We start from the raw sequence: 59,746 nt of genomic DNA, 5'->3' as shown, positions 1-59,746 counted from the left end.
AATCGCGTTCTGGTGGAATATTTGTGTCTAAAAAGCATATACATTTGCATAAAAAAAAGACTGATCGTTACGCTATATAGCCATTGACAGGCGACAACGTCCTGGAGCCGATTTACGATTTATAAATAGTTGCAAACATTTGGGATGTTGTAAGTACTCAAGTGAACAAAATATAAAACACTGGCCTAGTGGTTTTTGGATGTTTTACTGCTAAATTCTTACATATTGTACCTTTAAGTGCTTAACTCCATTAATGAGAATGACATATTTAATCTGAATGTGTATATCAGATGTAAAGCAGAGTTTAAATCTTTAAACTGTTATTGTGAACATGCGCTGTATTTATGATTAGGCAAGGCAATGCAATTTATTTTGTAAAGCACCATTACTGTTAAACAACAGTAAACAACAGCAAAAACATGCATTACACACCAATATTATACAGCACAGACACATCTGACCACACAACATTAAAAGACAAAATATCACTAAACAAAAACCTACAAAAAAGCCAGAGGAAAATGATGGGTTTGAAAGAGCCCGGTGTGGAAACTGTTCTAATATTTAACAACAAACTGTTCCAGAGTCTTGGATTCATCCCTGAAAAAGCATGATCACCCCATATCACCCCAATCTGCTCTGTCTCCAAAACATTTGTACAGAGTCACCACAAAGTCTGTTCCTCCTACTGGTTATTGTTAGGGTTAGACAGTTGAGAGGAATCATAAGAGAACAGATGTCAATGACTGTAGGGTAAAACTGCCTGAGCTTTTCTCAGTTGATCATATCACAGGACCACAGGAGGAGCTGATGATGATTAAAGGAGGAGCTGTAACTATATAATGAAGAGAAAGACTGAGAGAAACAGAAAATGGCTGATCAGTGTGATCTGTGTCTGCTGGGACTGATCATTCTCTCTTCACTTCTCACAGGTAAAGAAATCTGGATTTTCTCTATTTAGTGGAATTAGTCTGGAAAGAGTTGATTTGAACATGCTCAGTTTATTCACGTTGTGATCTCAGAGTTGTGTCGTGTTTCATGCAGTAGCGTCTGAGCCTATAATGAGTGTTAAGATGTTAATATGAACACAGTTTGAAACTTTGACTCTTTATTATTAAAGGTCTTGTGGTCATTGTCAGTTTATGTACATATAGAACTGTGACACGTTAATGATTTAATTGATTTTTGCAATGAATGTAATAATTAGACAGTCAAACTAAATTTAGATTCACATGCACACATTATGCTGCTGTAGTTTGTGTCGATCTTTTTTCAAGGGGAAGCGTGCAGTTGATTTGTTTCCTCTTATTTATTTTAAGTCCAGAAAATTGGTTGACAAAACATCCATTGACATTAAAGGTGCCCTAGAACCCTTTTTCACAAGATGTAATATAAGTCTAAGGTGTCCCCTGAATGTGTCTGTGAAGTTTCAGCTCAAAATACCCCATTTTATTTTTTTTTTATTCAGTTTTTTTAACTGCCTATTTTGGGGCATCATTATAAATGCGCCATTTTAGTGTGCTTCCCCTTTAAATCGTGCGCTCCCCGCCCCCGAGCTCACAACTCTATAATACAGTGCTTAAACAAAGTTCACACAGCTAATATAACCCTCAAAATGGATCTTTACAAGATGTTCGTCATGCATGCTGTATGCATGCATCAGATCATGTGAGTATTGTATTTATTTTGATTTGTATTTACATTTGATTCTGCATGAGTTTGATAGTGCTCCGTGGCTAACGGATAATGCTACACTGCTGGAGAGATTTATAAAGAATGAAGTTGTGTTTATGAATTATACAGACTGCAAGTGTTTAAAAATGAAAATAGCGACGGCTCTTGTCTCCGTGAATACAGTAAGAAACGATGGTAACTTTAACAGTACATTAGCAACATGCTAACAAAACATTTAGAAAGACAATTTACAAATATCACTAAAAATATCATGTAATCATGGATCATGTCAGTTATTATTGCTCCATCTGCCATTTTTCACTATTGTTCTTGCTTGCTTACCTAGTCTGATGATTCAGCTGTGCACAGATCCAGACGTTAATACTGGCTGCCCTTGTCTAATGCCTTGAACATGGGCTGGCATATGCAAATATTGGGGGCGTACATATTAATGATCCCAACTGTTACGTAACAGTCGGTGTTATGTTGAGATTCGCCTGTTCTTCGGAGGTCTTTTAAACAAATGAGATTTACATAAGAAGGAGGAAACAGTTTGAGACTCACTGTATGTCATTTCCATGTACAGAAATTATTTAACTATGCCGATGTAAATTCAATTTTCAATTCTATGGAACTTTTAAAATAATGTAAAAATAGGAAATATGAATGTGAAGTGAATTTGTCATCTCGTTTCAAATGCATTGACCAATATGCTTGCATCGACTTCACGGTTCCTTTCCGTGTTCTGACCGGTGTCTGAATTTCAATCAAACACAAGCTCTTATTTAATTTGTGGTTTTTAATGTTACTTTGAATTAGAAGTAAATTGATAGATTTGTGTTCTGTTTCCCTTTTTTTTTTTTATAGAAAAAAACAAATGGTATAATTAAAAAAAAAAAAAAAAACAATCATTAAAAATGGCATTGTGCACTGTAATGTCCTCCCCTCCCTTACCTCACAGTGGTTTGGTCCACCGCCACCTCACCTGCACACACGTCCGGGTGGGAGTGAGAGACCAAAGTTCCTCCGTAGTTGTGGAACTCAAATAAGTAGGCTGTTAAGGTCATTTTATTCACTTTAAACATCTGATGATATGACACTTTCTCTTTAATACAGAAGATGCTGAGTCATCAAAAAATTAGTCATAACAAAAAAAAAAACGATGTATTTTTCCATGAGTCTAAGTTAGCGATTGTTGTTTGGTAGCTTGTTTAATACCGTAGCTTGTTTGATAGTAAGTCACCCACTACAACTAACACGGTGATAAGCCCATGTGTGAACTGATATTAGGCTAATATTGTAGATCTACCATTGTGTTGGGTTTTGCTCAATATGATGTTAAATGGCAGATCAGTGGGCTTTCTGCAGTTGAATATCTATGTAAGAGATGTTCTCTGGCCCAGACGAAACCTAAAATATTTCCAGAAGAAGCAAGATAATTTAATAATTATAATATTACCGCGTAGTGAACCTATGAACCGAACTCATATTTAAACAACTATTGTTGGCCACATAAAATGACAGAGAAAAGAAAAAGGGACATAAGATCATTTTTCAGTGCACCAAAAACACCACATATTCTTACAAGTACAATTTTGTCCCCCTCAAATATTGTTCTTGAGAAATTTAATGTTTATTGTCCCCCACTACACCCATGAGTTTAATATAGGGCAGATTAAACATATTGCTAATCTAGATAATTACAGTAATATAAGGTTTGTCTATATTCTAATTTAATATTAATTAATATGACACTGTTAGTTAAAATGATTTGAAATTAAAACAATATTCGGGGATTAACATGATAGGTGGTGTATAACTTTATGTATTGTTCCTACCTGCACTAGGACATAAACAATTATATATTTTTTTAATATATATATATATTTGAGGGGGAGACTCCCTGAGGGGGAGTACCTTGGATTTTGTTCGAAATAATGTCATATCAGTTTGTCCTTCGATTTTACTTGAAGTCATGTGTCAAGTAACAATCTCAGTCAGTGAAGGAACCACACCTAGAGTAATAAACTGTAAATCAGTAATTATTATGTATTTTCGGTACTTACCAATACTACTGAAAGTGAAAGAATATTCTGCAGAATATGTAGATTGTTTTCTCACTACAAAAGCTGTAAAATAAGCTTTGTGTGTACAAAAGATACAAAAATGTTGCACTAGGTCATAACAATTCACTTTTGAAATCAGATATAGACAAAATGATTCTAAATGTAATAAAAACAAGCATCTCATATTCATTTAAATCACGTGACATTTATATTACTGTAAATTCCAGAACACAAGGGTACATCCTCTTTTTGTCCAGGTATAAAACAAGTCACTTTGTCTTTTCACAAATAACTTAAGAAGAGCTTCACTGTCAACTCCACACAAGAATAGTGCCTCAGATAGTGTAAGTATAAAAAATAAATGCTTTCTCGGTGGAAATATTTGAATGATCTACTTTGAAAACACACTTTTAAATCAAATAAATGTATTACTCTTTATGTGAAATACAGCTTACTGTAGCTATCCTAATCATCCCTTGCTTTTATAATATTGTTTGCTAGATAAGCAGAAGCTGAAATATTTATTTATTTATTTATTTATTTTTTAACAGACAGAGATATTGATTAAAAAGTAAATTTCCAGAGTTTTGAAAATGGAAGCGTCAGGAAAACTGCTGTCATCAAGACTGCTTTCCTTGATTAAGAACAGACAATGGAGAAAAGATGATGTTGTTAAGTTGTTTAAAGCGCTTGTGGAGCAATATAATGGCAAGAATGAGGATTTTCACACATGGATGTTGAGAATCCTTCATCAAGTGGAGATTCACAAAATAAGTGTGTCAGATTTGACAGTGAATGATAAGATTGTGGATCATGTTGAGACAAAAATTAATAACATAGCCAAAAACACTGGTGAGATAACACTGGATGAGATTGTGAAGGAAATCTGTGAACAAGCAGATATTGATAAACAGACTATGGCAGAAGTGAAAGATATTGTGTCCTCTGTGTCCAAATGTTTATCAGCTTCTAGAGCACCACATCTAAAAGGAATACAGCAACATTTGTTTAAGCTCTGCAAAGCCGTAGAAAAGACAATGAAATATAAACCTCGACTGACTCAGATGGTGAGCTGGTGCATTCTTGTTCTTTCTAAATCAAGTCGGCTCATTCAGGTTTTAACAGGAGAAGGAAAGACGTGCATTGTGGCAATGTTTGCAGCTTATCAGGCCATGATGCGAAAAACCCCTGACATCATCTCCAGTTCTCCTGTACTCGCTGAAAGAGACGCTGAAGAATGGTCTGCATTTTATAAGGAACTCAAAATCACTGTTGACGTCAACACAAATAAATCAGGAGACAAAGAGCTGAAGAAGTGCTATGAATGCCAGGTGGTTTATGGTACAGCAGACAATTTTGCAGGAGATTTTCTGACACAGCGCTTCCACAGAAGAGATGTGAGACCTAAGAGAGAGTTTCAGTGTGTGATAGTGGACGAGGTGGACTCGCTGATGATGGACAAAGGTCCTGAAGTGGTCTATCTGAATAGTAACATGCCTCTCATGGAACCGTTGAATGTAATACTGGCTGAAATTTGGTCGATCATCAACCAGCTGAAGCGTTTAGAAACTGGAGAGATTTTAGGGCCCATTCAGCTCTTCTCTGAGGTTCTGGCTGAAATCATACATGAAAATAAAAACATAGATCAACTCAGTATTGTGCAGATGGCTGTGGATGCAGGAATTATGCCTACAAAACCCTCAATGCAAATGCAAGAAAACATGGCAAATGTTTTAAAACAACTAGATAATGCAAGTGTTTTGCAAATGGTGGCATTTTTAACCACGTTTGTGAGAAATTTCCCTCAGTATTTCTTCAAACTATATGAGCAAAAGTCTGATGGGACATTAAGGAAACAAAAAGAAATCGGTTCTGCAGGTACAAACAAAAGGCAAGAAATATCAATTATTCTCCAAGGAAATGGAAAATGTCATATTGTTCACTTTGAGGAAGACTCTCTAGTAAAGTCATTGGGTGAAATGATTAAAAAGGGTTATCAGTCTGAGACAATAAAGGAACAAAACGAATCTCGTATTCCAGGCCTTCATGATCTCATTAATGGTAAGATGCAAACTTGGATTGAAAATGCTTTGCTAGCCAACGAAATGACTCCGGGCCATGAATTTATTTTTCATGAAGGTGGAATCGTTCCTGTCGATTATGAATGCACTGGTGTTGTGCAGAACAACATGAGATGGGGGGAAGGACTTCAGCAGTTCCTGGAGATGAAACACCAAACTAAACTGTCCAACATGAGTCTAATCACAAACTTCATGTCTAATGTGGGATTATTCAAGAAATACCAAAACCAGATCTATGGAATCACAGGAACTTTGGGAGACCAAACAGAGCTTGATATGCTGAAGAAGGTCTACGATGGCATTAAGACCTGCAAGATTCCCTCATTTAGACGAAGGAAACTTTATGAGCTTGAAGGCATGGTGATACCTGAAGAGGACGAGTGGGTCAGGACAGTCTGTAATGCCGTTCAGCATCAAGTGACCTCCACAGTTTATCGAGGTCCACGAGCAGCTCTCGTCATCTGTGAAACAATCAATCGTGCAGAAATGTTTCATAGGGCCCTTGCAAAGACCATCTCAAAAGACAAACTAAAGCTCTATGTGAATAATAACATGGATAACTCTACAATAACAGATTCAACAGTCCAAGCTGGAGATGTCATCATTGCAACTAATCTAGCAGGTCGAGGTACAGATCTAAAGGTCTGTGAAAGTGTAAATGAGGCAGGAGGACTGTTTGTGGTGCAAACCTTCTTACCTCTGAACGTCCGTGTTGAACAGCAAGCCTTCGGACGAACAGCTCGCCAAGGGAGTCCAGGATCCGCTCAACACATCATATGCACCAGTCCTTTCTCTGACTCTGTAAAAATAGTGAAGAGCCTGAACAAACTTTTCACCATCTTACTCAAATGTCTGAGCTATCTAATATCTATACTGATGTCATCTGATTCCACAGAGAATTTGTTTGAGAATGCACTCAATCATTACCTTGAAAATTGCAGCTCTCAGAATCATGAGGCAATGGTCTCTGCCCTAACAGACCTCTTAGCCATGAAATCATCCTCATCACAAGATCTGGAAGAGGCAAAAGAAGCCAGGAACATTATGGTGAAAATCAGACTCTCAAGGTTCCTTGAAAAAGAAATTCCAAAAATCACAAAACAGGAAAAGCTTTTTTCTGTTTACCTTGATGTTTTGGATGACGTTTATAAAGATGGTGTTTTTTCAGACCAACGTGATGTAATTGTGTCCTGTCTTCATGAGTGTTGGGGTTTGTGGTTCCTGATGTACTTTAATGATGGAACATCTATTGAGACACTGATGAAACAGCTGAAGGAGGACTTGTCAAATGCGAAGCAGAAACTTTTGAATAAACAGTCCCCATCCACTATGGTCTACTATTACATCAGGTCTGGAAACAATCTCCGTGAGAAGGGATGCCTTGCAGAGAGCATTGAGATGTACACCAAAGCTTTGGAGGACGGTGTTTGCTGGGAGTTTATTCCTCTCTATAATCGTGCACTGGCCACTGTTATGAAGAAAGATGGTGGTTATATTGCTAAAGCACTAGCTGACCTTGATATGGCTGGAAAGGCTATAGATTTATACAAGTCAAAACTGGCACGGATTCTGACTTGTGTAAAGCCACCAAGTCAAGATAAGACTTTGCTTACCAAACAGTTTCAAGTTAAGTTTATGATTGCAGACCTTCTCAAGAAGAACATTCAAGATGCTGTAATGGAGTTGAAGAAGGCTGAAAGAAAAGGAGGACATATGAGCCTGACTGGACATAAAATTTTTTTGGACATAGACTTTGTAATGAGGCATGCAAGCAGTATAGAAGGTGAGAACTTGACTGAACCTTGGACTTTTTCTTGTAGACTGTCTGTAACTGGCTATAGTTAATATATATATACATATACATGACACAATGGCTATATTTACATGAAAAACATTTGTTTCAATTGGACTGAATTCATTCCGATTGATGAATCTGATTGAAGTGTTTACATGAACGCTAAATAAAGTGATCGGGTTGACGTGCGTGTTTATACGTCAACAGCTTCAGATCGCAATTGACCTTTTGTCATGCACACACTGCACGAATATACATATTTTTCTGCTGTTTGCACATGATAACCATCCACCTATTGCTTCTTTATTTGTTTTAAACAGCAGACTCAATATTTATCCATTTCTGGTCATAATGAGCATATGAACCGTTGTGCCGCGCTGCTTATATTTCTCATGCGGTAAAAATGCCACTTCAAAACCACTTGTCTGTGGATGAGAATCTGAAATGAGGACTGGTGGGACGTTGTCCTGCTCCACTTCACAAACGCTGAGTGAAAGGAGAGTTTTATAATGACAGGACACTTATTTATATGACACTTTTTTTTATCGGGAAGAGCAGCTCATTCTGCGTGCCATACGTAACTGCACATGCGTGGTAATTTCAGTTTTAGTTTTCAGTCCGATCAAGTGTTTACATGCACTCTCAATCATATTAGAAAAGGAATAAACCACCTCTTTCGATCCGATGAAAATTTCATTTGGATTGAGCTCAATTAAGGATTCATATGAAGGCTGTTCAGTCCAACTATAATTTTCAGTTACAAACGGATTAATTGGTTGCATGTAAACGTAGCCAATGAATCCCTGAGAGTAAATGGATTCCCTGTTCCATTTATGACAGTCCTAATTCTGGCATGAAGAACACATGGATTTACAGTGGTCTCTTTGTCGCATTTGTAGACATCGTTTCGCTGTTGTGGCAAGGCACAATGTTATGATAAAAACAGTGTTTTAGAATGATTATAATATTAAATTATTTTAATTGATTAATGTAACATAGGCCACTGCCTATGTTAAACATGCTACTCATCACAGAACAAGCTCACAAAAAGACATTGCATGTAAATTTATATTGACAGCAATGATGGTCTCAACAAAAAAATATCACTCACAAATTAATGTTTTTGGTTGCAAATGCAACCATTCAATGCACAGTCTAGAGCCCCTTGGACAAATAATTGCAACTGAAAATATAGAGAAATTAAAAAGTTACTTATATTGCCCATTTTTTTACTATCTTAATGTTTGATTATGCTTATCATCAAATGCAGGTGAAGGAAATCAACCAGAAGACATTTTTCAAAGGTAAGCTTGTCTTGCTACAAAATTGACTAAATCAGTTAATTGATGTTATTAGAAGTACAGCAATATTTTTAAGCTACATCAAATATTTAGTGGTTGAACACTTTTACAAGTTCTTATGTGGTGGTTGGTCATTCAATGGCACAGTAACAGAATATGTTCTCTTTTTAAGGCCAATAAAACTAAAGCACTCAAAACAAATTTCAAATACACTTTAATCCTAATAAAAGGTTTGATATTTCAGGACAGTTGAACTGAAAAGAAGCATTGATGAACTAAAATCAGAATTTAACAGAAATCATCAAACTCTGACAAAACTAATAAAGGATCTGAATGACATCACTGATGAACTTGAATCCATGCACAAGAACACTACGACGGGCAGTTTGGTAGGATCATCAATAGGAGCAGCAGGAGGAATCGCAGCACTAGCAGGTCTGGCTTTGACCCCATTCACATTTGGTGCTTCTTTAGTTCTTACTGGTGTTGGTGCTGCCACTGGAATAGCAGGAGGAGTCACAGGTGGAGCATCTAACATCACTAACATGATCAAGCAGAAAAACCTACGTGTGACTATTGAGAAGATCATCAATGATTTCCTGAGCACAATCCACCCAATGATTGAGCTTCTGAGTACAATTGGTAACATCATGATGAAAATAGAAGATAAAAAGAAGACATTAAAGCAGCATGAATTTCAGAGAGCTGAAAGAGGTACTGCAGACATTTTAAGGATTGCATCTCTAGGGGAAATGTGTGCAAATGCTGCCACAAAAATCCTTGCGAATATGAAGGCTGTCAATGCAATGTGTGCGACTGCACAGGCTTTCAAATCTATCCGTACGGCAGCAGTTTTCACGGGCGCACTCTCAGTTGTGTCTCTTGCTTCTGATGTTTACAGTATTGTTCAAGATTCAACAGAGCTCTCTGAAATGAATCAACCAGCACACAGGAGAAAAGCAGAAGAAATCAGATCAGAAACGCTGAAATTCATTCTTCAGGTGAAAGAAATGGCTGCTCAGTTTAAGATTAGTGTGGATATAATTAAATATACCATAGACGCTTTTAAGAGTATTTAACAAAAGCTGCAAAACAGTTCTTCCTCTCAGACCCAGCAAAGACAATTATCAAAATTGTAAATAAAGATAAAAATATTGATTTTTTATTTTATTTTATTTTTTTATTTTTTTTATCAGTCTTGTTCTTGTGTTTCTGATTGTTTCCAATTTGTGTGGAATTTTGGTCTGAAAAAAAAAAAAATTGTCAATTCAACTAAAACTATTACTATTATATACTTTCTAAAGAGCAAAATCTTTTTTGTTTTCCCAAGAAACGTCTGTTTTTACATATTTTATATTATTTCTAGTGCTGTCAATGTTAACACTTTAACATGATTTATTACAACACATGATTAATTACAAAAAATGTTTTAATGCAATTAACACAAATAAATTACTGAAGAATGTGAACAGGTGTCATTAATGTAATATATATCACAGTTGACTGGTCTTAGAATTCGAGGCTCGCACTTAGTATCTACAAAGCAAAATTAACACTGCTCGGTGTCTCCTGGCAACGTGATCTCATGAGAATACGTGTGTTGTTATGTAAAGTGTGGTTCTACCACACGTACATTTACTTACATTTTCATACACCCAAATATGTACAATATTGACGTATTTATAGCACTAAAACATAAAATATGTATATGAATTCTAGGGTTGGGTATCTAAGGTATAATGCCGATCCGATACGCATCTCGATACAATGCAGTTTACTCATCTACTTAATATGAAATAAAATTTCTGTTCGTGACTCGTTTCGGAGGATTACATAATGTTACACAAGACTACACTTTAAAACTTTAAAATAAATAACATTTCTGTAACTGTTTAACCATTTTGTAATATTTAGTTTGTTTGCTGTGAGACACAATATGTTTTCTTCTATGTAGTAACTGACAGTACAACTATAAGATAAACCAAAACGCCACATAAATTCACAAATCACATCAATTGTATTTGTTTGCTGTACTCCAAATCTTCAGAATCCATATGTTTACAAGGAACAGATTCAAATGCAGACCTTTATAGTGACGTGACATTTGAACGGAGGCTTGTGTCGAGCATAAATGGGAATGCCTGCGTTCAGCCCCGACAAAACGTTGCAAAACGTTTTTAAACGGAAACGGTGGTGCCCTGTTCTGATGACGCAACGCAACAGTTGCAACTATGGCAGGTGAGAAGGCCATTCTTTGTGTTCTTTTTGAAGAATTTTCGGAGACTGATGAAATTGGTATAAATATGTGTTTAATAACGTAAAATACGCTCGATGTTACAGTCACTGCCCTTGCTGCATTGAACACAGTTGTAAATGACTTTACTGGGACCCATTGTGCGAGCTGTCTCTTTAATACCGTGTAGTTTATATGCATGTTGATGCTGATTGGGCTGACAATTTTGACACACCCACCAAACAAGAGAAAACGTATCTCAAACCCATTACACACTGTTTCCAGGAAACATGACGTTCAACCCGGAAACCTTAGCAAAACGTTGCGCACCGGTTTGAGCTTGATCGTGCCCCTGGATTCGAGGCTTGTGTTGGTAATGTAGAAAAAACGTGACCAATGACAAACAAAGCCTCACCAAAGCCCCTGGAAAGCAAGCCTGCAACCTTTAGCCAAAAAAGTGTAATGGCTAATGCTAACGCTCCGGCTGTGCACGGGCGGTACTAGCGGTATGCAGGAAGGAAGAAGAATTTTCTTGACCAGTAAAAATTATTTTCTTGTTTTCAGGAAAAATAAGTCAAAATTAAGTGGGTTTTTCCTTAAAACAAGCTAAATAATCTGCCAGTGGGGTAAGTAAAATAATCTTAGTCCAAACTGACAACAAGATTATATATCTTATTTTTGGTTTGAAATAGATCATGAATTTTTGAATGAATAAATCAGAATAGTATAAAATACATTTCAGAGAAAGTTTTTCGGTAACACTTTATTTTAAGGGTCCAGAGTAATGCATTAGTTAAGCATTAATTAATGATGAACTTGTTCTCAAATAAGCATTAGTTAAGCATGAACATACTAGTAATTCATGATTAACTTCATATTTTAAGGGTCCTGATTTATGCATTAGTTAAGTGCAAATAAATTAGCCATTACTCATTAACTTGTTTACAATTATGGGTAACACTTTAGATTACAGCCCGGAAAGTACTGCGTAATTACAACAAATTTACAGCGTAACTTTCAATAATTATAGTGTAACTATACAGTAAGTATGTGTAAGTATAGGGGAACAATATGTGAAGTATTGGGAATAAAGGGGTAACAACCAGGAAAAATAACAAATTATTTATACTGTAAATATTTTATAACTAAGGGGTAAATATGACATTACGGGCCGTAAATTAAAGTGGAGCTTGTTACCCTCTTATTTCATGTAGTTACAGGGTAAGTAATTAATAAAAAATAAATTAATAAATAAAAACGCAAACAGTCATTTCACTTGGAAAACTTTATTTGAAAAACAGCTTATTTCAAAACAGATTTAAAGTTACAACACTTCTTATTTGTTTCTCATACTTGGCTTCCTCCTCCTCTTGTTCCTCTTTTTCTTTCTTACCACTGATGAATCTTAAGAGGGAATCCCATTTACTATTCTGTATTTAAAAAATACAGAACACCCGGAAATGTGCTCACCGTTTACTCATCTTTTACCCTCATGCCATCTGAGATGTATACGACTTTCCTTCTTAAGATGAACGCAAAAAGGATTTTAGGAAAAAAATAAATAATCTGGGAACGCTTTATAATGCAAGCTCACGTGTTCCTAAAAGTCGAAGCATCAAACAGCACAAACAGCAATAACTACAGTAATCCATACGACCCTAATGGATGAATCGATGTCTTCTGAAGTGAAACGATACGTATTTGTAAGAAAAATACCATATATTTTAATATTTCAAAACTTTCGTGCATGCGAGGGTTGAGAGTTGATGCTTGACGTAACTTGAAGCGTGACGTAGCGTAAACTCACGCAGATGTTGGATGCCGTCAGTTTTTTTTTTATTATTATTATTTTTTTAGTAATGCTCACAACAAAATACACAGAATAACAGATAATGAGAATGAGAAACAATCAAGACAGAATAACAGAGACGGCAGTTCTCGCGCGAGTTTCACACAAATCTCCCGCGAGAACGTCATGAAAGCTTCACGTTGCTCATTTCAATATGCTTCATCGAACGCGAAGTCGACTGTCATGCAGGCGCTGGTGACAGCTGGTCAGAAGCGGAAAGATGAATAGCCTAAACCATGAGAAAATTTCGGGGTGTACTGTATTTTCTTATAATACAGAATAGCAACGGGATTCGTTCTTAAGATTCATCAGCTGAGAAACAAGAGCAGGAGGAAGCCAAGCGAGAAACAACAACAACCAAAAAATGGACAAAACTTGTTACTTTCTGTCAGGACTTTAGAGTTTGAAATGAAAAGTTGTTTTAAAAAAATGAATAATAAGTGTTGTAGACCTGTTTTTAATAAAGTTGTTTTTCAAATAAAGGTTTCGGAGTCAGTGATATCAGATTGATTGCATTTTATTAATTACTTACCCTGTAACTACATGAAATAAGAGGGTAACAAGCTCCACTTTAATTTACGGCCCGTAATGTCATATTTACCCTGTAACTACATGAAATAAGAGGGTAACAAGCTCCACTTTAATTTACGGCCCGTAATGTCATATTTACCCTGTAACTACATGAAATAAGAGGGTAACAAGCTCCACTTTAATTTACGGCCCGTAATGTCATATTTACCCTGTAACTACATGAAATAAGAGGGTAACAAGCTCCACTTTAATTTACGGCCCGTAATGTCATATTTACCCTGTAACTACATGAAATAAGAGGGTAACAAGCTCCACTTTAATTTACGGCCCGTAATGTCATATTTACCCCTTAGTTATAAAATATTTACAGTATAAATAATTTGTTCTTTTCCTAGTTGTTACCCCTTTATTCCCAATACTTTACATATTGTTGCCCTATACTTACACATACTTACTGTATAGTTACACTATAATTATTGAAAGTTATGCTGTAAATTCATTGTAATTACGCAGTACTTTCCGGGCTGTAATCTAAAGCGTTACCCAATTATGCATTAGTAAATCAAGAACTAGTAATTAATTATTAACTCAACATATAGTAAGGGCTTATTAGCCATTATTTACAGTTTATTAACATTTGAAGGATACATATTTATGGTCTAAATAAATGGAAAAATAAGCTATTAATTAATGATTAACTGAATGTACAGTAAGTGACTTTTTAGCCATTATTTACCACCCAATTAGCCATATATTATTTATGTGTAGTGATGTAATTATATTTCTGATTCACCATCTGTTAGGTTAACCGAACAATAAGCTAGTAATTATGTTTAATTAGCGTTAGATAAATTGCTAAAATAGTGTAATAAAGGCAATTTGACCCACTATTCTAAAATTAGAGACCTTTAAACAAGCGAACTTCAGAGAAAACTGCAGCTTTAGTCAAACCTTAATTGTAGCTATGCTGCAAAAGTAGAAGCTCAACGTTTTCTTTCATTTCTTCAATGTTTTGCTTTGTTGAAATAGGCATCAATGAATTGCACCTTTTTTGCGAATTCAAGGAGCGTTTCCTTGTTAGATTTTTTATTTCCTGGTAAAAACCAGGATCTGCATCTGAAGCCGTTGAAGCAATGGTTCCCCTGTCCACGCCATGCCGGTGGAAGGCTGTAGACATTTCAACTTTTTTGAATGTCTTCAGCACTTCCTTGTATTGTCTGGCCACTTCCGCTGGCTTTCTGGCTGAAAAAAAAGTCAATGGACTAAATAAACATTTAATAAGAAAAGGCAATAAAACTTTCAAGACACCAAAATGGAGTTTTCAGTTCCTTCCTAAATTAATCTCTGGCTGCTCACTGTAGAATTAAACTACCAAAATCTTACACAATATGAGTAATTTAATGTGAGTTGATCAGAATACTTCTTTTGTGTGGGTGTTTGAATGGAGATTACAGGTTTTTATTGATTAATCATGCAGCTCAACTTAAAAGGAACTCATACTTTAGCAAAACAGCAATTTGATGCTAATGCTGATGTTTATGTGGACAAAACATTACATTCTGATGCTTGTAATATAAATTAATATAATTAATTAATTACTGAATTAGTAATTAAGTAACTAATGTACAAGCTTCTCATACTTCATACTTGCTTACTTTTGTTTTTCCTACGCCTTCCCTATTAAACCAATGGAAAAAACGGAATTCACATTCGTTCTGGAAGTTGAATATGGAAAGACATTCAGCGTAAGCTTTTTGAATAATACATAATCACATTCTAGTGAAGCACTTGTGATGCGATCATGCAAGCATATACATTTTGTCATGGAGACGGCTCTGACAAATATGAACTGTACTAATAAATTTCTGCCAAAAGAACCATTTCATCATATATGGTTGATTTGATCACTCAAGGTTTGCAAAAAGAACAAGACAAAATTTTGAAGAAACAGGACAAAAAGGAGAAGAAGAACCTCTAGAATGGGAGGAATGAAGATGGATCCGATGGCCAAAGAGATGATTAAATTACTGAGACAGCAACAGAAAAAAATAATTTGAAATTGATTATGCTTGTTAAACAATCATATACGTTGAATACTTTTATGTGTGACCTGGAACAGATTACAAACGAGGTTGAAGCTTTGACTACAAACTCTTCAGTGCCGGTTGAATCTGAAAATTGTGTTTAAGGGCTAAAAGGTTAAAAAGATGCTTGAATAGATGTATGTTTTTATCTTTCATATCTAGAGGTGTTAAGGCAGGCTAACCACGATGTATGTTTTAGTCGCTGAGCAAGAAGGATTAAGGGGAACTAAAACTAACTATGATGTATGTTTTTAATGCAAGCTAAGATGTATGTTCTGTTTCCTGCACTAGAAGTGTTAGTGGGAGCCAGTGTGAAGGTCTTAAAGTTCAAGTGATTAAAATGTGTTAAAGTTCGTTGAAGTGGCGTAGCCTGCAGTTGACCGTTGTATCTTATTTGCACACAACATGAGACTGTGAGGAACTGTATTCACGCTTACAAATAAGGAACTGTTAACGTTAGGAAAAGGATGTCATCTTTACAGACTATATATATATATATATATATCGGAGGTTGTACAACAGAAGATCGCCACAACTCGGGTGAAGACTTGCTTTTATGTTTTTCTATTTTTATTCTCTATCTTGTTATTTAACCGAAACCATTGTATTTGGTGATTCGTAAACCTCTCTAAACAAGTCTCAGAGTGAAATTACATAATCTATTATCGATACCTGTAATTTACTTACTTCCATCAAGCCTCAAGAGCATCAGATCCTGACTGAGTTGGTGTGGACTCCACCTTGAAATATCTAATCATCGTACAACGCTCTCAATCCAACCAAATCTTTTGCTGCAGTAGAGGATTGTAGAGATGTGTGTTTGAATAATTGGAGGTTGAGGGGGATAACAAATACAACAAAACTTGGGACTGATCATTCTCTCTTCACTTCTCACAGGTAAAGAAATCTGGATTTTCTCCATTTAGTGGAATTAGTCTGGAAAGAGTTGATTTGAACATGCTCAGTTTATTCACGTTGTGATCTCAGAGTTGTGTTGTGTTTCATACAGTAGCATGTTAATATGAACACAGTTTGAAACTTTGACTCTATATTATTAAAGGTCTTGTGGTCATTGTCAGTTTATGTACATATACAACTTTAACATGTTAATGATTTAATTGATTTTTGCAATGAATGTAGTAATTAGACAGTCAAACTATATTTAGATTCACATGCACACATTATGCTGCTGTAGTTTGTGTCGATCTTTTCTCAAGGGGAAGCGTGCAGTGGCTTTGTTTCCTCTTATTTACTTTAAGTCAAGAAAATTGGTTGACAAAACATTGACATTATGATACAAATGATACAAAAATAATTATGTTAGTTTGACGTATCCAATTTATTTATCAAAACAATTCAGTTTACACTTGATCACATAAATGTGTCTCCGCAAAACAGATATAAATCCGATCTTCAGTTTCCGCGCTAAATGCAGATTTAATGGAGTTCACATCACAGAAAGCAACAAATAGTATCTACATTTTATTGATCATTAGCTAATTTCAAAATAAAAGACCACAATAGAAGAGAGCGCAGCAACTAATCTTGACAAAATACATATCATCAGAAAGTTCTGACTCTCAAGGTTCTATATTTGGTGACTATTTTGTGATAGAATTGATATTTTGACAGAAATATCATAAAATATCAATGGAATGTGGTTGACACTCAGTGGCTATTTTTGGTACAGCAAAATCTCATAGGAATTTTCAATTTTTGTGATACCAACTTCAAATTTGGAACACAACATGGTTAGATATGTGGCTTTGACTTTCAGTGACTGATCAGGGCACTGACTAATGAACCAGGGAGCTGATTGAGACGCTATGGATGCTCTGCCACTTCTTGGCCACACCAATAGATGTGTATTATTACTGTAGTTTTACTGTTTGTTTGTTTTTTTCTTTTACATTCAAGAAATATAGTCAAGAATGTCTGTTTCATAAATGTTTATTTGCACTACTGTTTCTGACTACCATCTCTCATATGTCATATATATGACACAAAAAACATCTCGAAAAACGCTGGCGATAAATGTGTGCGATATTCGTCCCGCTGTGTACAGGCCTTAAGAATCACCCGTATTTCTAGCCAGGGCTGCCAGGTCTGCCTTTTTATTTTTTGCTTAATCAGATATTATTTGTAGCACCTCCCGTCCAATAATCACAAAAAGACTTTGTCCTATGTTACAAGATTGAAAGTTTCAGTTTTCCAATGTTCACAGTTCCTTAGCTATCTCTATATAAAAAACAATAGAAAGGAGCTTATTTACTGTTAATTATGTTTGTGTAAATTCGCAATGAAGAAAAAAAGTGCTTATAAAAACTACCTTATGTGAGAAGTTTTATACAAATATTTCAGTTTTTATTTGAGTATAATTATTATATCTATTATAATAAACAGCTGCTGAATATAATACCCCTGTTGTTAATTGTAACCTCTAATATTGTAGTGTACCAAATAGTCATTGGCTGAGCTTGCGGCTGCTCCGTTTAAAAGGGCGGCGCTCCCGAAAGATGGAGAGCTCATTCCTTCTCCAGTCGGCAGATCGCAAACCACAGTTCCTGTTTTGTTTAAAGTGCTTCAATTACGTTTTTGTTTATGCTTTAGGAGCGTAGGGGTGTCCTGCCATTTATTTTGACTTTCTTTGCGATTTGTTTATGTTAGGGAGTTAGGGAAGTTGATTATATTTTTGTTTCTTTTGTTAGGGTAATTATTTATTTTATTTTTAAGCTGTTATGTTTGTTGTTTTGGCCTTGGGGCACCCTGAAGCCATGGCTCCTTTTATTTAATTTCTTTGTATTCCACCTTAATAAATTTTGTGTGGATCTTAGTTTGCTGTCTGTGGTGATCTGTCGGCTGGAGTCGGTTTCCCTGTTATCCACCAAACTCACGCCAGCCCCTTCTTTTAATAGAACGGGACGTAACAAATGGGGGCTCGTCCGCTCGTAAGGAATTGGGATGTTCGTCGTATGGTATGTATAATCTTTTTTTCTTCGTTTTGCTGGTGTTTGCATTTGATTGGCAGTTTTTTCTTGAGTATCGGGGAAAAGGATATAGAATAATGGAATTTAGTATTGAGGCGTTTCGACAAAAGCCTTCGCATGAAGCATTAGAATTATGTAGGAGGATTTGTATTTGATTGCTGATTATTATGAAATTTCTGTAGTAAAATCGGCTTGTAAGAAAGAAGTGCGGGACGTAATACAAGCTGCATTGATTCGACAGGGGGTGTTAACAGCAGTTCAAAACGTTGAAAGTGGGGAGACAAGGGAAAGTGCAAGTGATGAAGAGCAGGTTCCGAGCAGTGATCCGGTGCTTCATTCATTGAGTGGGGTAGGTACGGAGGATTTGAAACTAGCTATCCAATTGAAACAACTCGATTTGGAAATTAAACGTCAAGAACATACTACCCAACTTTTACGCTTTAGACAATGTGAATTGGAGTCACATGCTGGTCGCCGATTGCCCGGTGAGTCTAAAGCAGATACTGTGCCTGCTATTGGTTGAATTAGTCAGAGTTTGCAACATGTTTCTGATTCATCATTGCCTATGCCTTCTGTAACCTCTCCGGATTTTGACATTAGTAGACAGATCAACCTCGTCCCACCGTTTCGGGAGGCCGAGGTTGACTCATATTTTGGAGCGTTTGAACGTATTGCTGCTGCGTTGAGTTGGCCGAAGGAAGTTTGGCCTCTTTTGTTGCAATGTCGCATAACTGGAAAAGCCCAGGAAGTTTGTTCCGCTTTGTCCCTTACTGATAGTCTCGATTATGAAAAAGTGAAGGCCGCTGTGTTAAGAGCTTATGAGCTTGTCCCCGAGGCTTATCGCCAAAGGTTCCGTTTGCATGTGAAAAATGCCAATCAAACGATTGTTGAGTATGCGCGTGAGAAAAGCGTGCTCTTTGATAAGTGGTGTCAGGCCAGCAAAACGACAAATTTTGAGCAGCTTCGTGAACTTGTTTTGATTGAAGAATTTAAGAATTCGTTACCGGATAAAATTGTGGTGTACCTGAATGAGCAAAAAGTTTTGACTCTTGCTGAGGCTGCTGTGTGTGCTGATGAATTTGTACTAACGCACAAAAATGTATTCGTGGCACCCAGGGGCGCCGTTGGCACGGGGGACAGGGGGGTCAGGACCCCCCCAGTTTTGAAAAGATAGAAGTCGACCCCTGCACTTTTGATAAGGGCTGCTTCAATTAGTCACATTATATCATCTTTTAGCTTAGGATATTTTCATTCAAATGAGACCATTTTCACGTTTCTGTAAGCGATCCGTTCGTAAATAATCAGCTGTTTTGTCGCGGATGTCAACAGGAAATGCGCTCTCGAACGGAGAAACACGCAATCTCCAAACCACCGATCAAAGCGTGCTAACGTTTTAGGACAGGTCGATGGTATATAAATCATGTCCGAACGTTAGCGTCTGTCAATCAAGCCAAACCGTCCATTCAGAAACCGATAAATTTGACACTTTAAGGTAGCTGATCTATCAGGTTGACGCGCGAGCTGGCTTGACTGAAGTTTTCATGAGGATTTATAGTTTATGGACTGTTTTGATTTCGGTAATTACATCTTGAAAGGCAAAAGCATTGATGGCATCTATAAAAGAGATATCTGAAATAGAAACGAAAGTGATATTGCCTCATCCAGTGGAGGACGCACAGAGGAGATCTTCCCTCTCCCTGAAGTTAGCGAAAATCCACTTTAAGAAGCTTCCGCTGTGTGTAAGGAAGAAGCAAATTTGTCTGTGTTTCCCGCTTGTGTCATTACTCGAGCTCAATCTCAAAAGTTTCCGGCTGTGATTGATCTTTCTGATAGTTTTCTCGTTAATAAGAACGTGACTGAATCGGGTACGTTACAGTCAGATGTGTCCGCTAAGCAGCACCAACCTGAGATGCCCGCGTCTACACCGCTGTCCGCTAGCAGTGGTGCTGAAGTTGATTGCGCTGATATGTTACTATCTGTAGATCTTACGTTATTGGTAGCCGAGCAAAGGCAAGACCAGTCGCTTGAATTCTGTCGAGAGTTAGCTGTAAATAAAAAAGAAATTATGAGCAAGCCAATTGGTTATTCCTTTGAGGATGGAGTGTTAATGCGGAAATGGACACCTTCAGTGTCGGATAATTCAGGTTGGGACACATTGTACCAGGTCGTTGTTCCCACATGTTTTCGAGAACAAGTGTTAAGCGTGGCGCATGATAATGTGGCTGGCCATTTAGGTGTGGCTAAAACTCTTTATCGTGTTCTGCGTCATTTCTTTTGGCCTAAGATTAAATCGGATGTTACAGAATACTGCAGATCATGCCATGTTTGTCAAATGGTTGGGAAGCCCAACCAGGTTATTTCTCCAGCACCTCTCAAGCCGATTCCTGCTATCGGAGAACCATTTGAGCGCATCATATTAAATTGTGTGGGGCCTTTACCGAAAACGAAAGCAGGGCATACTTATTTGCTTACACTTATGTGCACAGCAACTCGTTACCCCGAAGCAATTCCACTTCGTTCGTTGAGAGCTAAAGCCATTGTGAAAGCCCTCACTGTGTTTTTCTCTACTTTTGGACTTTCAAGGGTCGTTCAGACAGATCATGGAACGAATTTTTTTTTTGTCAATATTTTTTATTATTTTCACATCGACAATTTACAGAACCAGTATGAATTTACAAGTAAACATTCTTTTCTAACCACTCTTCCACCCCATCCCATCCTCACTAGACAGAGCACTTAATGAACCTCATTGTGAGGCATTGAGTTGGTGTGTAAAAAAAAAAAAAAAAAAAGACAAATGAAACAAGAAACAAGAATAATAAAAAATAAATAAAATACAAAAATACATATATAACAATTCTGATAATAAAGAGATTCAAGTCAAGACGGGTTAGATTGTCACATCAGCATTTTCAATCAAAGTAACATCCAAATTGTTCACATATACAATAAATTTGCCCCAAATCTTTCCAAACATTGATGACTTTTTTTTTCAGATTAAACATTATTTTTTCAACAGGCACATAGGACAAAAGTTCTCTAAGCCATTCACTAGGCCTAGGAGGTTCTTCTGATTTCCACTGTATAGCTATACATTTCTTTGCTGCTATCAGAGCCATCTTAACTGAACGTAAATTCTTCCTTTGATCAGTTTGAAGAATTGATTCATCCCCCAATAATATAAATCTCGGATCATATGGAAGCTTAACATTAGTTATTTTGTCAATAGTTTGTATTATATTTCTCCAATAGATTTTAAGTTCAGAACAAGTCCAAAACATATGCAATAATGTACCCACCTCTGTTTTACATCTAGGGCAACATTCTGAATACGAATCACTGATCTTGTGTAATCTTTCAGGTGTAAAATATACTCTATGTATAATATTAAACTGCATTAATCTATGTCTACTATTAAATGAAAACGTTAAAGCACTTTCACAGATGAGTTCCCAAGTATCTTGTTCAAAAGTACATTCAAGATCTTTTTCCCATTTAAGTCTTGAAGATGATACATCCTCCCCATACAAGTCAATGAAATTGGTATACATATAAGATACAAAACCTTTAGATCCTTTTTTCTCTCTTATAATGCTATCTATTGGGAGTAAAGAGAAATTACCATGTATTGTATTTATATAATTTCTCACCTGAAAGTATTTGAAAAAAGTGTTTAACAGGAAGAGAAAACATTATTCTCAATTGTTCAAATGTCATTAGTGTGTCCTCCTCATACAAGTCTCCAAACACTTGTATTCCCTTTTTGTACCAATATTGTGTTATCCCATCTCTTAATGCCTCAGGAAGAGATGGATTGTAATGAAAAGGAGTATTATAATATAACGACAGTAGCCAATTATATTTTTTCCTAATTTCAAACCCCAATTTGCAAGTGAATGGTTTGGTAACTACTTTTGTAACACAAGTCAATGGGATTAACAGCGCCTTATCTAGAGGTATTTCCCCTGCATGATATCTTTCGATTTGTATCCATGCAGGTGGCAAAGTACTATTCATCTGCCAAAACCATAACGCTCTCATTTGTGCTGCCCAATAATAAAACAAAAAATCTGGAAGTTGTAATCCACCTTTTTTAAATGTCATTTGTAATGTTTTAAGTTTAACCCTCAGAGTTTTATTATTCCAAATAAATTTTCTAATTGAGCTATAGAGATTATTAAAAAACTTTTGTGGGATAGAAATGGGAAGAGTTTGAAATAAATATAAAAATTTAGGAAGAACGTTCATTTTTATGCAATTTATCCTGCCAATTAGTGATAATGGTAGTAAGTTCCATCTTTCCAAATCTCTCATTACGTTTTTAAGTAATGGGGAATAATTTAAAGAATATGTTTCTTCTAGCTTCGAAGGAATATTTATTCCTAAATACACAATTTTTTCAGAATTCCATAAAAAAGGAATGTTATTTAAGGGCATTTTCTCCACAGTCAAATTCAGTGGCATTATAACACTTTTATTCATATTAATTTTATAACCAGATATGTCTCTAAAGTTTTCCAGCAATTGAGATAAAGTAGGTAGAGATGATTCAGGATAAGTTAGATATAACAAAACATCATCAGCGTACAATGATATTTTGTGTACACAACCTCCTATCTCTAGTCCAAATATTGATTCATTTGCCCGTATTGCTATGGCCAGGGGTTCCACTGCTAACGCAAAAAGTAGTGGAGACAAAGGACATCCCTGTCTGGTTCCCCTTGATAGTTGAAAGTACGAAGATAAATCGGAATTAGTACAGACAGTTGCCGATGGACTTCTATACAACATTCAAATCATATCAATAAATCTAGGACCGAAATTCATTTTATGCAAAATAGCTATCAAATAAGGCCATTCTACTCGGTCGAAAGCTTTTTCGGCATCTAAAGAAAGAGCGATCACCGGAGAATCCATTTGTTTTGCCGAGTAAATAATGTTCATTAATCTTCGTATATTATCGAAAGAGGATCTATTTTTTATAAATCCAGTTTGATCCATATGAAGTAAACTAGGTAAAACCCTCTCTAAACGTAACGCAATCATTTTAGTAAGAATTTTATAGTCAGAATTAAGTAGTGAGATCGGCCGATGTGAGATACATAGATTAGGGTCTTTGCCAGGTTTCAGCAGGATGTAACTAAAGCCTGATTTAAAGTCTCTGGTAATTCTTTTTTTATAAATTGCCTCCTCATACATTGAAAGCAATGGGTCAGCTAATTTAGAGAAAAACGTTCTATAAAAGTCCATCGAAAAACCGTCCAAACCAAGTGTTTTCCCCCCAGCTAGTGCAGCAACAGCAGACTGAATCTCTTCTTTTGAAATTTCTTTTTCCAGTTCTTCTCGGTCATTATCACATAAGACTGGGATATTTAATTTGCTTAGGAAGTTTTGGATATCAGCTTCCTCTACTCCTTGAGACTTATACAGCAATTTATAAAAATCTAAGAATTCTTTGTTAATTAATTTGGGATGTTTAATACTTTTATTACCTGAAGAGAATATTTTGGTTATTGATTTACTAATTTCTTCTTTTCTTATTTGCCATGCTAATACTTTTCCCATCTTATCCCCGTGTTCGTAATACCTCTGTCGTGATCTGAGAAGTGCATTTTCTGCTTCTTTAGATGACAAAATATTGTATTCCATTTTTTTAGACTGCAATTGTTGAAACAGCTGAGTATCCTTACTCTTGAAGTGTTCTCTTTCCATTATTAAAATTTCTTTTTCAAGCAATTGTGATTGTTTTTGATATTGTCTTTTCTTCCCGGAAGAGTAATTAATGATTTGGCCCCTTAAGAATGCCTTCAAGGCCTCCCAAATTATACCCGAAGAAGCGGAATTTCTATTTGTGACCATAAAGTTGTCTATATTATTATTTATAAAGCCCAACGCTTCATCATTGTTTAATAAATGGCCACTAAATCGCCAGAGTTTGCAATTAGACAGTTCCGAAGAATAATGCACTGAGATAAGTAAAGGAGCATGATCTGACAGTATTCTTGGTAAATAATCACATAGTTCAATCAAATAATCCTTTGTTTTTGGAACAAAAAAATAGTCAATTCTGGAATAATTATTGTGCCTATGTGAGTAGAAAGAATATTCTTTTTTTGTTTTATTCTTAAATCTCCATATATCTATTAAATTAAAACTTGATAACTCATATTTTAAGGCTTTGGCAACTTGACTCAATGATGACAATTTAGAGGATAAATCTGGTAGATACATTATCATAAGAGGAACGATTGCATTGCAAAGAATAACCTTAGTAAACGTATATCGTCGTGAAATGGAGGGTGCTGATTTTATTCATAATATATTCTTCAAATGTGCATGCCCTAATGCAGAGCTAATAATTGGAGGAGACTTTAATGTAGTCTTAGACCCAGTGTTAGACAGTCTTTATCAACAGATTCCATTTGAAAGTGTATATTTTTATCAATAAGTATAACTACCCCTCTGGATTGTGATGTAAAAGAAGAAAAGAAAACCTGTCCAGGCCACTGTTTTTTAAGATTTTGATGTTCAGAATCGGTCAAGTGTGTTTCTTGTAGCAAAGCAATTCCTATATTATGTTTTCTGAGGCATAGAATTACTTTTTTTCCTTTTAAGTCTTTGATTTAACCCATTGACATTCCAAGTAACAAACTTATATTTCAGTATGCTTGAAATTAACTATACTTTTGTTCTTTTTCCATCTAATGATACTTTGAGAACTTTATCTCCAACCAACCCAAAAATTAAAACAATTAAGCATGTGTTCTGTCCAACCGCCCCTACCCCTCCCACCACTTCCCCAAACGAAGTGTGAAACTTTAAACCCCCATGACTGATTATGCACCGCAAAATACAGTCGAACTTGACTTCCTCCATCTTATCCTAACCAACTAACTCCCGTGCAAGTTCTGTCAATCCCAAAAATATTTATATTATGTACTTTCAAACAAACGTATTTTACTTCGAACAATCCTAGTAACATAACCGAAATTCACCTCTTTTCGTAAATAATTCCACAAACATCACATTCTTCTCACATTGGATTTTAAATATATAGAGTCCACCGTTGACATAATCAAAGTCATTAATATTCATCCAAGAGAAGAGAAGAAAAAAAACAAAAAAAAACACTCACCCCTCCGCATTTATTCTTGCTTGCAATATGGGTGATTGCATTAATAAAGTTTACTATAAATCCCTTGACGTCGTTGATATGCCTTTTTTTCAACATATTAAGCGGCAATTAAGTGCGGATGCTGTTGTCAAAGATGATCTCGTCCTCCTGTCCCAGAATTTTAGGCAGCCACTCTTTTAGAAAATCCACTGTGTTTCTGCCTTCCACTCCCTCTGGGAAACCAACAAGACGTAAATTCTGACGACGAGATTGATTCTCAAGTTCATCAGTTTTATCTTTCAGCTGTTTAATTTCGTCGTCAACAGCCAATTTGACATACCCAACATCTTTGTGAAGGCCCGTTACCGCTTCTTCTGTCTCCAGCTGCTTGGTTTCTACATCTACCATTCTCATATTTATTGACTGTAATTCGTTTCCCATTTTCTCCAAGGATTCTGAGAACTTACTCAGGCGTCCGTCGATTAACTTCTGAATTCTGAGAAAACCTTTTTCCATTTCTGCATGGAACCATGGCGGCGGGTCGGATAGTGGCAGTCTCATTTCCTGAGTTTCTTCTTTTTTATTGTCCGTTTTCTTTGGATTCGGCATATTTGTCGAAATATTCAAAGTTATTATTTTAGATAAAGTACTTTCGTTGAAATAAATGTCTTTAGGGAAGGTTATTTAGAAGGAGTTATTCGGAAGCTCTAAACGCTGCGTCTCACTCTAGTGCCGCCATTCCCGGAAGCCCAGGGAACTAATTTTATGTCCCGGTTGTTCAACCAAGTCCTGTCTCAGTTGCATGTTAAACATGTCGTTTCCATCAAACATTGAAGACTATGTTACGAACTTACTGTGTTGATTCAGAAAAAGAGTGGGACGAAGGATTACCGTTGCTGTTGTTCGCTGTGCGTGAAAGTGTTCAGGATTCTCTGGGATTTAGCCCCGCGGAGTTAGTTTTTGGGCATGTGGTGCGCGGTCCACTCAGGCTGCTAAAAGAGAACTGGTTGTCTGAAGAAAAACCCACTTGTAATCTTTTAGATTATGTTAGCTCGTTTAGAGAACGCTTGCATAAAGCTCGAGATCTTGCTCAGTCAGCTCTGTTAAACGCTCAGGTGAAGATGGAGCATTTTGATAAAAATGCAATTGCACGTTCTTTTGTGAAGGGAGACAGAGTTTTAGTTTTACTACCACTCCCTGGCTCTGCTCTGCAAGCAAAATTTTCTGGACCCTATGTGGTGGAGCGAAAGCTCAGCGATACTGACTATATTATCTGTACTCATGATCGACAGAGAAAGACCCGTGTGTGCCATGTCAATATGTTGAAGCGTTATTTTGCTCGGGGTGAACAAGTGGAGTTAAAGAGCTCTACTGTTCCAGTTGCTTCTCTTTCGGTGGTACCACCTACCTGTGGGAATGAAGATTGTTTAAACCTACGGAGTATGCCAGTATCTGGTGTCAGACTGAATAATTCTGAAATTTTATCAGATCTTAATTCTCATTTGTCTCATTTAATTGAGAATCAACGAGCTGACATTGTGAATTTGATCCAGTCTTTTCTTGGACTGTTTTCGGATGTGCCTACCCGGACAAACGTCGTTCAACATGATATTGAGGTGAACGACTATCCACCTATTAAGCAACATGCGTATCGTGTCAATCCAGCTAAACGAAAAATCATTGACTCTGAAGTTAAGTATCTAGTGGATAATGATTTGGCTGTTCCGAGCTCAAGTGCTTGGAGCTCGCCCTGTTTACTTGTTCCGAAGCCGGATGGTACCTACCGATTCTGTACGGATTACCGTAAGGTAAATGCGATAACAAAGCCTGATTCATTTCCTTTACCGTTAATGGAAGATTGTGTGGATAATGTGGGGTCGGCTCAGTTCGTTACGAAACTCGATCTTTTAAAGGGATATTGGCAAATTCCCTTAACTGAACGTGCAGCCAAAATCTCTGCTTTTGTCACCCCAGACAATTTTCTAAATTATACTGTGATGGCTTTCGGGCTTCGGAACGCACCAGCAACGTTCCAGCGTTTAATGAACACCATACTGGCTGATGTTAAGAACTGTAAAGCTTACTTGGATGACATCGTGGTGTATTCGTCTAGCTGGAACGAACATATAGACACTCTAACCACTGTTTTTACGCGTTTGCTTAATGCCTCCCTCACGTTGAACTTGGCTAAGTGTGAATTTGCCAAGGCAACCGTCATGTACTTGGGAAAGCGAGTTGGACAGGGACAAGTGCGTCCTGTCGCCCAGAAAGTACAAGCAATTGTTGATTTTCCTGTACCTCAAACCAAGCGTGATCTTCGCCGTTTTTTAGGAATGGCAGGTTATTATAGAGCCTTCTGCCGAAATTTCTCTGATGTGGCTCTGCCATTAACTAATCTTCTCCGTGCCTCGCAAAAATTCTTATGGACTGATGACTGTCAACACGCATTTGAGGCCGTGAAAAGTTTGTTATGTAGTACTCCAGTGTTATCCGCACCGGATTATTCACGTGCGTTTAAACTTGACATTGATGCTAATGCTACTGGAGCCGGAGCAGTTCTTTTGCAAGATGACATCCACGGAGTTGAGCATCCCGTAGCGTACTTCTCAAAAAAGTTTCTGAAACATCAGTTATACTATAGTGTTATCGAAAAAGAAGCTCTTGCTTTATTATTGGCGTTACAACATTTTGAAGTGTACGTGGGATCAAGTTCTATTCCGGTGCTTGTCTTTACTGATCACAATCCACTGGTATTCTTGTCTCGAATGCGCAATGCAAATCAGCGAATTATGCGCTGGTCCTTGTTTATTCAAGATTTCAATCTTGAGATTCGTTATAAAAAAGGGAAAGGACAATGTATTAGCAGATGCCTTATCTCGTTCTTTCAGTTTTGTTTAAAATCAATTTGTATTGATTTTTTTTATGTGTGGGGGTGTTACGATATTCTGCATCTGTCTTGTTTTGTGTGTGGAGTTTTGTTTTTTTCCCTTTCAAATGTCTGTGCAGGGATTGGCTGCTGTGGATAGATCGCTATTGGCTAAGCCTGCGGCTGCTACGTTTAAAAGGGCTGCGCTCCCAAAAGATGGAGAGCTCATTCTGGCGTTGGCCTGCTGGCGTGAGGAGCTCCGGATTCCTTCTCCCGTCGGCAGATCACGAACCACAGTTTTTTTGTTTAAAGTGCTTCAATTACGTTTTTGTTTATGCTTTAGGAGCGTAGGGGTGTCCTGCCATTTATTTTGACTTTCTTTGTAATTTGTTTACGTTAGGGAGTTAGGGAAGTTGATTATATTTTTGTTTCTTTTGTTAGGGTAATTATTTATTTTATTTTTAAGCTGTTATGTTTGTTGTTTTGGCCTTGGGGCACCCTGAAGCCATGGCTCCTTTTATTTGATTTCTTTGTATTCCACCTTAATAAATTTTGTGTGGATCTTAGTTTGCTGTCTGTGGTGATCTGTCGGCTGGAGTCGGTTTCCCTGTTATCCACCAAACTCACGCCAGCCCCTTCTTTTAATAGAACGGGACGTAACATTTTGGGATTTTTTTTTTTCCTTAAGAAAAACCAAACTGTCTGTATCGGCATCGGCCGATATTCTGAATAATCGGCTCTCAGTATCGGCAGAGAAATTTAGTATCGTTGCACCTCTAACATAAATGTTTAGATGTGTCAATTAGTATAAAGACTCTCTGTGACTAATATTTTTTTATTTTGACAAGTTAGCTGCAATCACACCGTCTGTGAAGCTCCTCCCACATCAATCACTCCATCAGTGAAGCTCCTCCCACCTCAGATACATAGTCAGTAAAGCTCCTCCTACATCAATCTCTCAAACAGTGAAGCTCCTCCCACATCATCAGTTAAGCTCCTCCCACATCCAACACACCATCAGTGAAGCTCCTCCCACATCGATCACACAGTCAGTGAATCTCCTCCCACATCAATCACACCATCTCCTCCCACTATTTATTTTACATTAGATAATTGTGTCATTGATCAAATGTATTTAATAGTTCTCACTACAGAAACCATGGGATTTTTGCCTATAATGTTTTAAAAAAAAATGGAAATGGGAAGCTCAATGTAAGTCATTTATGTAAATTTCCAATGACGTATAATCCTCAAAATGGCATTTAGATGCATTTACACAGACTATTTTATGCTGCTCAGAGGGAAACTAATGAATTTAAACTGCAGTTAATTCTTTGATGTTGCAAAATTAAACTTTGATATATAAAGTGATTTTAAAATTGAAATGATACTTTAAATATGAAACTTAAACCGCCAGTAGGTGGTGTCAAGTTACTGTTAATGAGCAAATTATTGAGTCATTCATTTAGCTGATATGTTCAAATGGCTGATCATTTCAGGAACAAAGTTTTTGACTTTGTTAATGAGTAAGTCACTGAATCAATTACTCAACTGATTTGTTTAAATGGACTGAAGTATTCAGTAATGAAACACTAAATTGTGTTGCTCAGAGATGCAAAACTGTGGATTGAACTATTTTTGTTGACGAAATAGAGCAAAACTTAATATTAATGTCTTAAACTTTTGTTTAAAATCAGTATCATATTTGCAGTCATGCTGAAATCTGGGGAAAACACGACTGTCTTTGCATCATTGATTAACTATATCATATGAAATGAATATAGCCTAAAAGACAAATACTCAATATAGGGGTATTTTTACTGCATTAAACTGAATAAATAACACAGTGAGAGAACACTCTTTCAGACCTGATGGAAGTGAGCGAGGAGAGTGAAGAACTGAGTGAAGTGGAGGAGAAACATCATGACAAACCTGGAGAAAAACCTTTGAGTCGCTCAAAGACTAAAAAGACATTTTTAAAGAAAAGAAGAGCCAAGAAATCTACAACCTGCACTCAGTGTGGACAGAGTTTATCAACAAAACAACATCTTGAACGTCACATGAGAGTTCATACTGGAGAGAAGCCGTTCACATGTAATCAGTGTGGAAAGAGCTTCACAAGATCGGAATACCTTAAAGAACACATGAGAATCCACACTGGAGAGAAGCTGTTTACATGTGATCAATGTGGGAAGAGTTTCAGTCAATCTGCACACCTTAAAGAACACATGATGATCCACACTGGAGAGAAGCCATTCACATGCGATCAGTGTGGGAAGAGCTTTAAACGAAAACCATATCTTAGACAGCACATGAGAGTTCACACTGGAGAGAAGCCATTCACATGTGATCAGTGTGGGAAGAGATTTACGCAATCATCATACCTTAAAATTCACATGAGGATCCACACTGGAGTGAAGCCTTTCACATGTCATCAGTGTGGCAAAACATTTCTTCTGGAATCAGCTCTGAAGACACACCTGAGAGTTCATACGAAGGAGAAGCCACATTCATGTTCTTTGTGTGGAAAGAGTTTTTCATGGCTGCAAAATTTACATACACATCAGAAAACACACACTGGTGTGAGAGAGTACATGTGCTTTGAGTGTGAGAAGACTTTCACTACAGCAAACTGTTTAAAACTGCACCAGAGAATTCACACTGGAGAAAAACCTTACAAGTGTTCACACTGTGACAAGACATTCAGTCGGTCATCAAATCTGAAAACACATGAGATGATCCACACTGGAAAGAAACCTTACAAGTGTTCACACTGTGACAAGAGATTCAGTGATTCATTGTATCTGAAAAGACATGAGAGGATCCACACTGGAGAAAAACCTTACAAGTGTTCACACTGTGACAACAGATTCAGTCAGTCAACAGATCTGAAAAGACATGAGAGGGTCCACACTAGAGAAAAACCTTACAAGTGTTCACACTGTGACAAGAGATTCAGTGCGATAGCAAATCTAAAAAGACATGAGAAGATCCACACTGGAGAGAAGCCGCTCACGTGTGATCAGTGTGAAAAGAGTTTCTCTTTTAAAAGTCACCTGAAGTCACACATGAAGATCCATACAGTGCAGACACCACATCAGCACAGTGGAGAATAAAACCATATCCGTACCAGCTGGACTAGATCGCCATGGAATGGAATGGAAAAGTTAAGCAAGGAGAACAGTTTGGCCCAACGGTGGAAAAGTGGCTAAAGTCTCTTCTGTATAAGTTATTTTCCTAACATTCATGATGAGTGTCAGGACAGTTTGTTGGTTGATTTGTGTTTGCTTGTAAAGTTTCTCATTATTATTGGAACGGATCTGATTACTCTAGTGAAAAAAAAGTATGCTAAGTATACTTGCAGCCAGACTAATTATCAGTATACTTCAAGTGCGTTAATGATTAGTTTACTTAAAGTGTGCTATTTTGAAACAACTGATTTTGTGCTAAGTATATTTTAGCTGTAATTAACACAACTATAAGTATATTTAGTGTACTTTTGTGTGTTAAATTGGAACAACTTCAAGTATGCTTAGTATACTTTAAGTATATGCTTGTGTAGGGACTAATTACATGCTTGATTAGTGATATTAAAGTGTACTTAATTTGTGTTATAAGTATACTTTATTTGTGATTTAAGTACATTACAAAGTAATTATGAGTGTCTTCCAAACACACAAGCAATATACTATGAATATATTATTTTACCTTCTTCTCAGGACAACTTTGCTTAACTTTTTTGATCTACTTCAAATGTTGACTACTGTACTTTGACATAATCTCACACAATAAAGTATTATAATTGTGCTACCATTTAAATACAGTTTAACAAATTACTTAGGTGACACGGTCTCAGTCACATTCTGTTTGTTTTGGTTGTCATCTGTCACATGTGCTCCTTTGTTCAGTTTTCCCGCCACCATCTAACACCATGGACACTAAGAAGATCATTCACAGCTGTGTGTCATTTTAGTTAATCATCTGTGTATTAAAGTTCCTGTGTTCATTGCCCGGTTTCGTATGCCTTGTGTTGTGTAGCGTTCCTGCCTGTACCTGTAGGATTTCCTAAGTAAAGACTTATTTTGATCTTAATCTTCTTCATTTTCGTTGTGTGTTCCTGCACGAGCAACTCGTTACATTAGGTGATGTTTTCCCAAAGTTTAATGCATTTGTTTAAGGCCATTAAAATAAATAAAATGTAACAACATTACTAATGAAGAGACATACTTCATTAACAAATCCAATGGTTTTTATTTAAACTTAACATGATTTTAACAAAACTTACCATGTTTTTCATTATAGAAGAAAAATATTGGACCAGTGGTGACCCTCTACATAAATACAAATTACACATGTGATGGTCATAATCACTACAGTAATTACGCTAGTCCTGTTGGGTTGGGAGAGCACAGTACCTATTGATCCCATTTCCTCTTTATGAATGGAGTAGTGTTAGCTCAGGAGTGATGGAAGTGTGCAAATGCCAAAAAGATGGTTGTGATTTTCTTGGTTTGAGGTAAATCAAACTTTTACTGATGTTTGATGAAATGGTTTGTGATTGTGTTGGTTTGTGCATGGGCTGGAAAACAGTTGTAGTAAGCTGTTGTCAGGTACGGCAACACCAGATCATTTGGAGGGGTGTGCTAAACAAGAGATAAGGTATAGTACATCTGAGGTACGTAGGAGTCCTGCATTGATTCTAGAAGTTTTAAAGGAGGCCTATGACCATCCTTATTCTCTGACTGCCTCTCAAAAGCTTTTTTTTTTTTTTTTTGACAGAAAACAGAAGGTGGGTGAGGGGTTGCGGGAATCTTCTCATTCAAACATAAATTTCTCAGTTTTGCGGAGAGAAGCGATGCTGTTTTGGGAAGAAAATATGTGCCTGACAGAGCCCCCTACAGTTTAGCACCAGAAGGTGCAGCGGCCGAATGTTCTGGTATTACTACTACAAATATCCCTGATAAGACTGATTCTCTTCTTTTTGAGCTTAGGGAGGCTATGAGGAAACAGGAGGAGAAATTAGAGGGCCTTGCACAATAGGTAGCACGACTGCAAGTTTATGAAAGGAGACAGGGACAGGAGCCCAGGTATGATTCAGCAGGAAGACCTATTTGTTTTAGATGTCAGGGGGTAGGACATATTGCAAGATTTTGTTCAGATATAAATGCTGTTAGTGACAATCAGGCAACATCATCTGAGTTGGCTTGGGGGACAGCTTTCCCAGCTAAATATGCAACAGGGAAACAAATTCCCTCTGTAGTTAGGAGCCAGACTACAGGAGGGGAACAGTTGGGCTCAGATGGTTCCACCATTTTATGGGAAAGAGTATTTAATGCACCTACAGGGCCAACCCCGGTTATGGATCTATATATAGGGGAAATATGTGTTCCATCTATGATAGACACAGGCTCCATGGTCACTATTATAACAGAGAATTTCTTTAAGGAACATTTTGAGTGTAAAGGGGAGGATATCCTAAAAGAATGTGGGTGGCTGACTTTAAAAGCAGCAAATGGCCTTTCTATACCTTATTTGGGTTATTTAGAACTTGATGTTAAAATTATGGATAAGGTATTGCTACAGCATGGTGTTCTGGTGGTGAAGGATCCAACAGATCCTGTAACAAAATTGAAAAGGAAAACTGTTCCAGGATTGGTTGGCATGAATATAATAAAAGACTGCAATGAAATTTTGTCTGGTCCTTTTAATGTAGTGCCACCAGGACAATGTGCCCAAGTGTATCAAGGTTTTGCAAAAGTGATGGCCACCACATCTGTATTAGTACCTGCAGGCTCTATGTGTTTGGTCCCCGCTACAGGATTTCAGAGCACTTGTGATTTAGATATTGCTTTGGTAGAAGGGTTAGAGGTAGATGAAGGGATTTTACCTGGTGCCCTTGTGTCTCCAGGTTTGGTAAGGGTTCAAGGCGGCCAGCTAGCTGTTGCTATTGTAAATGCTGGTGCTTTATATATCAGCTTGGCCCCTCACACATGGCTGGCACGTTTGCTTGTAGCTGAGGTAGTAGCAGGAGGTTCAAAGCCCATTTCTTTTCAAAACATAGGCCCTGGGGAGGTTCAGATCTCATTATGTTCAGAAGAGGCTTTGGTTTTTAGTCATGAGGCCGGATCTACTCTTTCAGATGATTTTCACTTTGAATGTCCCTTTTTGGAAAGCCAACAGATAGCTCAGCTCAGCTGATGTGTTCACTTTCAGTGATAATGACTTAGGGTGTACTGCAATCATACAGCATGAGATACCAGTCACGGATGATGTCCCAGATCGTTAGCGTTATCGCGTCTTCCTCCAAGCCAATATGACGAAGTGAAGGATCATATTAGACAGCTTTTGGAGCAGGGTATTATTAGTGAGAGCTGTAGTCCCTATTCCTCACCTTTGGTTATTGTTAAGAAAAAAGATGGCAATATGTGTATGTGTGTTGACTATAGACAGTTAAATTTAAAGAAAAAGAAAATATGCTTACCCACTCCCTAGGATAGAGTCCCTTGATGCCCTTAGTGGGGCCTGACTTTGGACCTCTCTAGTGGTTATAATCAAGTGGAAGTTGCTGAGAAAGACAGACAGAAAACTGCTTTTTGTGCTCCATTTGGACTGTATCAATTAAATCGTATGCCTTTTGGGCTTTGTAATGCCCCGGGAACATTTCAGCGACTTATGGAAAGGATTTTAGGTGACCAACATTTTCAATCTTTGCTTTTATATTTAGATGACGTGGTGGTGTTCTCATCATCTTTTGAACAACATATTAGTCATCTTAGGTTAGTTCTATCACATTTTTGGGAATGTGGCTTAAAAGTAAAATGGAGCAAATGTGCACTTTTTCAGTGCCAAGTTTCTCATCTTGGACATGTAATATCTGCTGAGGGGGTTGCAACAGATCCTGAAAAGACTCAGGTGGTGCCCCATTGGCCACGACCAAGTACGGTAAGCGAACTTAAATCCTTTTTAGGCTTTGCAGGATACTATAGGCGATTTGTGGAAAATTTATCTAGGTTAGCAGGATCTCTTCATGCTCTGGCAGCATTTGCTGCACCAAAGGCAGGCAAAGCAAAGATCGCTAGAGTGCCTCTTTCTGAGTTGTGGGGTTCTGAGTGTGAGTCCACTTTCCAGGTATTAAAAGAGAAGTTAGTGACGGCTCCAGTCCTGGCATATTCAGATTTTACAAAGATCTTTTATTTAGAAACTGATGCTAGCCATCATGGCTTATGAGCAATTTTTTCCCAATATATAAAGGGGGGAAGAAAAACGATTGCATATGCAAGTCGTGTTCTGAGACCATCCGAGCAAAACATGGAGAATTATAGTGCTATAAAGTTAGAGTTGTTGGCACTGAAATGGGCGGTTTCTTGTGTATCGGCGTCAGCAAACCTGGTAAATTGGCGAGGGCTAAAGAGCATGGTGAGACCTTGGAACTCCTGTGGCAGTGGGAGAAGTTGATAGAGGAGGAAGGAGTTTTGTATCTTCAATTTGTGGATACTAAAAGGGTGTCAGCCTGCTGTTGGACTGCCCACACCTCACGTGAAAACACAGGAAAGCTACATGTGGTTGTCTGCTCATTAACAGTCAATATATGATCATTCGCTTGAATCTGATTAACCCTCAGGGGTCTGAGGATTTTTGGGACCCTGGAGAAGTTTTGACATGCCCTGACATTTGTGCTTTTTTCAGTTGTTCATAAACATATTAATGGAAAAAGTGTCATTACACTGTATTCAGCACAAACTAGGCTACAATAATATGTGAGGAACATGTATGTACATGTTTGTGTTTTTGAAGGAATAACGTTTATGCGTGGTTATTGAAAAAACAAAAAACTTAAGTCACTGAAATAAAGCCAAAAAATATATATTAAATCTTTGTTCACAAGACTTCTGGGTATTTGAGGTTGTAGACTAGAGTTTTTGCTTCAAAATGAGGTAAAAATTATGCTGCCTGCTTGTTCATATAAAACAATAGAGAGATTTAAATTTTCTAAAACATCTTTGGTCAAGAAACACAGTATGCGTGGAGGCGTGAATCTTCATGTATAATGGGTGATTCTCACCTGAGAAGACAAAAGAATCACATAATAATGACCTGAAATGACTTGCATATTAATGAGGCCTTTCAGTCAGGTAGGCTGTGAAAAAACCCTCTGTTGATCATGTCTCAAGCTCATCATAATGTAAATCAAACATACAGAAAAAACAGCAATACTGTGAAATATTATTACAATTTAAAATAATGGTATTCTATTATATTCTTTAAAATATAATGTATTTCTGTGATGCAAAGTGTCTGAACAATTATGTTACCTCTAAGGCATTTCATATAGGCTTTTAGCTTAAAAGCATGCACATTTGGAGAAATATTGATGGATTCTCATATGTTTGTCAATTTTCTATACAGAAGAGTATTATTTATTCAGGATTTATTGTCATTACTATGAGTGCTGGATACTGTGTTTTCATTCATACTTGCAGCCGGAGGGCGCTCTGTACACCTTTAGTCCACAAATGCCTGAGCACTAAAGAAGAATAGGCAATCCAGGAAATCACCGAACTAACAGAGGCCAGAGATCGCTAACTATGGCTATTCAAAACACTTTTCAAGACAATAAATACACGATTGAGACGATGTATGCATGTATTGACTGAATTTGCCTCTGAATAGCGCTGGCTCCGTGGGCGTGGCCGCATTAGCGGATAATGAGCTGAATCACGGACTTCTGACATGGCTCAATTTTCATACAGATTACATAAACAGAGAATATTTGTTTTCGATTTGACTTACACGATTTAAAACCTGACATTTCAATGTTTTTTTAGACATAAGTCTAATTTTTTTGTGATTAGTATTCACTAAGTTACAGTTCATTTTCTGAGAACTATCAGATTGGACTTCCTTCAGAGGGAGACGAGAGATCATGCATCATGTTAGTTTTCTTTATTTTACAAAAAGCACAACATTTTGTTATTACTCTGAGTGTACACAAATAAAAGAAGATATTCCACAGATTAAAATGGTGTATAACTCTTAATTGTATGTGCAACATTAACGGAGTATTTTGAGTCTCTTTCACACTGGTAAGAAAAAAACGCGGTGGTATCGCCGGCGATACCCTCAGACCTCAGAGTGTTAAATACATTTCCCTCAAATACAGGGTTAGCTACTAACTGGGTCTGCCGTGACAGCGCATCTGCACCCACATTTTGACGCCCTGGCCTATAATGCATTTCAAAATCAAATCTAACCAACTCTGAAACCCATCTCTTCTCAATGGCTCCAAACTTGGCAGTCTGCAGATGGCTCAAGGGGTTATTATCCGTAAACACAATAAATTTGTGACCTACCAAATAGTCACAAAACTTATCTGTGACTATTGGCCAGGAATGTTTCAAGATATTGAAATGTATTGTAGGCAATGTGAGAGATGTATTCTAGACAAGGCCAAATTAAACAGGTGCTTCTACCTCAGAGCCTAAAGGAGGAAGTCATTCGTGGGCTACATGATGAACATGGGCATCAGGGTGCTGAGCGCACCTTTAAGTTGGTTAGAGCTAGATGCTATTATGGCAAAAGCCCTAGTGCCCAAGCTAGTAACTGAAATGGGCAGTTTGTTATCTAGAAGACCACTTGAAGTAGTAGCTATGGATTTTACCGTTTTAGAGCCTTCCAGTGATGGTAAGGAGAATTTCTTAGTCTTTACCAATGTTTTCTCGAAATTTGTGGTTGCAGTACCTACCAGGGACCAAAAAGCAGTGACCATGACCAGATCTCTTGTTAGGGAGTGGATTCACAAGTATGGAGTTCCACAATGAATTCATTCGTATCAGGGGAGATGTTTTGAGGCAGAAGTGTTTCGAAACTTATGTAAGATGTATGGGATTAGGCAGAGTCGAACTACCCCCTATCACCCACAGGGCAATGGTCAGTGTGAGAGGTTCAACCTTGCATAACTTATTAAGGACTCTCTCACAATCCAAGAAAAGAAGATGGGTCGAATATTTACCAAAAGTAGTGTTTGCTTATAATACAACTGAACATGTGAGCACTGGCTATAGCCCATATTTTCTGTTTTTTGGGCAATCAAAAGTTACCAGTTTACATTTTGTTCGGAGTAAGCCAGACAGATGCTGCAGAGTCAGTCGATGAGTGGGTGGTGGGTCATCATGAGCGATGTAAAGAGGCTTACCAAAAAGCAAGAGGACAGATGCAGAATGTGGCCGAAGTTAGAAAGAGACAGATTGGTCCACCCTCATTACAGAGTTCTTTGCAGGTGGGTCAACTGGTTTATCGTAGGAATCACAATTTTTCAGGAAGACATAAGATTCAAGATGTGTGGATGTCTACACCTTTTAGAGTGATAGCTAAGCCAGATGACACTAAAGCGGTGTATACAATTGCTCCTTTGAATGGATCTTGCCCACCTAAAAATGTATACCGAACAGAATTGAGGCCATGTGGTCCAGGTATGGTAGATTCATTCCATCAGGATGTGCAGAGCCATAGTGACATAGTCTCTGATAGTGAGTCAGATGAAGCATGGGTTGTGAGGGGAGAAGCCTCAACTGAATCATTACCAGGGGTGGGAAATAGATCTGAACATGAGTTATGTAGTGAATCAGGCATGGATTTCGGGGAGCAAGGGGATTCAGAAGAATTTCAAAGTTTTGAGGAAGTTGTTCAATCACCTCCAGCCCAATTGCGATGTTCAAGTCGGCAAACAGTAGGGAAGCACCCTAACCCATTTAATTTACCCAGATTGCTTGTGTCAAATGGAGATGGGTTTATAGAGTAGATCATTTTTCACTACATTGTAGTAAGCTGTTGCCAGGTACAGCAATGCCAGATAGATGGCTGCGATCTTTCTTTCTTTTTTCATTGAGGTAAATGAAATTTTCATTGGATATGTTCGATGTAATGTTTTTTTTAGATGTGATATTTTGAATAATCATGTATCAAAATATTTTGTGCAGACAGTAATGATGGTTTGTGTCTGGGTTGGACAACAGTTGTTGAACGCTGTTGCCAGTTATGTTTTTATTTATGTATGTTATTTGATGAATGTGGGGTTTTTAAATTTTTTTTTTTTTTTTTTTTTTTTTTTAATATTGTAGCACAGTAATTGTTTTTTTCTGGCTCTGTTTTAGGAGCTGGCCTATGTCACTGTTTTGAATTATTTAATTTGGAGTTAAAGTAGTGAATCTTTATATGTGATATACTGGGAGGTGTTGGACCCTTCCGGTATCAACTTGCTACAACCTAAGCCTATGTATGTGATGGGTTTTAGAGTTTTCTTTTCTGTTGAGTTGTTAATAAATGAGGTTTAAAAAGACAACTGAGTCTTAATGTGTATCACAGATAGGCTTTACACACATATTCCATTTTCTGATGAGCTTCTAATTATAGTGACCGCAGAAACTTGTGAAGAACAGAAGAAAGATAGGTCAAGGTCAGACAGCAGTATCAACTTTATATTTACGTTTACAATAGTCTGTCTAAATTCTACATTGAACCAATACTATTTTTGAACAGTAAATGAGGATTAGCAGCAGGGAACTGTATCAGTATGGCATGTCGATATTGTTTTTGGTACATAGTCAAGCATACAACACTTTATGAATTATTTTTGGTGCTGCATGCAAACATGTGCCATAAATCTCCATACACAAACTCAAAAAGGAGATATCAAGCCAAAATCTCGCTTAAAGCAAAAAAAAAAGCAAAAGCAAAAAAAAAAAAAAAAGCTTGTTAACTGGTAGACTACAACTTACCTCCAAATAGCAGGACTTTTCCCCGGTTCTTTCAGGATCGTGTAGGCCATTAAATTCCTAGCCGGTTGTCGTCGCCATCACGGTCAGGCTGCGATGTCACTTGATTGAACTGGTCAGAATCCCCAAGATTATTTAAATTATACATTGCGACATTATACTTCACCTGAGTGACTGATCGAGGGGGATTCAGATGAGGACCGTGACGTCAGCAGCTCTGATTGGCTGAAGGCAGTGAGCAACAAAATCTGATTGGTCACAGACAAAGTTGAAGAGTGTTTTGTGATGCGTCTCTAAGCACCTTTACCTTATTTTTATTATTCTCAGGTTAGGTAAGAAAGTCAAATCTGACCTAAATTATAAGCATTTTAAAAATACTTACAATCAGACAGAAGACTTCTCTGTGGTCTGTTCAGGCTCAACGACTTAAATTAATGCCACATGAGGCAGAGTTTAGTTATAAAGTTATAAGTTCATTTATTTATTACATTAATACTACTAGCATTACATATATTCTACTAACATTCTATACAAGTAATTAAATAAAGTATAAGTATTGAAAAGTTCTTCAGTCAAGGCAATATCAGCGATGGAGGCATCATCAGCTGGTTCTGGTGTCGGAGGTACAGCCTCAGGTGTGAAGCAGCCCCTCCTGTTCTCTTCATGGTCCAGCCTTTTATAGACTATCTGACCACTTGATGTCATCTTCTTGGGAATTCCCCTCATATGTCTATATATAGAGGCCTCTCCTCTTTGTTCTGGACTCTTCTCCTCTCTGCGGTGTTCTGGCCCACCTGCTCTTCTGATCAAGACATCCTTCAACGGTAAGATTGCTTTTCTTTCTAATACAGATTAGTTCCTTTCTAACCTACTAACATGTTACTAACAAATGTATTATAATAGCAGTTGTTTTTCATTCTTTAATAAGTGACCAATACATGCAATAAAGGCATTACAATACCAGTTGTCTGTCATTCTTTAGTAAGTAATTAATATATACTTTAATAAAGGCGTTACAATACCAGTTGTCTGTCATTCTTTAATGGTTAATATATGCTTTAATAAAGATATTACAATACCGGTTGTCTTTCATTCTTCAGTGGTTAATATATATATATGCTATTGGGCTCTTTTTCTTTCTACATTCTTTTGATGTGATCACATCTTTTTGTTTACATGAACAGATATCAATCTTTTTGTTTACATGAACAGATATCAATCTTTTTGTTTACATGAACAGATATCAACCTTTTTGTTTACATGAACAGATATCAAATAAACAGTTATCAAATAAACAGCTATCATATAAACAGCTATCATATAAATAGCTATCATTTAAACAGTTATCATATAAACAGTTATCATATAAACAGCTATCATATAAACAGTTATCAAACATTTTGTTTCACTGTTTACCCATAAACAAGTTATCTATATATCTCTCATAACAGCTGTACCTCATAAACAGCTAACTTCTGTTTATCTTCAAATCTCAGTTGTGTTGTTGTTATTATTACTCATAAATCACTTATTTCAATAAATGTTTTTTCTCTTAAATCACAGTTGTGTTGTCATTATTATTCTTTATAAGCAGAAGAGGTTCAAGTAGCCTAGAAAAGTTGCATTTCACATTGAAGCAGGGTGTGGCTCATATCAACAAGAGACATTTGAATTCTGATAAGTCTCAAATCTCAAGTTCCACCACTCAACATATGTAACGTTACTTGTACTGCTGGTGTGTTGTTTAATACAGATTTATGTGTACGATTGTAAAATGATTTTGCCATTAAACATATTTACTCATATTTGGAAATTATAGGCTACACTTCATATAAAAAAATGGCTTTTAATGCATTAGTCATAATGAAATAAAGTCCAATAAATTAAGGTTTTTGATGAAAACCCTCCAGGATTTTTCTCCATATAGTGGACTTCAATGGAGCCCAAACAGTTGAAGGTCAAAATTACAGTTTCAGTGCAGTTTTAAAGCATTCTACATGATCCCAGACGAGAAATAAGGGTCTTATCTAGAGAAACCATCACTTGTTTTCTAAAAATAAATAAATAAATATATAAATTATAAAAGTTTTAACAATAAATGCTCATCTTGAACTAGATTTCTTCTTCTTCTTAATTTGAATTCCAAATTTATTTGAAGAAAGAAAGACATGAACTTCTTGGATGACATGTTGGTGAGTAAATTATCAGGAAAAATTTATTTGAAAGTGAACTAATCCTTTAAAATGTGTCAAATTCAACAATTTGGAGGTGTTGCATTGGGGTCCCCACATCTATGGGATTGAACCATATAAATTCTTAAAATGACAAATATTTCAAAAGAAAAGTTTATTCAGAATGAGAATCTAGAGGATATAGAAATATCTTTTATACTTTTAGATTTACAGGCATGAGAACCTTGGAAAAACAATATTTATGGCACTGGCACAGATATGTTCCATTCAATTTAGCTGATAGAAAAAATGCTACATTTCAAGTTTCAACATTATTTGTTCTTCAGACATTCCTCTTGTTGTATCAGATGATCCAAAAAAAAAAAAAAATATATATGATGTGAACTCTCCTGATAAATCCATTGGACAAAACATAATTGTACCATTTGAACTCAAAATTGACATGAGTGATCTAATTGTGCAAGGTTTTATAAAAGGAGCAGGACAAATCATCAAAGAAAGATGCCAAGAAGAAGAGAAGGAAAAAGGATGAATGCCACAACCAGAAGAAACCCATCTCAAAAGGATGGGAGATTAATTAGACAGCAAGAAAGATGAAATAAAAGATTAATGGAAATTGTGAGAGAAATAATTAATGTCAAGAAGTATGAGATGCAACTGTTCCACAGAAGAGCGTCAGCACTGCCCACAATTAAAATTAGATGTGTAAAGATGTAGATTAGCAGACATACTGTTGCTTCTGTGAAATTAGGCATGACGGCAAGCAACACCCTATTGCTATAAGTAAAATTAGAAGTGTGTATGCAGCCAGGGACACGTATCATGTGCTTTGCAATGAAATTATAATTTTCTTTCTAATATTATCAGTCTTGTAAGACAAAGTGATATTGAAAAGCCAAGGTTCAAGAGCCCAACAAAATCAAACAATTTTCACCACAATGGTGACTTCAAACAAATCCATTATTTTCAATTAACATCTGTAAGAAACCCCCCATCGGCCCAAAAACGGAATCCGACGGCCTGGGCGAAGGTTAATGCGTGTATGCCTTTTCAGCACCTCTGAATGTTCACTTAATTTCACTAATTTAATCTGACTCCAATTTCAAATGATTATGACTCTTAGATTGTGTTTCCAATTAGAAATTAATCATTAGTTATCCATTAATTTAGATATTTGATGATTCTGGATATCCCATATTTCAATTGTTCAGTCATTAAAGACCCGATGCCGCACAGAGATACTCGCCCCGGATTGCGATAACTCACGGTCATATCTTCGTCAGAGGGTGTAATAAGTTGGCTAATACCTTTAGTCGGTTGCCTACTGCTCACTTGAACAAAAGTGTATTTTAATTTAGCCACTTCCATACATCTTGCTAAATCAGTGGTAAACAGAAATCAAAAGGTCTTCAGATGAAGTGCCTACTGCTCCTTCATTCATGCGCCTTCAGTTAACACCTACACACTTTAACACCTATTTGCCACCTGTTTGCCACCTGATGTCACCTGTTGGAGTTTGGGTTCCTTGCCGCTGTCACCTTTGGCTTGCTTAGTTGGGGACACTTGACATTTGACTTGACATTTGATATTCAACAGTATTCTTGACATTTATTCAACAGTGCTTTGATCTGCCTGCATTGATACTATTATTTAAAATTATATACCAGTTATCAATGTAAAGCTGCTTTGACACAATCTGCATTGTAAAAAGCGCTATATAAATAAAGGTGACTTGACTTGACTTGACTTCAGTTTGTTTTACCCTGCGCACAGATTTATGGTAGCATTAGCCTCCCATTATTTACTGGTAATAATGATATCAGGAGAATCCAGAGTAAATCAAATATAACATTTTATTTGTCAAGTAAAAATGTGTCATGCCAATTACATTACATTTGGACAATTAGAAGCCAATTCAGAAATAATAAATGCATAACATCAATTACACAAAAACTGCATATACACACAGTGATGTGTGTATGGCATCTCTGTATGGGGGAACTTATATACAGACCAGAACAAAAGGGTTATACATTTTTACTACACCAACACCTGTTTTGGGAGAGAGGAGTGGGTTTTCACAAAAGGCACCACCCAAAAAGAGGACAGAATTCTCCTTAGTTTTCAATTTTCTTCATAATACCAGTGACTGCTGTGAAATTGAGACCATTTTACCAATCGCACTGAGACATTTAAAATGATACCAAACATAAAAAGGGAAAAACAATAGATACACAAGTTACATTATACGTTTTGAAGAACTTTCAGTGACTTGAGTCAGGGGGATGGGAAGGTGTGTTTGTGTGTGTGTGTGTGTGGGTGTGGGTGTGTGTGTGTGGGTGTGGGTGTGTGTGTGTGTTCTTGTTTATATTACATCGTGGGGACCAAATGGCCCCACAATGTAATAAAAACCTGAGATCACCTACATTGTGGGATCCAGCCAGCGGTCCCCACGAGGGAAATGGATTAATAAACATACTAAAAGATGTTTTTTTGAAAATGTAAAAATGCAGAATGTTTCCTGTGATGGTTAGGTTTAGGGATAGGGGTAGGGTAGGGGGATAGGAAGTACGGTTTGTACAGTATAAAAACCATTACGCCTATGGAGAGACCCCACTAAGATAGGTGTACTTGTTTTTGTGAAATATCAGGACACAAATGTGTATAATGACATGGGTATGACATAGGTATTACAAAAAGAGGTGAAATATGAGGACATTCAGCATGTCCCCACTTTTCAAAAGGCTTATAAATCATACAGAATGAGTTTTTGTGACAAAGTAAAAGTGTGCACAGTTTCCTGTGAGGGTTAGGTTTAGGGATAGGGGTAGTGTAGGGGGATAGAAAATACGGTTTGTACAGTATAAAAACCATTACGCCTATGGAATGTCCCCACATTTCACAAAAACAAGTATGTGTGCGCCTGTTTGTGTGTGTGTGTGTGTGTGTGTGTGGAGGGGGGGTTGTGTCCCGTAGATGTGAAGGCAAGGTGTTGTCCTATGCTATTCTCTCCAGATGAGTTTTATTGCTCTATTACAGGATGCTTGATCTCAGTTTTTGTCTGAGCAGGTCTTACACATCTAAACCTCTAATAATTCTAAATGAGAACTTCTTAAGACATATGACAGAATTAAATCAAACTTTTATCCTCATTTGTAGTTTTTGTGTTTCTTTTTTTCTGTTCTTGTTGTTAGTCTTTAAAAAAAACAAGAGAGGATTGTGTCAGGCCCTTTAAAAGGTCTTTATTGTCACTGAATATCAAGAGTTTTGTACTTCCAAAGGTACAAAACAGAATAAATGATAAACAACAGAAATAGAAAGATGGACATAAATGACTAATTAAACAGAATACAATGCTATACATTGTTCTCCCTGAAAAACCCCAAATACAATCACTATTTATTGATTAACTCAAATTTTATATGTTTAATTTGTCAAGTCAAGTCAAATTTATTTATATAGCGCTTTTACAATTGGTAATTGTTTCAAAGCAGCTTTACATATTAGAAGCACAGAAAAAAGGGAAGTGGTTAAAAATAAGCTGTACAAACAAGCATGGTAATATGTAACATATACAAGATGGTGCTACATTAATTTGTCAATTGTTAATGTGTATTGTCAAAAGTTATATGTGTATGGTTCCATTTACCTGGAAATCAAAAAAACATTTGAAACTATGTAAAATGTAAAATATTACTGGTTGATTCAGATCTGATATTTTTACTCATAATATCTGAGTACACATTTTATAAAAAAAAAAAACTTGTTTAGAGTATATGATTGCTGTTCAGATGTCATTTGGATTAGATTATAAAGATTGGGTCTACATAAAGTAGAAACCCAGAGCATCAAGTTCATCTCCACTTCTCCCTTTAATGCCGTGCAATCTCCCTGATCCAACATTTAAACTCACAGGCTCACCAAGTTCACTGCATTTGAGAGACATAGTTTTTCTTTCACCATTACTTTTTTCAACCACAAATTCCAGACCCCCAAGTCTGCTATGATCTATATTTGGCCACAGTGTTGCAGTGATGATTGTATCAGTGTTGTCAAAGATAAATTCTTTTTTTTTATTTCCTTCACGACGACCAGCTCGAATGATCTGGGAATCCTGGTAACCCACTTCTATTGTTTTCAGTGATTTCACGGATGAGGAAAATAAATATTCTTCCTGTGGCACAAATGTATTTCACGTGAATAACTGAACATAATAATGTGATAAAATATAGGAATCAGATTTTGATAAAATAGAATGAAAACAATCTTCAACCACCCTTACCTCATAGTAAAATATGACGATCTTGTAAAAGCTGTTGGTCAAAGTCGATGTAAAGGAGAATTCACCACCACCTGACCCACCCACAACCACAGGTTCTGCTGTGGAAAGAAATAAGATCCAACAAAAACAAGATCCATTTAGACAGCAGCAGAATAAAAATTTTCAGTCCTTTTAGTTCATAGAAGCATCACAAATCAAATCAATCGCATTTAAAACAGGTTTCTTGAAGACATGGCCACAGTTCTTCTAAATTTAGTCTGTCTCAGTTTCACTGTTCCTTCATGTAATCCCAGAAAGATGCAATGATGGTGAGATCAGATCATACCGGCTGTGTCAGACTCCTTGTGCTTTCAAAAATCTCACTGGATTATTACAATTAATGGCAAAAGGAATGCTTGGAAATGTGAACTGATATTTCCTACTGACACACTACTGCAAAATATATGAAGAACTGGCTTAAAAACATCTATTTTGTGTGAAAATACTAACGTGCCTAAGACTTTTGCACTGCATGTCCAATGCTAATCATCGTCTTATGCAATGGTCATTAAAGGGATAGTTAACCCAAAAAAAGATCTATCCTTTTAATCTGCCAAAACTACAACTTGGAGATCTGTCATTAAAAAAAAAGGTACTGACGATATGATAGCTGATTCTCTATCCTGTATTAACCAGTATGTTTTATTTTGTGGGTGGAAGTGGTATGATCTTGAGTAATTTGTTCATTATATTACAGAATTGTTTCTATGTGTGTGCCCTGGGTCCGTGTCCATATTTCGTCAACTCCATTTCCCACAATTCCCCATCTAGGAACCAATCATGCACTCACACCTGTTTCCTATCAGTGACCCTTTATAAGCTGCACTCACACACACACACATTGCTGAGTATTGTTTCTGTCTCGTTGAGTGTTCTGCCCTGTCTAGTGTCTAGCCTTTGTTTGCATTCCGTTTGTTCCTTGTCCTTGCCTAGCCTTGATTTGAGCATTTAGAAACAATATTTATGAGACAATTGTCAGATTTCAATGGTGATTTCAAATATAAAATTTAATTGAAAGCTTTGGAGAATTTGATGTTTCCTCATTCAAAGAGATAGGAGCTGCACTTGAATGCCCGAGAGACGTTTCTAAGATGGCCGCCGAGTGAAATGACTTGTCTTAAAGGGACTTTGTCATTACATTGTACATGTCTTCTGTAAATATTCTTGAATGTAGTTTTGTCAGCCTAAGGGATATGGGGGGTGAGGCTTCACTTTGTGACTTAATTTGTGCAACACTCGGAAAACCTTTCTCTGTAATATTATATGCAGAAAATGGACACACCTAGACATAACAAGACGTAGTCGTTGGACACACTAACATACTCGCACACAAACAGATGTTTACAGTTTAAAGACACCGATTCCTCAATTGTTAGTCGCTTTGGATTAGAGATGTGCATGGGTACTCCGTGAACTCGGATGTGCGGTGATGACACCTATAGAATGCAGATAGAATGTCAAAATATGGGGGTGAAGTTCCCCATGTATGAGTTTTTGTCTCATATTTACATCATATGATATAGTGAAGCTAGTTATATCACACGCGTAATGTGCGCACTATCACACGAGTGCTGTTTTTGTTCCGAATTGCACAAGTGCAAATGCAACACTGATTTATTAAACAACAGTTAAATAAATAGCTTATTATTGTGTTATTTTAGACACAATATTGTCTGTTTTTGTCTGAATTGAGTGAATAAATGATTCAATGCACCACTCATTAAATGATTAGTTCACTTCTGACTGAAAATTTCCTGATAATTTCCTCACCCCCACGTCATCCAAGATGTTCATGTCTTTCTTTCTTCAGCTGTAAAGAAATGAAGGTTTTTGAGGAAAACATTCCAGGATTTTTCTCCATATAGTGGACTTCACTGGGGTTCAACGGGTTGAAGGTCCAAATGTCAGTTTCAGTGCAGCCTCAAAGAGCTCTACATGATCCCAGGCGAGGAATAAGAGTCTTATCTAGAGAAACCATCAGACAATGATGACTTTAAATTATCGTTTGGGAGAAATTTCTCAGCAAAATTTGATGTGCGATTAATTTGGGATTAATTAGGTTTAATGTAATTGATGTAATTGATTAGATTCTTTTTTTTTTTTTTTTTTTTTTTTAAAAGTCACTTGACAGCCCTAATATAGTTCTTTTATTCTGATTGGTTATTGCAGCATTTTGGGTGGTACCTTCAGGTCTGAAGAGCACAAGTGGAGTTGCATATTCAGACAAGTAAAATGTAAAATGTAATATTACTTTTATACCACATGATTAATCTCATATAGAACAGACTTTAGTTACTGGTGTTCATTCATCAATCCGTGTAACCGATGCAGCTATTCATAATACTGTGTATAAGCTGCTGTGTGAACAGGATTGTTTAAGAGTCACATCTGTTAATTATTCATAAAGATGTGCAGGTGACACTTACCTAAAGGGGAAGTGTTGACAGTATCACTGGCTTCACTCACTCCCACTTTACCAACAGTTCTGTAGCGGATCAGGTAATTCCTTCCAGGTTCCAATCCGGAAAGAGTAAACTCCTTTTTATGTGTTTCTAGAGAAAGCCATGGTTGCTCAGCTCCAGAATCTGCCTGCTTGCATTCCAGTCTGTACCGCACTGTCTCTCCAGTTGAAGACATCGGCAGTTTCAGGGTCACACCTTTGGCTAGGACATTGTACACTATTGGTTGGGGCGGCTTGGTCATGGGCTGGAACTGTGTGTCTGTCAGTTGCCCTTTTTCATACACATAGATAGAGGAGCCGGCAATGGAGGGATTGGAGATGGCAGAAATAATGAAGCGGATTCTCTTTTCACCTTTATTGGCTTCTGCGAACCTCTTGAATTGAGACATGTTCTCTCTCATATTTCTTCTGACATTGGGATCATTGAACCACTTTGTGACAGGTTCCATAGAAAACCAAGTGTAACTCACACTGTGTTCACTGAACCACTCTGAACTAAAATCTGTTCTCCCATCTAGCTCTTTAAACTTGTCAGATTCCAGAAACTCCTTCAGGGTTGAAAGATATGGCTCTTCATACTTAAGATATGTGAAGGTCAAGCTCACCACTGCATCAACATCAGGATCAAATAAGGTGGTAACGAGATCGACAGAGTCTGCAATTTTGATCCCTTCCAGTGACTTGGTGTAAGAACTCAAGATGTGAAGTTCAGACTTTGCATCATCTAACCACTTGTTAAGTTTATCAGCATTGAATGGGGAGCTCCTGTGGATCCTCAGGATTTCTTCCAGAAACATCTCCTCCTTATCTCCTCCTCGAACAGCAGGCAAGGCCCTGCCGACTGCTTTCAGTAGCATTGACTTGTATGTGTTAAATGAGTCCTTAAACAGGTCTAGCCTCCCTTTGATGTCACTGAAAGCATTGACCAGTGTACTTTTGATCAGGTCATTGTATGTCCTCTCTGCTTCTTCTATCACCTCATTTATACCTTCAATTTTGGAAACCAGACGTGTGTTGATTTCTCTCTCCAGCTGAGCTGCTTTACTGTCCAGTAGATGAAGAGGATGGAGCCAAACTTTTATTGGAACCACATTAGTTTTATTGTTCTTTATTAGATTGGGGAGCGTCTTATATGTCTGTATGGCTTCCATGTATGTGGTGGGGTTCTGCTCAAGTAAGAAGTCCCCATAAAATGTGCAGATGGTATTCTCAGCAATTTTCTTGTCATCGTCATTCATATTAACAGATCCTTCTCCCTCAATGGAAAGTCCAACGATGCTCCTGACCACGCCATTCAGTTTACCCTCAATCTCCTGCTTGTTTTCCTCTTCTGAAATCGTCCGATCAAACACCATGACGGCCTGAGCTCCATACAGTACTGCCGTGACCACATGAGTTGCACTTTTCTGATCAAACACCTGAGGGTAGGTGAACCGGCCCAGTTGGCTCATAGTGAGCTGTTCATATCTTGTGGTTTCACTGTAATACATTGTAACTCTGGACTGTCGGTGTGAGGATTTGGTGTCATGCAGGAACTTGCCAGATCCTCCCACATTCACCAGCCCTCCCAAGAAGCTGGCCTTCAGAGAAGCACTTACATCCAGGAGGCTGGACTTACTAGAAAGAGAGTCAGAGCTACTGAACTTCAAATCTGTCAGGGGCTGTGGACGACTGTACAAATTGTTACGTAGTGAGTTCTCATCCCAGAGAGTAACACCTGAAACGAAAAATGAACATATAGATAGTTAACAATATAGTTCAATATTTATGTTTTTTTTAATTAGTTTTTTTTTAGGTAGATACACCACCTGGAATGAAGGAGTCTTCACGGCAGTCGTAAAGCATACCAAGAGACAGAGGTCTTCCAAGGGCCGCAACTTCAATTGGCTCTGATGCCATGGACATAAAAAAGAAAAAAAGGAAAAAAAAAGATAACATTTATAGCACATTTTTCCATCTTAATGACAATAAATACTGTTTAAAGCTGTAGAAATCCATTATAAAAAATATAGCTGCAAACTCATTGAACAACAAAATGCATTGAGTGGAAATACAGGATCAAGCTAACAACCAGTGTTGCCAGATTGGGTGGAAGATTTCCAGCCCAAAAGCTCACCAAAACCTGCCCAAATAATGTGATAGAATTTTATTGCCATGTCAATCAAGGTTGATAAGGTTAATTTTTATCTCCTTAAAACAGAATAACGATGACAAAATACAACAAAAAATAAATCCTCCTCCTAGGAAAACGGATCAAAACAGAGCAAATACATCAAAGAGAATTAGCAAATATGATTTCCAGGTAGAAAGCAGTAAGTGATCAGAATAAGCAGCGAAATTAGCAGGCATCTCGGACACGTTCATGCACACACCATGACAGCCAAAAATGTAAGGTTCTACGTTAGAATGCGGGCTCATTATTGACCGAAGCAGTTCACATGCCCATGATGTGATGTTGACGCAGAAGCCGACCAATAATGAGTCAGAAGCGCTGGATGTAAACAACGCATGAGAATGACGCAGAAGAAGTTATTTGTTTTGTTTTTGCACACAAAAAAAAGTATTCTCGTCTCTTCATAACATTACTGTTTTAACGATTTCTTTAGTACCTTTCTGGATCTTGAAAGTGACAATTTTAATTGATTTCTATTTAAACTCTCAGATTTCACCAAAAAATATCTTAATTTGTGTTCTGAAGATGAACAAAGGTCTTACGGGTGTGAAACGACATGTAAACTAATGACAGAATGTTCATTTTTGGGTGAACTAAGTAAAACCAATATGTGGCCTGTTGCATAAAGCAAACTCAGTTTCAGAGTAGGTTAGAGTTGACCAAACCAAACAAATCCAACTTGGTTTACATCAGCTTCAGCCCTCAGCACATTCACAGCCAACTAAGATGTTAATGACATTCAGTTCATTTACAAGGTGGAGATCTGAAACCATTCATCTTTAAGAGAGGTGTACACATGTTTTTGTGCATACATGTACGTTTTGCTTCTACTTTAGTAATTATTTCTTGTAAAGTACTTTTACTATACTTTTACAAGTACTTTTTTGGTTACTCTACCCATCTCTTGTAAATCAATGAGATTTTATAACATTATAGCAGACAACAAACAATTATACTATATATATATATATATATATATATATATATATATATATATATATATATATATATATATATATATATATAAAACATAATAATTACATAATTATCAGTTGTTGCTCTACATTTGCCAGTAATATGTCTTAGTAAGATCTTTAAATGCAGTTTTATGATCAAAGCTTTCAAACTTATAATACAATACAAAACAAGGATGATTGAGAGATGAACAAGTATAAACCTTCCTCGAAAACCTAACGTAACATTTGATACATTTCAACATGGTTTTTTTTTTTTCTAACAATGATTTATGGATATAAAAATGAAGGAATGACCCTATGCCTAAGATTGATATAGGCTACTACAGCAATCTCAGTTGCTGAATTTGAATGCATAATCGCTGATTTCACGTGCCATTATTGTTTTTCTGTGCATGCAGGTCAGTTCAGGACCATGATAACATCACACTGGAATCTGATATTGGCCACGTTAAAAAAAAAAAAAAAGTGAACTTTCAATCAAAAATGATCTGATTTGTGCAAGCTTTCATTATTATAATTCTGTCTGGTATTGTTCAGGGCTTTTTGTTTAATCCTTTATGGAGATTATGTTATTATTATTATTATTAAAAAATGAAATAAATGAATCAGACAATATTTGAATATTTTCTTTCCTTCTGAGGACATTTAATCACATTCACATTTTGTAACACCATTCACATCTTACCTTGAGTCTTTGTTTTGCTTTGGAGTGTAATGAAACGTCTTGTTCCAGTTTTAGCATTCGCCACAGCTAGGGTTGACCACCATAGATACGTACACAAGTAAATGAAGTTTGGCTGCTTCAGGTACACCGAAAGTGCCACCATCTTAGAACAGTCAGCAAGGAGATCTGTTTGAACGGAAGTCAGAGGAGAAGATGCCTGAGTGTTGTGAATTAGCTGCTTTTGTGTTGAAAATATACAGACATTGATCATAACTGTGATATTTAAAAAAATTAAATATTGATATCATGTTAATACTATATAATAATAGAGAACAACAACATTGCTAAGTTATTAATAATGCATCAATATTTTGAAAAAGACTCCTTTAAAAGGAATGTGATTGTTTAAAATAATCCAGTCGTTTGAGCTGCGTGTGCTGAAGATGAAGGGTGAATGAAAACCGGTAAACTCAAGTACTTTGCTAGCGGGTTAATAAACTAAAACCAAATGCATCCTTTATGAGATTAATCAGGTATATATACACAACATAAAAATAACTTACACCTGCACTAAATGATGCAAATTCACATGTGAACAGTCAAGTCAGCCATGATAAAAAGTTTACTGCCAATACACACACGACACGCTGCTATGAGCAAGATATGCTTCCGCTGCTGTGCAAAGCATACGTGATGTGAATTGCCCAGATCTACACAGGTAGAGCTGGGGAAGGTGGAAGGTTTCTGAATGCGCACCGCAGGCGCTGACCAAATATTTGAAAGTTGAGCAGCGCTATCATTGGCTACTGATACAGCAGGAGCCAATCAGCTGTGACCTATAGATAATGATGTGATTGCAAACAGATTGGATTAAGGATCTATTAACCTGTGCCATCTAGAGTTTCATGACAGAATTTTGAATTACTGTATTTTACAAACTTTCTAATCACTTACAAAGCACTAAATGGTTTAGCTCCCCAGTACCTGAGCGAGCTCTTAGCACAGTATGCGTGGAGGCGTGAATCATCATGAATAATGGTGTGATTCACACATGAGAAAACAAAAGATCTGCATAATGACCTGTAATGACCAGCATAATAATAAGCTCTCTCAGTCAGGTAGGCTGTGAAAAAACCCTCTGTGATCATGCTGATAACCTAGAATATCAAAATCAACCACAGGCAGTAGATTCCCAAAACATCACAGATATGATACAGATATGGCAGCTAAAGGTCGATTGAAGTTTCATTTTAAACCTCTTGTAAGCGGTTATGTATGTCCTATGGATGACTTTGAAATGTATAAGACGATGAGCCAGGTTTTCAGAAGTTAAAATTAGATTAGACCACACCCTCTCCCAGTCGATCAATGAGTCAAAATCTGTTAATTCATGATACCAGTTTTAATAGAAAGAGGCTTTGCAGTGTGTTCATTAAGTTTACCATATATATTAAAGAAACACATGGCCGACTCGAGAGTGCTAATATACAGGTACACTTAATAGGAGAATTTAGGCTATTTACATTCAATGGTAAGATATTCAGAACATGCATTGTGTGCTCGCAATGCCAAGATTGTGTCTAAGTGCAGAGAAACAAAAGCAATGTGAAGTGAAGTGACATGTGGCCAAGTATGGTGACCCATACTATTTAACCCATCCAACTGCACACACACAGCAGTGAACACACACACCGTGATCACACACCCGGAGCAGTGGGCAGCCATTGCTGCGGCACCCGGGGAGCAGTCGGGGGTACGGTGCCTTGCTCAAGGGTCTCACCTCAGCCGTGGTATTGAAGGTGAGGAGAGCGCTGGACATTCACTCCCCTCACCGACAATCCCTGCCGGACCTGAGACTCGAACCCATGACCTTTGGGTTACAAGTCCGACTCTCTATCCATTAGGCCACGACTGCCCCAATGTCATACTGCCAGTGACATGTAAACGTTAGTATGTATCCTAGAGACCAAATTTATTGGCTTTAAAATCATCCAAAAATTTTAATTCTGTCTCCATATACTCACTTTCATGGTGTTCTCGCATGTCAATGTCCGTGTTTACTTCAGTAAAAAAGCCATTGTGTCTCTTCAGAAGGCTTGGATTTAGACCGCTGGATTGATTATTTTTACCATGCCTTTATGATCACTTTTTTTTATCTTTTAAGTTTTAGGGGAATGGACTTTAAATGGAGGGACAGAAATCTTTCAGGTTTCAAAAAAACTATCTTCATTTGTGTTTGGAAGATGAATGAAAATCTTATAGTTTTGAAACAAAATGAGGATGAGAGTGTTTTTTGGGTGAATTATACGTCATAAATACAGTAAGCTGAGTCTTGGATAAAGCTAACTTTAAATCGCATATCATATCATTTATATCTATGATACATATTGTCGCATTTTTATATGGCGATATAACAATGTATCGTTACTCCCCTATTTCCTAATGTTTAGCATCACAAGGAAGGCAGTGCAAAGACTGCATAATGTTTTATAATCCTCAGAGGTGTCTGTATTGTTTTGTTACTGGAGTAATACTGTGTTTTGTCTCTGTCTTATTTACAATGGTGTAGAGGTGGGTGTTGATCTTCTGCTGCATTTGACACTGTTGATCACAACATACTTCTTGACAGGCTGTCATGCGGAGTCCCTCAAGGCTCAATTCTTGGACCGCTCTTGTTCAAAGAACCAAATTGCATATCACAGCTATGCAGATGACACCCAGATTTACCTAGCCCTCTCACCTAACGACTACAGCCCCATTGACTCCCTCCCTGTGCCAATGCATTGATGATTGATGATTGATGATTAAAAACTGGATGTGCCTAAACTTCCTTCAGTTAAAGACGAAACTGAAGTCATTGCGTTTGGAAACAAAGATGAAGTTCTCAAAGTGAACATTTACCTTCACTCAAATATCCTGACTGAAACTCTGATTCTTCCAGATAAAGATATTCTCTGCTTTTATTGATATTCTTATGCATTCCATTTTTAATCTTATGTTGTTTGTTTTCTTTTCATGTAAAATGTTCTATATAAATACACTCGCCTTGCCTAGAAGCGGTCTTTTGTCACACTATGATGTCATACTGAGACAAAATTAGCAGAGAGTCATTTTTGGCCGCTTGGTCTCAATAAAAGCTGTTTTTAGACTAGCAAGAAAGTTTCACCTTCTGGCTTTATTCACCACAGGCTTCATGAAAAAATAACTAGTCATTTCATTAATTCTCCCAATGTTTGAAATTTCCTTATAAATAAGGATGGTTATTTAATTCATTGTTTAAAAAAAATCCAATGTTATGAATAATATCCAATATTACTTCCATCAGTTCCTTTGCAATCTAGTGATGTATTTTAATTTAAATAAAAACTTGTCTATAAATCCCCAGTGATCACATCTGAATTCTGTGAATCGTTTCTTGAGCTCTAGCACATTCACATCACCAGTTCATACTGATTTAAATGATGAATTACCTGGAGTCTCTGTGTGTCTGTGGGAAGTTCAGAGATGAAATCTTCTGGTAAAGTCTTCAGCTGAAGTCTGAAGCTCACTGGATTTTTGTAGTGATATTTATACTCAGAAAAACTTCCCTTTACCCTCATGGACCCAGACTCTGCTTGCCCCAAAGGTGAGATTTGAGGTTAGCACATCACAGCATCGCAGCATTGTGAGCTTACTGTCATTCATGTTTGTGCCAAACATAAACAAACAAAGTTTTGTGGTTTGAAACTGCAAACACCTGGTCTTCTTAGGGGCAAAAGTTTTAGAAGATTAAAGTTCAGCCAAAAATTCAACTTCTGTCATCATTTACTCACCCTCATGTTGTTCTATATAACACATTATCATTGATCACCTTTAACATAAAAATCATGTGTGATGGTCAATGTTTATACAGTGGGCTTCAGAAATATTGGCACCTTTGGTAAAATATAAACTATTAAATAGTTTTTGACACTTCTTCTCTTTGTATTTCATTCAAAATATTCACAAAAATCTAACCTTTAACTGAAGTCAAGTTCATAAAAAATGAATGTGGAAAGGTTTTTTTGTATATTTGTATTTTGTATATAAAATATTTGTTCTAAAATTATTGGTTGGTTGGGTCTTGGGGTCAGAAAGTCTCCAAAACTATGATCAGACCTCGCCTTTATAACCACAATTTGCATGGTAAGGTTGCATTAAAAAAGCCTTCATCTAGGGGTATCACGATATAACGGTATTGACGACAACCACGTTATTCAAAACATGAAATATCAATTTTGCGTAAATTAAGGGTGAGACAATATAGTGGTATTGGCAATAACCGTAATATTTAAAAGGAATATTACACATGTTAAAAGTCAGCATGAAATCAAAATTGACCTTATTTACTTTGTTAGTGCATATTACTAGTCTTATGGTGAACAATTAATCTGTGCAAGTTAATACACAGAAAAAAATTGTTTGTCATGGTAATCTCTAATCAAAACCTGAAAAGTTACTTCCGGTCTGGAATGGCGTTCCTTCTCTAATGACGTCAGTTTGACGGCTTGGGTTGAAAACGCGTAAACCGTTCGTCTGCAATGAGCGAAAGATGGAGAGGAGGAGCGCTAAAGTAAAACTCTGACCTCTATTCAATATTCCGTTTCACTTGGAAATACGTCACAACACTGGAGAAAAGTCGTTTGCAACTTCAGGTTCATGACTTTAATATGACATGTAAAAAATCTAGCAGCAGTACCTAGTTGTTTGCTAGTTGTTTGAAGTCCAAAGGCTTCATGAACTATGTATTTTAATTTGGGTATGACATTTCTTGGATTTGGGCTCCAAATGGGGATGCAAGTTAAAAGGCTAAGGTATTAGTTGTTTTGTCAAAGGGAACCCCTGGTATTAAGACTCGTATGGCTTAATATAACATAAATGATGACTGAAATATGTTGTAGAAAACCCATGGAAGATTTACGTTATTTAAAAGTTCCACATCGTTTTATACATATTTTAGACAACGGGGGGCGGCATTTTGTTTAGGTGCACAGTGCATTCGACGTCAATGACATTGCTTCGGTGAGCTACTGACACTACCCTGCTGCTATTTTTACCGCAACACAACTCTGAATATAATATACAATGCCACATTGTGACATCATTGTGAACAGTGCACAAGCACACCAAATCCTTCTCTGATACGAACCAGAGGATGTTTAATCAAATATATCTTTCCACCTGTAGTCTCTAATAGCCTAACATGGTCCACATTGCAGAAAAACTACCATGTCAAGAACCTTTTGACTAAAATGTTTATTAGTTTCAGTGACAATTGTTCATTCTTATTTAGTTTTTGTTTAATTTTACTCAACAAACTCTGTGTTTAGTCTGTTTATGGGAAAGTTCCAACTTATTATTGTTTCAGAAATGCAAACAATTAAACATACTGAAATTTCAACTTCATTTGTTGGGTTTTATGTTGTTTAATTTAGCTTTAAAAAAATAATTGTAAAAGGAAATTTGAGTATTAAATGAGTTTTTAAAATAGGTACATTATCTTTAAAATTTCACATGGGTTTGATTCAGATTCAATTAGATGGCCAGTTTACACCCACCTACTGACTCGGCTCAACTTACCCCTAACCTGGGGTAAATTGAGCCAGAGGAACACTTTTTTTTTAATACGAAGCCATATTTTTAGAACCCTTTGTCATAGATGTATTCTGATCATTTATAATGATAGCAAACATCCTGAAATTACTTTAAATACTTTCATTGTACTTCTGCCTCATTTTCCCTTATCTTGAGGACCACATAAGTAAAAAATGGCTCATCTTACCCCTATGCTTTAATCAAATACACGCCTGTCGTGGAGGCTGACGAAGGTAAGCCTATAACACATCTGGACTGAGACAGACTCAAAGCTCGTGTGCTGTGATGATTAAGATACCTGTGATTGCATAAACAGTAGCATCTTCTCAGCATGTGTAACATTCAGGTGATCAGATGATTTTATTTGAACAGTAGTTCGAATAGCCACAGAGACATTGCATGTCTTCAATGTTTTCATCCTCACTAATTTTGCTCTCTGGCACAAATTGAAAGGGCTGATTATGTTTTAAAAGGAACCCCGCAGATATTAAGACCTGTATGCATTACTAGATTACTGTTGAACCAAAGTATACCATTGAACAAGTGTCAGAGGCATCAGGGCTAAAGTGGAGAGAACAAAGACGCAGTTAGGAAGTTTTATTCATCCACATTCTGCACAACTTCCCATTCTTTTCTCCTTATTGCTTTCTTCTTATTGTTAGTAAAGACTTACATGTCTTCTCCTGTTGTCCTTCGACTGAAATGTATAATTTATTAGCTAAAAAAGAGAGCAAACACAAAATAAACAAAGTAAAGATAATTTTTATGATAGCATTGTTTTTTTTTTTTCAAGGTTTCTATAGATATTCCGATATATCATTACTATAAATTCTTTTGGCCATATTGTGTGAAAAATCATGACAGCCGTGACCTCAAACAGCAATCTAATGTTTGACAGACATTACTGGAACTTTCAGAGGGATGGGTTTGATCGTCAGAAGAGACCACAATAATGATTTGTGGAAAAACATCAGGGTGAACAAACCCTTTGAG

At 36.9% G+C, this 59,746-nt stretch overlaps 3 protein-coding genes across 5 annotated transcripts; 2 read left to right on the top strand and 1 right to left on the bottom strand.

Moving 5' to 3' along the window:
- Positions 1 to 3,061: 3,061 nt before the first annotated feature.
- LOC137016970 (protein translocase subunit SecA-like) lies at positions 3,062 to 10,372 on the top strand. The gene is made up of 4 exons (XM_067380830.1): positions 3,062 to 4,084; positions 4,292 to 7,604; positions 8,887 to 8,920; positions 9,162 to 10,372. Exons 2-4 carry the CDS (start codon positions 4,334 to 4,336, stop codon positions 9,994 to 9,996), a joined length of 4,140 nt encoding a protein of 1,379 aa, XP_067236931.1. The 5' UTR covers positions 3,062 to 4,084; positions 4,292 to 4,333; the 3' UTR covers positions 9,997 to 10,372.
- Positions 10,373 to 29,442: 19,070 nt separating this feature from the next.
- On the top strand, positions 29,443 to 32,641 carry LOC137016973 (zinc finger protein 271-like). Of its 2 annotated transcripts, none has more exons than XM_067380834.1 (2): positions 29,443 to 29,629; positions 30,448 to 32,641. In XM_067380834.1, the coding sequence occupies exon 2, from the start codon at positions 30,453 to 30,455 to the stop codon at positions 31,695 to 31,697; it is 1,245 nt and encodes a 414-aa protein (XP_067236935.1). In that variant the 5' UTR covers positions 29,443 to 29,629; positions 30,448 to 30,452; the 3' UTR covers positions 31,698 to 32,641. The 2 variants fall into 2 exon arrangements, with proteins under 2 accessions (XP_067236935.1, XP_067236936.1); XM_067380835.1 differs by having other exon boundaries at positions 29,487 to 29,569.
- Positions 32,642 to 45,872: 13,231 nt separating this feature from the next.
- LOC137008102 (cytolytic toxin-alpha-like) lies at positions 45,873 to 56,669 on the bottom strand. Of its 2 annotated transcripts, none has more exons than XM_067369940.1 (6): positions 56,611 to 56,669; positions 53,162 to 53,326; positions 51,135 to 51,215; positions 49,292 to 51,043; positions 46,827 to 46,924; positions 45,873 to 46,718 (listed from the first exon to the last, which is right to left on the bottom strand). In XM_067369940.1, the coding sequence occupies exons 2-6, from the start codon at positions 53,301 to 53,303 to the stop codon at positions 46,368 to 46,370; spliced, it is 2,424 nt and encodes an 807-aa protein (XP_067226041.1). In that variant the 5' UTR covers positions 53,304 to 53,326; positions 56,611 to 56,669; the 3' UTR covers positions 45,873 to 46,367. The 2 variants fall into 2 exon arrangements, with proteins under 2 accessions (XP_067226041.1, XP_067226050.1); XM_067369949.1 differs by having other exon boundaries at positions 46,827 to 46,921.
- Positions 56,670 to 59,746: the final 3,077 nt, after the last annotated feature.

The sequence above is a fragment of the Chanodichthys erythropterus genome, chromosome 3, assembly GCF_024489055.1.
Source record: "Chanodichthys erythropterus isolate Z2021 chromosome 3, ASM2448905v1, whole genome shotgun sequence".
NCBI lineage: Eukaryota > Metazoa > Chordata > Actinopteri > Cypriniformes > Xenocyprididae > Chanodichthys > Chanodichthys erythropterus.
The sequence above is the reverse complement of the archived record's forward strand: the minus strand, read 5'-3'. Positions and strand labels throughout refer to the sequence as shown.

What these genes read in the sequence shown, in the direction of transcription:
- LOC137016970 (XM_067380830.1), top strand. Translation starts at nt 4,334, where the DNA reads ATGGAAGCGTCAGGAAAACTGCTGTCATCAAGACTGCTTTCCTTGATT. An exon ending in GCATGCAAGCAGTATAGAAG is followed by an intron (nt 7,605 to 8,886) that starts GTGAGAACTTGA and finishes CATCAAATGCAG; the next exon opens with GTGAAGGAAATCAACCAGAA. An exon ending in CCAGAAGACATTTTTCAAAG is followed by an intron (nt 8,921 to 9,161) that starts GTAAGCTTGTCT and finishes TTGATATTTCAG; the next exon opens with GACAGTTGAACTGAAAAGAA.
- LOC137016973 (XM_067380834.1), top strand. Translation starts at nt 30,453, where the DNA reads ATGGAAGTGAGCGAGGAGAGTGAAGAACTGAGTGAAGTGGAGGAGAAA.
- LOC137008102 (XM_067369940.1), bottom strand. Translation starts at nt 53,303, where the DNA reads ATGGTGGCACTTTCGGTGTACCTGAAGCAGCCAAACTTCATTTACTTG. An exon ending in TGAAGACTCCTTCATTCCAG is followed by an intron (nt 51,044 to 51,134) that starts GTGGTGTATCTA and finishes TTTTCGTTTCAG; the next exon opens with GTGTTACTCTCTGGGATGAG. An exon ending in TCGTCATATTTTACTATGAG is followed by an intron (nt 46,719 to 46,826) that starts GTAAGGGTGGTT and finishes TTTGTGCCACAG; the next exon opens with GAAGAATATTTATTTTCCTC.